The sequence below is a fragment of the Temnothorax curvispinosus genome, unplaced genomic scaffold (assembly GCF_003070985.1).
Source record: "Temnothorax curvispinosus isolate PA1 unplaced genomic scaffold, ASM307098v1 QBEX01018442.1, whole genome shotgun sequence".
Lineage (NCBI taxonomy): Eukaryota > Metazoa > Arthropoda > Insecta > Hymenoptera > Formicidae > Temnothorax > Temnothorax curvispinosus.
The window spans coordinates 94,476-145,228 of record NW_020228222.1 but is presented as its reverse complement, the minus strand read 5'-3'; the positions used below and the strand labels follow the sequence as shown (position 1 = coordinate 145,228).

Genomic DNA, 50,753 nt, shown 5'->3' with positions numbered 1-50,753 from the left:
AAAGAGATTTTTAGATTGACTTACAAGAAACTTCTTTTTATTTTGTTTCTGGGACTTGTTTCAGGGAGTGAGTCCAAAAACACAATGAGCCGCTGAGACCGATGAATGTGTTACTGGTGTTACTGTACTGAAGTCCTATTTTTTCGATCTTTGATCTTCAACTTACATACACATCAAGCTAATTATGGTCGCAATAAGTGTCTATCGCATGCTCTCTCTACGTATTATTTATCTGATAAGATTATTTTTACGGAGTCGATTCGACACATGCATCGTCAGATATATTCGTCGGTATTCGCGCCGTCAAGCACATTTCGTCCGCAAATAACACATGTTGAACGACCGGATTGTCGTGCGTTAAAGAGGGAGGGTCAAGTAAATGACTGAAATTTTGCGATTTTTTTTTGAAGAGAATAATAAATCGATTGTTTTGAAAATTAGTGCATGTTTTTATTTAGTATTTAAACTACGCACAGGAATTTTTTTATGTAGATACATGTAGATGTAGAACACTAAAATATACAATTTTCTAAAGTAATTAGACCTGCAACTATCAAAGAAATTAGAAAAAAATTGATTCAAATATTTATTTAATTTTTTTAGGTTAGATATTCAACGCGCCTAAAGCTAAAAAAAATTGAGTGCTAAGTACTTTTTATAAACTATATTCTCAAATTTTTTCAAAATTTTTAACATGGAGGAACCAGAGAAAAAAATAATTTTTGAAAAAAGCGGTTTTTTGGTGCCACTAGGAAAAGGAGGGGGGATGGATAGTCGGAAAAATCGTAGAAAATTCTTTTTTTAGTGTACTTATGCAGATCCAAAGTCATTTTTCCATTTCATTGACAGAGTGGCATTTTGCCTATCTTACCGTGGGGTACCCTTTACACCAAATTGTTTTATTATTTAGATGCTTGAAAAGGATCCAATCCGAAGGGTCGAAACATCATAACGTTTCTTTGTACATATTGCCAATTGTAGTCGAAAGTAATAAACTTTTCTTGTAAAATTAAAAAAGTAATAAAAATAAAAAAAAATTTTTTTCTTTTTTTAGTTATTTTTTTAATTTTAGATTTTTTTTTCTTAAATAGGTTCATGCTGAGCGCTTTTTCATAAATTTATGAAATTTTCCCCAAATTTTGATTTCAGATGATTAGAGCGGTCTCTGCGATCCCCAGCACGTTCATGAGGAGACATTTTTAACCAGCTACTGCTCAATGAATTTTCATTATTTTTACATAAAATTCCTGTGTGTAATTTAAATATTAAATAGAAACATGCACTAATTTTCAAAACAATCAATTTATTATTCTCTTTAAAAAAATCGCAAAATTTAAGTCATTTACTTGACCCTCCCCTCTTAATAACTACTACGTGTAGTAGCATTAGCGACTACAGAGAGAGGGAGACCGTGATATTATATTTTATTATTGTTGACTATCCTTTTTGTGATATTTCTGCGTGCGATAAAACACGTGCGAACACAATTGACTTGAATAAACTAATTTAACGCTTGCCGAGAAAAAATTACGTAAATCCATTTTTTGATGGATTCTTTTTATGCAGTTTTTATAAATAATACTACGAATTGTAAGATGATTGATGTGTTATGTGAGTTGAAGATCGAAGGAATAGGATATAAATGTTCTTCAGATTCTTGAAATGTCCACAGCTTAAAATAGCTAAGACACTGACATTTCGTTTCTTTGATAGAAGAATAGTCAATTTTATTGTATTTAGCATATTTTAACAATAGCAATTTAATCTGAAAATTATTACATAATGATCGCTTTCATAATTGAAATTATGTAGTATCCAGTGTTATGTTAGTATCCAGTGCAAAGTTTAATTTCAAATTTTTCGAATTATTACCTTTTTGATCGCGAATCGATCTGTCTTTTCGAGTTAGCGTCACAAAGAGTAAAAGAGGGAGAGAGAGACAGAGAAAGAAAACGGCATTGGTTATCTTACCTACAAGATATATTGATATTTTATATTCTATTCCTTCGATCTTCAACTCACATAACACATCAATCATCTTACATACTATTGTATTTATAAAAACTGCATCGCCGTTACTCATATAGGGAAGCCACAGATCTTTCACCTACTTTCGCAATCAGATTGTAACTAAATCCCTTAATTGTCTTATTTTTTAACGACGTAATATTTGTTTCTGCTAAGCATTACTGTGTATTTCGCTTCAATATGCATTTAATTCTTCCAAATAATGATATATTTTATTTTATTCAAGAATTTCTTCTTTATTTTTAAGAAGAGCAATTTATGTTAACATTTTTCGACTTTAAGCATCTGTCTCTTATATATGTTTTAAGTTTCATTCGTTAGAATCCAGCATCTTCTGCAAATCTTTTCAGTGTTGTCCTTAGGGTTTATGACATTCCCTGCGATGAGTAATCTTTGTTGTAAAATATCAATCTACAATATATAAAGCACTTTTATGTATTTGAAAATTAGATAGCAAAAAAATTATTTGCGAATAAAAAATCGAAGAGAATAACAATGCATATTATAATTTAAGAATTACAAATTATAAAACACGTAGCTTGTAATACATAAAAACTTAATTTGACGCATAAATTAATATCCGGTATATTAAAAATATCTCGTAGCGTGTATCTCGAAATATAATTTGTTTTATACATATCTTATTATATACATATAATTATAGGGACAAATAAGGTTTCAAGCATACTTCTTTCTGTTTCTGTTTCATCGTGCAATCTATAGCGATAATTTGTTTCTTTAATTGTTCGTTCTGTGATAACAAAGCGTCATATCTAAAATTTAACAAGTAAACAGGTAAATCGTTAATGGCATAATAAGTAGAAGAAGTTACTTCTGGTGCCATGTTTTCTGCACTTGTCTCCTCAAAGTTTCCGGCAATATGTCGAGAGAGCCAAGCTGAACGTCTGTGACGCTTTGTCGAAATAAATCTAAAGAGCAATCTTTCGCAGAGATTACGAGCTAAATGAACGGTATCGAATAGAAGTTTTACTCACTTAGCATCTGTTTGTTTCGCGTTTTAATCTTTCTCAAGTCGTCCATCAGAATTTTATCGCGAAACTTCAAGGCGGAATATCGCAAAAATTGGGTAGCTTCTAAATCCCGTGAGCATTTCAAGCTTTCTTCTAATTTTCGGATGGTATCGCGGATTTGGTTAATCGTCGTGCTATTTACGTTCAGCATTTTATCAATTGTGACGTGACTTGATTGACAGCAGAAAGGATAGAACGCAGAAAAAGCTCGTTCTTGTTGACAAGATCATTTTATTGAGTCTCTGTATTTCTCGTCGCCATGAGAAACTGAAATACAATGAATAAATATCACGAAGCAATGAAACCCGTTCGTTTTAGCTGAACTTCTTACACGGTTCATCTTTCCTCTTTTTCTTTTCACGTTGGAGAGAAATTCAGCTAAAAGAAACAGGCCTATTGATTCAGTGACTTAGAAAATGCTTTCATTGTTGTTCCCTGAACGAGTTGCAATTCACCTCGTACTCCTTTACACAATCAATTCTCCAATCTCTTATAAATAGAGTATACATGGGATGACAGTCAAGATCAAATAGGATGTGCAGACTGCGAATCGATCGCTTCACATAAGGAACCACTGACATGTGTCACCCTCATGTATACATGTATAATAATTTAAAAAGTACATCCTACAGTTTCTAATTTTATAACATTTGAGTATTACTATTATTCTGGGATAATAAGTACAGTGTAAGCTGCGTATATAGAAATAAATTATGCGTGTAAAATATAGGCATCACAGATCTTCATAATGTACGAAGGTAGAAAAGAGCTTAATTTTACGTCGACGTATTTTTACATCGCAAAATGTAATCTCTAAAACGTTCGTGCATTTTTCTTAAGCAATTTTGACATTGATCTTTGATGTTTTCTAAAACATTAAGTAAGGCTTCCTTGGTTTTTTCCTTCAAGGCATCTTTGAATTGCTTCATAAGACTCAAATCTATTTCGTTCAGATCAAAGACAGTCTTCTGCATCATTTCCACTTTGGTAACGAGAGATTCCAGTGATTTAGATTCCTCTTCCGATGAACTTCCATGAATCCTGTAAATTTTCTTGTTACAATTTTCCTTCATACATGTTAACATATATGAAATTTTAATGTTTTATAAAATGTACTATATATATAATATATTATTATTATTTATGTATACATATGTATATTTGTTTTCCTAATCAATATTGCCATAGCTTACTACACATATTTTTTTCAAAAATCTCAAATCTCAAATGTTACAAAAATATTTGAGGACTATCGTTTTGTAGCAAGATACTTAGTATTAGATCCGTATTAATGTAAATTGTAATAGACTCACGATCGATTCTGTTCTTCAGTCAGGTACTTTGAACAAGTGTTATACACATTCAAACATGCCAAACTATCTGAAAACTGCCCATCCATCAGATAGCTCGCAAAGAGTTCGTTGCCCTTTGGGTCAGTTAAAGTTTTATGTATATTGTCAGTGATATGATCTAACTCTTCCATTGTCAAATTATCACATCTTCCCAAACAGTCAGTCGTCTGAGCTGCCGATGAAGACTGCATCTTTCACCCTGAAAAGAATTATCACGTTAGATCAAGTTATTTGTGAATTATCTTCTTCAACGTGAGATTGAGGCAACAAAACTTGCAGACGAGTGAATCAGGACACAGCAAATAAGAAATATGACGAAGTAAACCGTGAAAAGAAGACAAAATTTGTAGCGATCGGTTATTGGAAATTATACATCGGTGCTTGACGTTCACTGCAGTGTAATTAAAGGTTTTCTTACGTCGCAGTCCGACGATAAGAAGGTGTACGCGGTACCGGTACGTAATTACTGGTAAAACGTAAATAATTTTAGAGTTTTGATCTTCATACCTCTATTTTCAAAACCGTGGACTGCCGATGATTTTCAGTTACTCCGATATTGGACGGTATAGGTACCGGCGTACAGCCGAAATTTCGCTATCCGATCCCTAGCAAGAACCGGGTATGTGCCTATGTGCATGGCCGAACGCGCCAATTGAGCGTCTTAAGACGCTGTAAAGACACCATTTCAGGATTGTTACATCGTGGAACGTGAAGAACACGATGGGCGCGTTCAGCAGAACAAACCGCTCAATAGCAGTCGAACGTGATTGGCTTTTACTTTTAGAACCAACAAATCAACGTAGAGTATTGATAAGACGACGACTCAACAGCTGATGGCAGTGGAAAGGTGGCCGCATGCGTAGAGTCCAGTCCCATTTTGGTCCAGAACATCGCGCCACATTCAAATGTAGCATTAGTCAAGGTCCGTGATAAGAATGCAAACAAAATTAAAAGATTTGTAAAATAATACGAAAACTCTCACATAAATTAATAAGAATATGTAATACATAATAAATTGATGATAAAAGAACAATTTCTACATTGATTAATAAGTAGTAAAGGAAGATTAAATACGGCAAAGAAGGAATTGAAAAACATTATTGATGAGGAAGTATACAGAAATCATTACGTATAATATTTAAAAAAATAAATCTAATTTTGATATTTTGATGTGTTTGATTTAAGTTTATGTTTTATAATTTATTAATAAATATATATGTTTATAATGTTTTACGGTAGAGAGATATTTGTTTACGAACCTTTGTTACGAAATGCGTGCAATGACTAAATAATATATCGGTCTTCTACCATGGGAGAGGCCATGTTCCTTCTCGCATCTCGGACCAGTTTCTGATTGGTCATAGAAAATTACTCCTGGTCTCGCTACACCTGTCTTCTTACATCATGGCTGAATCGAAAACAAAGGATTGTGTCCCTACTGTACTATATAACAATATAACTGTGGTCGGAGCACTCGGAGCTCGGAGCTCGGAGCCAATCGGAGCTATTTCGCTTTCACATCGTGATCATCGTGTGATTCACGATTGACGCTACTTCGCTCTTCGCTGTGACTGGCTGTGATTGTCGAATCTTTGCTGATCTGCCAAAATGCTCCGACTCGATCTCTGCCGAAGACTACCGACAAGCGTAGCTTATCTTGATATCATATCATGTGTAATGTAGCGAGTTATTAATATTCACGTTAATATTCCGCTTGTTTCTCTATGCTCACTCGTCATGTCGGCGGCCAAGGTGATTTTAATATAATATACTTACATATATATATTATCTAAAATGAATAAATAATATATAAATAATTAATAATAATAAGAATAATAAGAGAATCGTATATGATTACATGTGGTGAAAGTGGAGAGTCATACATACAACTTTTAGGATTACGATAGTGATGCAATTTCTGCTGCTTGCATGTTTAATAATAATGATATTTTGCTAGTGGTTGATTTAATAATAATATCGAAGAATAAAAGTTTCAGATTACAAGCAGTGCAAGTGGAGAAACATGCATCTTAGATATCTTTTAGCATTTTGTAATAGCGACGATATTCTGCTGATATTCCTTTAATAATAATGTTCGGTAATGATATTCCGTTGCTTATTTCAGAGCGAAGATAGCAATAACGACAATCTGAACAGACAGGGCTCCTTCAGGAAGCTTGTGCCGGGAAGTAGCATTGGAGATTCTCCGTTAAGCATGTCCGTGAAAATGATAGACAGACCGATTGTGTCGCAAACCAACAAGCACTACGCTATTTTCTTGCAGGAATACAATATTCTTTCCGAGTAGTAAGTTTGATTATGCTAATGACGGATGCTGTGTGAGAGGATAGCTGATTTATGTACATGTTTTTTCAGTAAAATGTTGTGCTCCCAAGATTTGAAGGGAATTTATGTGGTACCGTCCGCTCTGAACGCTTTTTGTAAGTATCGCCAAAGATTGTACGAGTTGTATTTAGTCACATTCGTGATTCGGCATGCCAATTTTCTATGATAACTTTAATCTGTGATATTAACGCTTCGAAAACCGAAAGCGATTGAATGCCATTCTGTGACTTGCATGCGGAGGAACAAATGCTCATTGTTCTTTGTTTCCTCGTTCGCATACTGCGTTTCTTTTTATTGAAATGTTAGTGTGTTTTTGATAGGTGTAAACCTATTTTATAGGTCTTGCTCGCCCCGATTACGACTTGTATAACGGTTCTGATGTAAATATATCCATCTCTCTTGCCTGTTTCACTTTAACGCAGTTGAATTGGCGATTGTAAAAAGTTCTAATACTCACTATTTTTCGCACTTTGTCACAGTATGGTTTGGCGTACAGTTCATTCGGCAAGGAATCTACAGAGGCGGAGTTTTCAGATTCACCATTACACTGCCTTCGAACTTCCCACTTGGAGATTGCCCTGTAAGAATATTCACCCGTATATAATCAGTCTTATACGTAATTTTTTTATACGTAATTTGAACGTGTTTCAGAAAGTTGTGTTTGAAACTCAAATCTTCCATCCATTAATAAATCCAGAAAATGGAGAATTGTGCACATCGTGGGGATTTCCCGAGTGGAGGAGAAATAACAGAATTGGGCAATTGTTGCAATATATCACTAAGATATTTACTAAACTAGATACGAAAATGACTTCGGTAAATGAGGAGGCATCTAGCTTGTAAGTACATTTGTACTTAAAGGAAATGTGAAAAGTAAAGTATCTTCCAGAATATCTAGATGCGAGAATTAATTGGCGACATTACAGGCAGGAAAATAATTCTGTGGCTTTCCGGGAACGTGTGAAAGCGTGCGTAAAGGAAAGTGTGAATCAAGTGTTTAATCCACCTACCATGGATGATCCGCATTACATTACATTTAATCCATATGTGAATGAACTACACGATCCCATTAGACGAGAGATTTACGAGTCAAAAGTAAATAAGTACTTGATTAAACAAGTATCACTCACTACGATAAAACGCATTAAGTTGACAGATCTGATCAATTTATCGTTTTGCAGGGCGAAGAAGAGAATAAGCCGTTAGGTTTGTCGTGGGTACAACCTGGTTCGCTTCAGCCATTTTCGAAACCAGAAGCGAGATAGTAAAAAAGTTCTAAACGCTGGCAATAATGAAACAATAACATACGTCCTTACAAGCTATACGAAGAAGTCGTTGCTCTCGCGACAATCGTGCGGGCAACTGATAAAGTCACAAAAATTATTAGAAAAGCTATTTTTTTATTCAGAGAGTGTATACATGTCTTAACATTTTATATGGGTCTATATGTGTTAAAGAGAGGGGGAGAGAGAAAGAGAGAGAGAAAATGTCTAGAACAAATTAATATATACATATATATATAAAATACTCCTGTAATTAAATTAAGACAAAGATTATTTAACATAATTGTTTAGAAATATGGAAAATTTTATTATACAATTTTTATTTTAATACACGTATCAATAGTGTCTAAATTATTTCTACACTTGTGATATTGTTCATGACAAACCCATTATTGCTCAGATAATGCATGCATTTTCTAAACGTAATTAATATTGAAACTGAAGCAGAAAGAATGAAAGAAGAATATGATCATTTCAATATTGCAGTCTACCAGAGGGACCTTTCAAACCGAGCGCCATTTTGTGGCAGCCGGAAACTGGGACCGTTTCGCTTGAGGACGCGTCCTAAATTAAATCTCTCCGCGCATCGGCATAGGGACCCGGCTTTAACCGTGGCCTGCCGTGGCCAGAGGATCTCTCTCCGAAAATCGCGGTCGTCGACGAGGAAAAAAATAACATACATGGCACGATAAGGGCCCGTGGAGTTGGAGCGTAACTTGTGCAAGGATCTCGCAAGCTCGCCGTCAAGCGCGACTACGTGGACCGAGAACTCGCCACCGGCACGCCCGAAGCCGCATCCGCCGCGCCGCGCCGTTCGGGATTATGAGCTGCGGCGGTCTTAACCTTTAATCCTTTAATGACAGCCCCGCATATCCAGGTAACGTGCTCCGCGGTATCTGGGGAGTCCGCTCGGGGAGAAGCTCGCATTCGCATTGCGTCGCGTCGCGAAAGCCTCCCGGTGTCCCGCGGCGAGAGAATCTCGACCGACGACGTGCGGCTCCCCGCGCCGCAGGTACACACCTACGGTCAGGTTAGGTTGAAGGCGGAATACGTCAGCCACGAAAGGCTCCTATACTCCGAGATAATTATTCGATGCTATTTATCAATATTACAATATTACTGCACATTAATTTTGCTGATGTTCCGTCAATAGGATCTTTTTATCGCTTACTACACTTACGTTTGTTGTTACGTATAGAATAGATTATAAGGTTTACATTATTGATAAGAAAATATTGAGCAATATGTTTATTAATGTACGTGGATTGAAGGTTTAACTGATATGAAAATTTGTTGTGCGATAATGAAGACTGCTTAGTTGAACAATACGGATACTCGATATAAGAACCGAGTTTGATTTCAATCGATCAGGATATCTTCTTTACTTTTGTGTAAACGCTGGAACTCTCTTTTTAATTACTATTGATCTCCCTTTGTTACAGATGATTATGGGTTTCAGTCACATGTGGATTTGTGTTTCAGGTCACGTAAAAATCATCAAGATGCAGACGATAAAGTGCGTTGTGGTGGGTGATGGAGCGGTTGGTAAAACGTGTCTCTTGATTTCGTATACCACGAACAAGTTCCCTTCTGAATATGTGCCTACTGTTTTTGACAACTACGCGGTAACTGTGATGATAGGAGGTGACCCATATACATTAGGATTATTTGATACAGCAGGTAATATTTCTTTTTTTTTTACATTATTTCCCAAAGGTTATCCTAAGTAATATTTTGTAATCTTTGTCTTTATCTTTTATTTCTTAGGTCAGGAAGATTATGACAGATTGCGTCCTTTAAGTTATCCTCAGACCGACGTGTTTCTCGTATGTTTCTCAGTCGTGTCGCCGTCGTCCTTTGAAAATGTAAAAGAAAAGGTGATGTGTTTGTCTATTTCTGTACATTACGTTTTGCATTAACTGAAGTCCTGTTGTACTGACATATCGTTTTGCAGTGGGTGCCAGAAATAACGCATCACTGTCAGAGAACTCCATTTTTACTCGTCGGAACGCAAATTGATTTGAGAGATGACGTTGCAACAATAGAGAAACTCGCAAAGAACAAACAGAAGCCGATATCTGGGGAGCAAGGAGAAAAACTCGCCAAGGAACTCAAGGCTGTAAAATATGTAGAGTGCAGTGCTTTGACGCAGGTGAGTAAAAAATCAGTAATTTTTGTTTTAGTTGAAAGCTTCATCTGTTAAACATTTTTTGACATAATTGTGGCACATTTGTGTGTAGAAAATAATTTTTTTTTGAAATTTAGAACAGAATATGTTAAAATGTTACGTTTATCAAATATAATGATCATCAAATTTATGAATAAATGAACTGTGTACTACTTGAGAATGAAAAATAAAGGAGAATTATATTTTTTTAATATATTATTTCTAAATAATGTATCATATAACATGAAATTGTGGTTTCTTTGACATATCAGAAAGGCTTGAAGAACGTATTCGACGAAGCTATTTTAGCCGCACTGGAACCACCTGAGCCGGTAAAGAAGAGGAAGTGTACGCTTCTGTAAGGTGAACAAGCTGACAAGGTATTGCCATCGGTGGGACGCATGCCTGATTTCAAAACGACACTGTAGTACCAGGCGACGGTTTTGTGTGTAGTATACTCTGTATTTTGAATAGAACTAAATTTGCCTCTACACGAGTTCGTAATCGTATTCGGAAAGGATAAGCAAATCGTGCGAACGTCAGGTAACTGCAGACACATTCCACGAGGTATTGAGGCGTGCGATAATGACTCTGAGTTTGTAAAGCCAGATAAAACTTTTCTATCAAATAATAACGACTGTTTTTTTTCGAGGAAAGTTATTGCACAAAGCTTTCATTTTCCAATACAATTTTCGAGGAAGAGGCGTTTGGAGTGGGGATTTTCAGATAAATCTCGAAATTTGTTCTAAACTCGTTGACTTTTGACGTTTACACTTAACAGGTACAGAGATGGCGAAACAAATAGAGATTGGTGCTATTGTCAACAATATTTTTTTAAGTCGAAACGTTTACCGAGACATAAGTGTCTGAGTCGTCGGTATCTGACAGAGTGCTCATTTGAGTAACAGAGTGCTCAAGTATTTTTCGCTAAAACGATGATTTTTTTTTCATTTTAGAATGAAATTTCCGTTCTCGGCGACGTCAGTATTAGGAGCTCTATGATGAATGTATAAAACCATAAGTATCTTAACAGTATCACTTAGATATACTGTCGATTGAATGTGACACAAAAAGACTATTACTAATTCTGACAACCTGTCTATTATAAAGTATTGTTATTGATATTGGGGAGCTCTTGCAATACCGCGTTTCCGATACCGCAAACTAATCTGCATAATTTAGTATAATTCCAAGACGGAAATTGTCGCAACGAGTAGTTTTGTTACTTGTCCCGTTACAAGCGTGTTATCGCAAAAGCTCTCCAATATTAATAATAAATCTTCGGAATTACATTTTTTAAATCACACACGGCAGCTGTCTTGACGAAGGAAAGTTTTCAAGAAAATCGACCAATTTTTTTGTATGTTTTTGAACGCTGTTTTCCTACATAGCAAAGTATTTTTCAGCAACTTTACCACCTAATAAATCAGAATTAAAGAGCTTCTAAACCAATGTTAAGCCTCCCTTCCATCCCGCGACTGCACTGGATGCATTTATTACGTGATGGGAAGCTTTAAGACTGTTTAAAAAAAATCGAACCGAGGAAAAAGGGAGAGAATGACGATTGCCTGCAATGGGAAGAGTAACGATAATTGGGGGAGGAGGGGAATAAAAAATAACGGCGCACTATTCCAATTTTGGATAACGCTGTGAACGATATTTACGATTCTTTCAATTATCACGATGCTGCATGCAATGAATTTATAAATAATTCAGCCCCGGCGGCATGCGATTTTTTTATAATTGTTCGACCTGTCGCATATCGTTAGTACTATTAACACATACGAATGCTCGTCGTGATGCATTCGATATGTGGACGTCGAATGGGGAGTGTTGCGAGAGAAAGCATTTTATCAAAAAGGTTTAATCAACTTTTACACTACGAATCCAGTTAAAAGTAACAGCATTTATTAGCACTGTAATGTCGTGTCGTAATATGTAGACACGATCATGTAACAAAATATTCGCATAAATATATTTATACCATGTATACGACGCTCGATTGTTTTATTCGCGTCAAGTAATCTGATTCTCTCATTGTATTAGCGTATCTCGTATCATCCTTATCTTATTGAACAAAAATACTGACGCTATCCCGAGAGGTGAGAATTATTATTCTACGTGAGATCGCGAAGATCAAGTGTTTAAAAATATGATTTATCTATATAAATAAGACTTGTTAATTATTTAATGAGATTCCGTTATATTTCATGATAAAATAGAATTTAATAACAGATCGCGTCAGTCAAATAAAATTAAGGTAATTGTGAATACGATGAGAAAATACCGCTTCTGCTCATCATATAACAAATATAGATATACGTCCTGTTTACGTTTGGAATTTTATACGCTCTTAAAAAATTTTTTAATAGGAATTTATAGAAATGTCATTTTATTCCGAAAATATTGTATATTCCAGAAAATTTGATATTAGTCATTCGACGAAAGAAGTAATATTATTCGCTACGAGTCCGAACATCCGATCTTCTGTCTTAAATTCATGCAAGATTCTTTAATTAATTACACTTGAGAAAAGACTCGAATTAGAATAGCGCCAGATGAGACATTTAAAATCGCGCATTAATATACCAACATAATTATTACGATGGAAAAATTAATCGCGCATTAAAATTCGCGATGGTAAATTCGGCGCGTCTCATTATTATTTCATATTTATCGATAATCCGCGAAAAATACATGACAATGTTAGGCTGTATATATTGTCCTTATTTTCAGCTCGGCACGCGTGTACATGTTCTGTTTGACTCGCATAGTTCATATTGTGCCCATTTTCAGAAATCGCGCGCGATCGGCCCGCATTCTTCACGCACGCATTGTTTTCCACATTTTTCGTATGAACGAGCGTCGAAAGGGTTGAATCGAGCGATGGACGACCATCACGGAATCTGATCCATGTTCGCCACGATTATGATATAATAATCTTACAAATATGTAGTGACCAAATTACACATTTAATCAATTAATCAATTAAAATACAATTATTATGATCAAATTAAATATTAAAATTTGTACCAAATAAGTTCTAATATTTTATTACGATATTGAGTGCGAATACGCGTAACATTCTACGATTGTATTTGTCGTACTATTGAACACCCGATTTTTCATCTTAAATTTAAACGAAAAATCCTTTGAATAATCGTGTTTAAAAATTCGTGTTTAAAAATTATTTAGAATAGATTGTCAATATATCATTTTGATGTATACTTGAATTATTGTATTTGAAATAGCATATCACGCGTCAATTATTTTAAGACTCTTTAATCATTTATGCTCTCGGCTCGTCGCGCGGCGCGAAACGCTTGCGCCTCGTTTGATTCGCGTAGTCGTGACGTCACGGGCCGCCCGTGCCGAGCCATTGTCCCCATCGCAGTTTCACGCTTTCCGCTCGTTTTTCGCCCGTTTTCCCCGCTCGAGATCGAGCCCCGTACAAGCGAACGTCGAGAGTGCCGAATCCAGCGATCGATGATAATCGAGGACTACCAGACGCGGTATGTGAGCCCGCGATTTGTCTTTCATCGAACTCATTGTCGGACGAACCTCGATGTGCGTGACAAGTGCCGCTTTCACGTCGAGTCGAAAATCGTGTGTTTTTCGTAACTGTGAATGTGTACGCATTTAGACGATACCGAATATATTAATTTAATCAAGTTTACGAGAGATTTTTCGGTGATCGTGGCTGAAAATACATTTCAATTGAGAGAGAGAGAGACTCTCGTCAGTCGTGGCATCGTAGCGAAGAAACGTTTTACGCTATGAAGTTGCTCCCGTGCTCACGTATCAATTATCACGACCAAAACCAACGCATAATTATTACAATCGAAATATAAATCGCGTTAAAGTTCTCGATGAAGATTTGGTCACATTGTATATGCGATATACGGCCTCGAATAGACGGTTTTTTGCCCTGTTTACGTTCTCGGCTCGCCGCGCGCCGCCCGCACTCCCCTCTCCCATCATCGCGCGGCGCGCGCCGCCTTTTCGTCTGAGTCACGTAGTTACATCGCGGCCATTGCCTCGACGGCAAGTCACACAAGTTTCGGGAATCGCGCGCGGTCGCGTTCGAGTTTTCCGCACGTTTTTCCTGCCGAGAGCGAGTCCCGCGGGTGAACAAAGCTCGCTAGTGCCGAGCCGAGCGACGGCGAGCATTGTGGAATATCGGGTAGTGTGAACAATCGCGATTGAGCCTCAATCGGCTTTCGGCCAAGCAAGCCGGAGGGTGCCGCCCCCCCCCTTCCCTCCGAGTGAGTCTGCTCGATCATTGAACATTCTGCTTAATTACGGCGCGTCATCTCGCGCTACTCGATCGCCCGACTCGTGAAAAAGTGCCTGAAATCATGAAAGAGATCATCAGATCGAACGAGGTATCCGATGGCGACGCTCCGCTTTTCGGTACGCCTTTGGCCTTCATCGTGATGACGTCACGCGTCGCGCGAGCCCCGCGAGCCGCGTGAAGTTGGCGGCGCGTGATTGGAACTTGGCGGGATTGAAACTCTCCCGGCGAACGCCGGGAGTAAACGGGCGAGTCGCCATGTTTCGCCGTTACTTATTCGGAACTTTCGGAAGTGCATTACGTGCATTACGTGCGGATTTCGGACACTTTGAACAATTCGTCGATCCGTCGATCGCGCGCGCGCGCGCGCGATGAAACGTCGGGAGTGCCGTAGAAAGTGTCGGGCGATTATTCGCGTCGCGTCGCGTCGCGTTGTGCAATCGCGTTCGGTAGTGCTTCCTGGGGAAGGAACCTGCATCCGTGGGAACGAGCTTCCGGAGCGGCGGAGCAGCGGCCGGGAACGCGACGACCCGGGATCGAGGGGGAGAGGAGGCGTCATCGACTGCGGTGAGTAAATTTATATGTACTCGATTCGAATTTATTTTCACTCTTGGCCAGCTGTGGCCGATTTACGCGCGGCTGAAGCACGTAATCGACATCGCGCGAGCTTCGATATAATAAATATCGGCGTTAAGGAAATTTTCCCTCGTGTCGCTCGAAAAGCGAGATCAAACGTGACGTATTCTAACATTTTCGATTTCCGCATCTTCGATACTCCGAATATCCGCGTCGGCAGTCTCGCGGAATCTCGAGGAAGGCTCTCGTTTCTCTCTCTTTTTTTTTAATCTTTTTATCTCCCGAACCGTCGAAACTCGAATCTGCTTCTGTAATTGTCGCTTGAATGTAACGTTAGATCGATCGATCTTCTTTCTTGCCGCGCGTTCCCCCTTGATCTCGATCGGTACCCATGCAGTAATGACAACCGCGCGATACAGGGAGGTATTGAGGAGTGGCGGGAGGGGCGGGAAGGGGGAAGGTACTCCCGGGCCAAGAACCGGAGCCGAGAATCCCCTCGTCGATCCGGCACGTGCGAGCGGAAATACAGGGGCCGCGGAGACGCAGAAACACGGGAGGCGGTCATTTGACGGTCTGATGGGATATCGCCGACGTGGATCGCCCACCGTCATCCACACGGCCGTTCTTCTCCGTGCCCGCCGCGTCTTCCTCCCCTCTCCCCTCTCCATCCCCTTGTCCCCTTGTCTCTTCCTTTCAGTGGCGGATCCAGCGGACGCGGAGCCTCAGGGCGAGAAATTAATGCGCGATGAAAGCCGCTTGAAATTTTAATTATTCAGCAACAGACGATTTTGGTATTCCCCGATTTATCATTAATTTGAATTTGATTTGTAATTATTACGTGCGAAAGGTGAATATACATTTCTATTATATCGGTATAATACGTTCTTGTATAGTTTAGGGCCGATATCACAGTCTCCGATTAACGTGATCCTCCGATTAAACTCGCTCTTTGTCTCTTTCTAGAAGGACAGTTAGAAAGAGACGCAGAGTGAGTTTAATCGGAGAATCACGTTAATCGAAGACTGTGATATCGGCCTCTATTTTTTTATAAACTAATAATGTATTAACAGCATTGGTCTAATCGGAAATAATCTTGTTAATTCAATACGTCGTGCTCTCGTTTTAATAAAACACACGTATTTGCTTCATTAAATATTGTTGTCAAATAAACAAAATTAATACATCATTAATATAGCATTTATTCCGTGTATATGTATATAAAGTAATTGATGAAAATAAGATTGGTCTTAAAATCTTAAATTTTTTACGATAAAGTATATTTCGTAACGCAATCAGGAATGTTCTCACGCGCGAAGCTCAATGCATTATACGAACGTCGCGCCGTCGAGGGATCTGTCCGGATCTGCCACTGCCTTCGGCCAGCCTCCTCGCGTTTTCTCTTGGCGATGAAGCGCTTCTTTCTCCTCCCTCCCGTCTCTTCCCCCGCGGTCGATTGCGATTCGCCGGCGTAACGTGGCGCGTTGCGCCCTGTGGTTACTTCAATTAGGTGGAATCATAGTTACGTAGATCGGCGGCTGTACGTTGGCGACCGCAGCCGACACAGAAGGCGCGCCTCGGTCACGGAGCCATCGCGGACGTGCCTCCGGACTCCCTTGACATTATCGCTAATCATCTCGAATCGATAGCCGCGTCTACGCGCGGTGCAGGTATACAGGAATGCGCCGGACGTGCGCTGTCCGCTGTAAGCTGTAATGCAGCCAGATGCGAGAGCGCGGTGTAATCCCAGTAATTTGATCTATCGGGGACGAGCAAGTGCGCCCGCCGCGCCCTGACAAAAATCTCCGCGATAATTAGCGACCGGCCGGGCCCCGGGCATTCTCTCGAATATGATTTTGCGACATATATATCGAACTTAAAAAGTTCGTGTCTTCTTGGATTTTAACTCTTATAGCGAATACCATCGGAGTGAAAACTCGTACCAAATAAGAGAGATCTTTTTTTTTCTAATATCGCGTAAATCGACGAAATTATCTTCGTTGATCTTTCGTCCCTGTCGTGCCAAAATTTTCGTATTTGAATTTTGAGATACCGCAGTATCCTTCTTCTTTTTTTTTGCCGAAATTTCTCGGAATCGCTCGAGTCTTGTGATTTCCGAATTCCTCGATCTCCGCGCGCGTCCCTCTCTCTCTCTCTCCTTTCTTAGCATCCACGAAAGTTATTACACGAAAACAGACGAGCTCTCGTAACGACCTAATAAAACGAGCCGCCGGGGCCACCTGGTGGAGCGGCCGCGCCGGGGGCCCCCCGGGCACGTTGACACAACTCATTTTTACGCGGTGTGTCCCGGGCGCGATGGGCGGCCGCGCTCGTCCCGCGCGCGAGGGCCCGCTGTTTATGCTGCTTTATGCCGGTGGTGCTGGTCGTAGCCCACCGCTCGCTGGGCTGAGTAATGGCGCGAGATCTGTGCCGTAGTCGCCGAGGGGGTGCCATACTCGGCTCTCTCGGCCCGGAGCGCGGCGAGAGAAGATACCATCGGAACTCGCGCGTAGATTTTTAGTCGCCCGTCGCGACGTTCCCGCATATACGTGCCATCCCGACGAAATCGTGGTGCTCCCTTCCTCAGGGCCGCACATCCTGCTGGTACCCTACCCCGGTCGGTTGAGAGACACGTCGGCTATTCCGCAGCCCGCACTCCGAGGCGCGCACTCTGTGTTCGCGATATTTTAAATTCATTTAGAGCACACGCCCTAGGTTAATTTTTTATGGTGCTTTATTCGTAGAACTGTGGGTTTCGTTCTACGCGTACACAGAATTTTTCCATTTAATAATTAAAATATCATTTGCCTTATTCTCGACACGAATATGTTTAGATATTTAAACTGTCAATAATTTTTATTTTGTGATTTGCATGAATCTATAATATTATGCATGTAATATCTTTTACAATAATGATTTATTTCATTGCGTGCTCAGTGCTGTAATTAAATTATAGCAATTTGCTGATCTCCTAGCAGTTCTCCTATTTATTAAATTAATAGATGATTGTTATCTTTAATCCATAAGAAAAATCTATATTCTTTACTATCTTTATGATGATTTAGTGAATCATAATATTTGTACAGTAATCATTAATTTAAAATTGAAAGAATTTCAAACGAATAAATGAATTATAAATAGCATGAATTTTAATAGCACATACTATAGTCTCATTCTCTCGCGACAAATTTTCACCTAATAAGGAACTTGCGAAATCTTCATAACGGATACGGAAGTATATAGCGCAAGGAGAAATGTTCGTACAATTCGCGCAATTGCATTTTCCGCCGCCAGCAGATCGTGATTTATCTTCTCTACTTACTCCGTTTTTTTTTGTTTTTCTTCCAAGACGCTTTGCGTCCGCCGTTCTCGCGTTCGAAAGTTTCGGCCCGCCGCTCGTAAATCATGCGAAGATAGAGCGGGAGGAAACTTTCAGCGCGAGCTTTAAGTAGTTTCCGCGCGAAACTTGACGCTAAATATTCGTATTTTGCAACCGAGTTATCTCGAATGCAATTTTCCACGCAACATCGATCATAACCGCCGATATATGCCGCAACATTGGCGGTAATGATCGATTTCGCGTGGAGATGAAAACGAAACAGCTGGATCGTAGATTGCGAATTACTGGCATTATTCCCAGGCTTCTTTTCAAATCACTGCAATCATTGGCAAGTACGAGAACGCCCGTCCATTTTTTCCAACATTAAATTTTCAACGCTATCTCGATGGAATAAAATCAAAAATTTATTGGCATAAAAAATTATTTGCAACATTGAGATATCAGAAAGGAAGAGTTTTTTTTATAAAACACTTATAGAGTAAACAGGAATCTTTCGTAAAAATCTTGTGAATGATTTTCGAGGGACGTGACGTATATGGTTAAACGTTTTGATAATCCTTGCAACTGAGGTTGTCGATATTCTTACTGTTCTCTCTCGCCTCTCTTATTTTCTGTTTTCCCTCTTTTCCCTTCCGGAGTGGCGACGGCCGCTCGCGCGCGCGAGTACCGGTTCTATAACGACTAATAAAGGTTTAATGAATTCACTGGTCCCTCTGTAATTCCGCTCTGTCGCGCTACCTAATTAATACGGAATCCGAGGTAAGTCGACGAGGGTGTATTCGAGAGCGAGATGCAATTATCGTGATAAAGTCGCCCATAAATTTCTTGCGAGTGATTTTATGACTTTATCGATTCGTACGCGAGAAAAATCTCGCTCTTTTCGCAAGCCGGCAAATAGAACGTTTCACACAGCGCGATAGCATCGATGTTCCCTGGTAGAAATAATAATTAATTTAATACGCGCTTCGCCACTCTCAGACACGTTATTATATTCCAAAAAAAAGATCGGCTATAGATTTTCACTAGTTACTGCGCACTCAGATACAAAAAAATAAAACATCGATAAAATTATGATACAGGTTCGATTAGCAGAAGCCGTTTAAAAAACGTTACATTTTTAATAATTTAATGACTACAAATGTCGCAGAAAAATCTGTGCATGCTCTGTGGAACTTATAATAAACTAATAAATCCTTTTTGATGCTTTTCATGTTATTTTTAAGTACGAAGTGATATTGATCATTTAGATATTTTTCTATTGATGATACGCACTCTTTAGCACTAATGTATAATCTTCTATAAAATTAATTTGTACAGGGAGGGAGTTAAATATACAATTTTTTATTATAAGTCGAAACATTTGATACATAAGTTACATTTAGTGAAGCGTTGTCTTTGGATAAAATTTGGTTTCTATATACACACATTTACTGTAAAAAATTTAATGTCCCAGAAAGTTAAATCACAGTAAAAAATTTAATGTCCCAGAAAGTCCACTCTAAATTTTGTGTTAAAATAACTCATGCATTGTGTTATTTTTTACATTTAGAAATGTTATATCGACTAAAATAACATTTTTAAATGTAAAAAATAACACAATGTATGAGTTATTTTAACACAAAATTTAGAGTGGACTTTCTGGGACATTAAATTTTTTACTGTGTTTTTTGTTCAAATATTTTCAAACAATTGAGCTAAGAATCTGGATGAATATTTACTTGCAACAAATTTTAAAAAATCTTGAAGAGTAATTTTATCTGTACGGAATCCACGATATATAACTTATACAAAGTAAGATTCAGAACTTACTTTGTCAAAAGGGCAAGATTCTCGCGCGATATAGACTTGGGAAAGGACGTTCCTGCATGAGCGCATGCAAAAGTAAGTACGTGCGTGTGTGCGACGGTACACATCCCGACCGTAATTATTCTTACGCACGCGAGCGAAGAATTGCGTGCAAATTTGTTGTGTGAACAGGGCCTGGCGCTCGCGAGAACATACGTTACCGCAGAAAAGATCTCCTTAGATCTCTCTGCCTGGTGCACGGCCGATAACGAACCGAATCGCCTTACTTTTACGCTTACGGTCGCGCCGTTAACGAACGACTGGAACTGCTCGTAAATTTCACGCTCCGCACACGAGCGAGAATTATTCATAACGCTTTTCATAATTCTCCCTACGCAATAAATGTAATTAACATCCGAGCGGCCTTAGCCGGTAAACTATCGTTCGAAATGCGCCAAGAAGTTGGACGCAAAGCAACCTTTTGTTTCGGCAGTTACGATTGAATTATATGTATATTAATTAAGTTGATTACTTGCAGGATATGACCATATCTGTGTTTTACATAAATTTTGCATTTTTATTTTTTTGAAAATAGAACAGCATATAGTAAAGTAGCTCGCAATAATATATGATATACTTGAACTGAATACTAAATATCTACTACGTTTTTCTACATTACTTATACATTAATTATAATGAGGAGAGAAAAAATGTCTGTCTCAATATAAATTACAAATATGAAATAACGAGCAATAAGGAGTAATGATGAAATAGGAAATTAAGATTAAAATCAATTATAGAATAACGATGAATATGAAACTTTTACAAACGAGAGAATAATTATCGTGAACAGAATAGTGCACATTGCAGTATAAAATATTTTTGTAATAATATTCAACAATTCTCTCGCACGTTTGCATTTTCTGGAAGCACCACATTGCGCCCGTTGCCTGTTTACAACGTTTGCTCGTTTTGAGACAAATCGAGCGGCATGAGAGACACCCGGTCTCAGAATGGACACGCGATATTACATTGGTGAACCGCATGCCGCGCGATGCATCACGAACGATGCAGGACTCCGAAAGCCGCCTCTTAAAGCATCCTGCTTTTCGTCAAACGACTTTCCTTCTGACACGCGTTCTAAATATATTTTTCCCTCAGATTGAGATATCTTGAGAGTTATGTTTCATGTATTTCGTACAGATGCAATCGTGAAGAAAATTGAAGTTTCAAAATTTTTTTCAAATTATTGCAAATAGAATTAAATATTGGACCATTATGTAACCTAATTAACAAATATAACAGTGAAAATATTTGAAATGAAGAAATCAACGTAGAAATTCAATTATATCTATAAAAAAAGCATATAAGTTCAAAGTTCAGATCCAAACAAATTTTCGGACATACGGATTTCAATGAAATAAAATAATAAAATATAAAAAGCGAAAAATATATTTAAATTCACAATTATTCTCATAATGAAGAATTTCATCTGGGCAATTTTATATTTATAATAATTTTATGACTAAATTAAAAATGTTTGGAATATTTATCTTATTTGTAGGTATATAAGCAATATCTCAATTATTTTTATTTTTTTAAAATCTTTTCTAAATAATTGCTTCTAAAAAGTTGCCCAGATAAAAATGGATATGAGAATTGCTCTAGATTGGACTTTACACACAAATTTCGATGAAATTTAATCTCCATTAGTCCCGGTGAATCCCGCGTCCGCCATTCAAGGGCCTACTTGGTCGCTGCGCTTTTATTTCTCGATCAGTCAGGATCGGGGCCTTCAAGTGGTGCGGACCCCCCGCGGTTTTCTCCCATCGAAAATCCAGATCTGGACGACGACAACGAGCGATTCGTTGTCAGCCGCGCTCGCTCTTACGCGCGCGCGCGCGCGCGCTCGTGTGCGTGGAAGCGTTCGACCGGGGCACACGCGTGTGCGTGCGATCGGCAACGGTGATCAATCACCTTCAAACCGCGGTCGTACAATGCGTGTCGCGCCGCCACCAGAATCTGGTCGCCTGAGAGAGAGCTATTGTTGCCACCCACGTTGTCTCTCGAGTCCTATGTCGAGGTCTGAACTCACCGTCGTTCGTAACCTTCACGGTAATTCAGTCTTGCAGTTTCGATAGATGATGTAGCCCCGCGATCTGCCGAAGATATCTATAAGATATCTTCGTATGTGCGGAGCGTCTATAACGATAAAAGGATGCGCGTTCTAAACGAATTCCCAATTCACGTGTGTGAAAAGAATTTAATTCAAAAGCAGGATAAAAAAATTCTAATAAAGTTATATGATAATATTTGTTTATGTATGCGTGTCTCTCTATATATGATTAATTTACATGAATTGTTATTCGAATTATTATCAAGAATTAAGTGGCACTTAAACTCAAGATAAAATGATTTTATTTTATACTGTTTTATTTTTCTAATCGTTACAGCAGGCACTATATTGTATATTTCGTTTATGTATTGCAGCGAACAAATTATAAAAGATTAGTAAGATTTTTTAGATTTTTTTATTTAAAATTTAATGGTTCAGTGACTTAGATTTATAACAGTCTTATATAGGATTTCAATGATATTTATGTATAAACCTCTTTTAGTTATGATTTAATCATAGAATTATTTTTGTGAAATAATATTATTTCACAAGTGATACGGAAACACGCCGAGTTATAGTCGTATTTCAACGTTTATAAAAATTAGAAAGGTTAATAAAGTGCGAGCGAAATATGATGGCGCAAGAAAGGGCAAGGTTTGAAAGAAGCCTTGAAAAGAGCGGAGATTAGGAAATCGCGGCGCGTACGGGATACACGATAATCATAAATCGCCGCGGCCAATCCAAAAATCTAAAGTTTAGATAAGAGGGTATAAATATGTGGAAAACGTTCCCACGGGGGACCCTCGCCGGGTATCGGAAGGACCCTCGGTCGACGGGGAGGATTTTTAAGGGCTACGGCCACTCGAGTACTAAAAGAATGGACATCATAAAAACCGGGAACGAATGTACCCTTCTCAAATATTCCGGAATCAGCCACGATTTTCGCGAAGGACAGCGATATTGCCTTTTGCTGCCGGTCAGGATCTCGCCGCGATGTATACATGACCCGGATATAGGTATCATGAGGGCTGGTATATCCGATTGCTGAGCGAAATCCTCCAATCGTAGCATGTCTAGCATATTTGAATGAAGCCATCCTTAAATCGCGGTAGAAACTTCGATGAATAGAAATCTCTACATTTAGTATTAAAAGAATATAGTTTTAGACAGATGAGGGTATAGATGCAAAATGGCTTGTTGCGTAAAATATTTGCTTGTATTGCTTGCATGGATGTGTTTTTTAATACTGTGAACATTTTCATTAGAAGCGAAAACATTAGACATTATTTTTTCTAAAGTCATGTTTTTTAATTAAAACTTTTCTTGCTTCTTGTAATGGATGAAGCAATATTCGAATAACTTCCATTGATTTTCCTACTTTTAAACGCTTTTTGTAAGATATCATTTATTGATATCCATAATATCGAATTACTATTATGCACAGAAAAAATGATGTTGTATTAGCAGCATTAGATATTTCGAAATAATCTTGTTAATTCAATACGTCATGCTCTTGTTTTAATAAAATGAGTATTTGTTTCACTAATACTATTATTGAATTAACAATTAAGGTTATTAGATCAGATTTAATGCTGTTTATCTTTTTTTTCGTGCATTTTTACATATGAAAGATACGCTATCACATGGCGGGTGGAAAAGTGGCGGCGCGTGCATTCTAAAAATGAATTATCAGAAACCGTGGTCTGGTCCGTGGTCCGTATCTTGAATGTCGATTCCGTTAAGTGCATCATTGTCTATCATTTTGAAGGAAGCGCCGGCGACACGTGCCACTTGTCTGCGGCGTTATCAGTTCGAACGTGATAGCCGAAGCTTCTGGTAGCAGAAGCAAGCAAGCCAGCCAGCCAGCCACTCGACCGCGTCGAGACAGTTTTCGGCAGCGATCGCACGCTCGTATGTGCGTCGTAATCGCGGCTCGGCTCCTCGTATCGACCCTTTACAGTCTTCTTTAAACAGCCGACAGGCCTTTAAAGAGATCAGACGGCGACTTTTCCTACCGTCGCGCGAAAGCAGACGTTATCGTTCGTGTCTGCCGCGTCACTCGTAAGTTTATACTCGAGGAACTAGGAATGTTGGTCAAACTGCCTTTGAACGTTATCTTCTTAAAATACGCACTTTTATTGAAAGGAGAAAACTTAACAATAAGTGTGAATTATAATTATTCCTATAATATCTAATCGGGAAAAGACTTCACGCTTTGACTTTGCATAAATAATTTTGGGATTTCTTTTAGCTTTCTATCGAATGGTTGTTCCAAATATTGAATCTAATTGTTTTATCAAATCAAAAGATATCCCGTGTCTCATTATGGAAATATTGAAGAAATTTTTTAAGACGTCAGCTTTTTTAAGATGTCGCCTGGTCCATGAGAATTTTTACTGAAGCTGTCAGAAACATAGGGCTGGATTCCGATATTCACTGTCAGCAACTTTTAGTACTGAAAATCTATAATATATACGTGACGTAAAATATGTTTTTTTTTTTCAGTACTGACAGTGAATATCGGAATGCAGCCTAGGTAAGGTGACAGCAGTCGAACGCGGCGGCTGCATCGATCGGCTCAGGCATGCGTGAAGAAAGCTTCACGACTTCGCGCGGTTTCCGCGTAAAGCCATGTACAGATTGGAACACGCACGCGCTAAGTCGACGCATCTCGATACCACGATCATTATTGCGTACAAAGCCACTGGAAATGCATCGTTTATACGCGAAAACCGTATTAATTTAATTATTTATGAATATATTTATATATAGATGTCTATGACGTGGAGATTTGAAGTACTTTTTGATGAAGGATGAGAGAAAGGTTGAAATGAATTGATTTCTGTTGTCAGTCTACTTTCTCAAAGTAATAATAGACGACAGGTTATTAAAGTAGAGTTATTTAATATAAAATATCAAGAAGTATTATATAAAAGAACGGTGGACTAGCTTAAACAGAAGTTGATTATTTATTTTATGACATTTCGTAGTAACACTGCATTACGTCTTACTTTTATAATTTTAAGCACTCTACATTGCAATTTAAATTTCTGATTATGTGAATATTCTTAATTTAACTGATATCGAACGTACTACAGTTTCAGTTTGGATGGTAGCTGTACTGAAATTTACATAAGTCTTTATTGAAACCTTCCGTATGTGTTCGGGGGGAAACGCGCGTGTATACGCGATTGTGTGTATATCGCGAGCGTGTCCTCCAACTCCTCCGCGCAATTTCTAACGAAATCGCCGGTGGCCGCGAGGCAACGCTCATTTTAATACAAATTGTTTTGGCTCGAGCTATACGACACTGCCACATGTCGCAGGGGCAACGTCGTCGCGACCCTTGTCGTCATTACCAGCCCCTCCGCGAGCGAGCTCACTCGATCGCTAGCGTCATATGGCGAAACTCCGAAGCGGGCGTTTAGCGTGGATAGCGTGTTTCACCTCGCGACAGGGGCTGCGGTCCAGCTCGGCAAAGTCGAACCTCCAATCGATTACCGTTCACTACGACGATCATACGATGCGAAACAAGATACCAACTTCGAACTAAAAGCAAAGCATTTCGCGATTAAATACGATACTAGCTTCGCAATTTCCTGAAATATTTTAGATTCTTTATCTATTGATACTCACAATCAGTTATTATACTTTGTAACCTTTTTAACGTCCAAGAGTTCCTCGATTTTGAATTGGCGTCTGATATTTTCAATTATACGATCTATTTTAGAGTTTACTATTTATTCTAGCTGATAACGATTGATGGTTGATTTTGTCAAAAGAAGACTTGAAGCTGCCAGTTCCAGAATTACATGTTCGATTTTTCGAATATATTTTTTAATGTCTTTAGAAACATGTCTTTAGTCTTTGAATTTAATTTTTCTTGATATAGCTTTTGAATGGCTAGGATGGTTATTTGAATGACAGTTCTTTCAAAAAAGATACTTTGGTAGACTTATAGATGTTCTAACCCGTGTCGACAGTGTCAAAAGTCAAAAGCATGTAGGAAGTGCGGGTCAGTATCGCGAGATAGAAGAGAGTAGTTCGCGAAGCCAGAAGCGTTCGCCCTAGATTTTTCCAGGAGCCCATCAGCTCGGAGCGAGCGCAGAGAGACGCGCGCGTGCAGGTATAAAGTTCCGTCGATAAACTCTCGTCCCTCGGCTTGCAACGGCGTGAGACGAGGAGATTTCGAAAGAGGGCGAGAGAAAGAAAAAGAGGGGTACGGGGGGAGCACAGAGAGGGAGCGAAGAGAAGAGAGAGAAAGAGGGTGGCGAGGGAAGGTCGGAGTGCCTCATCAGGCTGATAACCCACGAGAAGCGCGTGTCGCCCACTCACGGTGATTGCTGCCACCAGGCTTGTCCCCCCTTCCACCCTCCTCGTCCGTCCATTTCACCGATGGTTCATCGGTATCCCCACCGCGTGCTCCGTGCCCCCTCTTCGGCTTCGCCTCTTTCTCCCACCGGGCCACGGTCCTGCCTCCTACCACCGAGAGGCTGCTGGTAACCGCTGGACCATGCCACCGTATCACCTTCTGCTCCCGAGAACCCGGATCGTCCACCCACACGAACGGCTCGGGGTTCTCCCTTCTTCCCTCATCGCCCGCTTCCGTTCCTGTCCTTGCTCCTTCGCTCTTCTCTCGTCCTCTCGAATTTTCTTCCTTCCTTCCTGACGGCGAGGAAGGACCGCGCGTGAGAGAGCAACGGGCGATCCATTCCATTCGATTAGATTACAATACGAGGAGCCGCTACTTCCCAGCATCCGTGCGCTACCCGTGATCCCGGCCACTAAATGCGACGCGGCGTAACGACACGGTGTGGCTTGCACGACCGCATCACTGCCAGCGATATCGCTGTCACTACTACCACCGACAATATCGTTACTATTTGCCACTATCTCGCACACATTCAAAAATCCTAAATTAATAAACTCGTATCTGTTTGATATTACGAGATTCTTTATCATCGAGATTGTTGTTCTCATTATCACCGAGAAAGAAAGAGTACAATTAGAGAATGCAATGATGAAATCAATGATGATTTTTAATTTCCCCATCATAGAAGACAAAGTCAAAACGCTGCAAGGACCATTTTAGCTAACGAGAACAAAGAAATGTAATACCATAAGTGTCTCTATTTCTGTCATCATCTTATCGTCATCACTATTAACGTTAGTATCGTTATTATTACTATTATCACCGATCGCGGCACGACTACTCCATTATCACCGGTAACATTGTCGCTGTCAGTCTTGCTAGCGATCTTGTCTATATGTCAATCCATTTAGCATCGTCGATATCATTGTCTATTCCACATTCAGGCTCGTTAATATTATCGCTACAGCCATCGCCGTCACTATAACTATCTCCGTGACTGTCATGCTGATGCTTTAGTCGCCGTTCCCACGAGGATCTTCCGCGCCGATCTGACGCAGTCGATCGTCGGTCACGGTTATATGGTCGCGTTACTCTGTTTCACGTCTGTTACGTGAGCGCCGCCGTAGGACACAATTTATAGGAAATTACCACCCACTCCACCCTTTAATTGCTCGTCATAACGAAAATTGCTCCTAGTCGCGTGGTCTGTGATTAGCTTAAAGCATGCGTGCCCGCCACAATTTGCCACACGAGTGTTCTTCCAGCTTTTTACCATCCGCCGCCGTATTATCCAGATGACGTTCATTTGTAAATTGCGTTCTCGATTTTATTTATATAGCTATACGCGTGTATATGGTTTCCGAACGATTGCATTTAATGGCGTTTAATGGTACAATTAAATTTGACTCATTCTACGTGCGTATCATTCTCGAATTGACAACGATAATCTGCAATTTTATTCGAACATCGATTTACATGTAGTTACGCATATTATTACATCATGATTTCAAGAGCAGAATAATCGAAATTCTCATACATTCAGATGAAACATTTGATTTGTGTAATTAATATCGTATATTATAAGCACCGCGTAATTAATACAATAAATTATTAGGATCCGCTTTAAATTCAGTGTAAAATAATGTAAGCTTTAATATCAAATTGATTCGAGTTCTGTTCCCTCGACATCTTTCAAAGCTGTGTTCTTTACGGGGCGTGTCTCTCGGTAGGATATACAGCGTTCGATAAGGACGACGAGTTGCGATTTGGAGAAACGTGTAAGATGGCGAGAGGGCGAATACGAAGGGAGGGAAACGTCGTTTCTTCCGAATTGGGATTTCCCTCGTCTGCACGTTGCCGCGCGCTGCAAGGCAACGTCGGTATCTGCACTTCGAGCCTCGAACCTGAAAACGTAAGGGAGTTAAAACGCGATCCAATTTCTCAGGCCATTGAATGCGGCGACTGCCATCTGTCTAACGGGTGGCGTCGTGCTTTTTATAGGCGAACCGTGAAATGCGCAAACAGAAGGTCCGTGCCTCCTTTACATTTTAATCAAATCATTTCTCTATTATGCGCATCGGCCGCTTTCTCGTCTTAAAGGATCTCGCGGGACTGAAGGGTTTAATCTCTATCTTTCTCTCTCTTTCTCTTACTCTCTCGGTGTAATCGATTCGCGTTTTTTCCGCTCTTTGTTTTAACGTCCCGCGACCAACCTTTAATACCCTTTTCCGAGCTTCCATTGTCACGCGGGAGAGAAATGAGCCGTGACGTTTCGTGGCTGGACTGCTGCTTCGCTTTCTCTCCCCTCCTTCATCTCTCTCTCTGTCTCACACTCTTTCTGAATGTAGACCGAAATGTTCAAAAAAGTCATGTTTAAAGTTTAGTGAGATAATATATTTTATGACACTTGTGATGTTGCATTTCGTTATTTTGTTTCAAACTCTTGTTTAACAAACATTTTTATAAAACTTTTAAACGATTATAAAAGTGTTAGTTTACATTATACTCTCAAAGGGAGATTAGACAAATTATCAAGTCATAATACTCAAAATATTTGAAAATAAGTTGGGAATGGAAGGGTTAAGCATGGTAATGTTAAGCACACGACACGGAATAAATCATGGGTCCTCGACTCCGCCGGGAAAAGGACAGGAGCAGTAGAGCCGTGACGTTCCGTGTCAAGCCTCCATATCATCTCCCTTATGTACTGAATCAATTTAATTTCGTTGCAAATTGCCGCAACCCTTTCGTTGCTCGGTCGCCATGTAACGAACACGTACGTTTTCCAATCAGTTAATGACCGTTCGGAGGATCGATCGTTTCCCAGGAGAAAGCGCCGAAATGCGCCATCATAGTTTCACTGTAATTGCGGGACAGGAAATGAGAAATGCCTCAGAACGCGGAGTAAGCATTCATTACGTAAAAGTATGCTAATTATTCGCGAGAGCGCCCGATGTATCATTGATCCATTATCGGTTTGCATCATCGCGTTGCGTATTTGCATTGGAATTGGAGAACATTTCCGCGAATAAGTCTTGGCATATTGCTTCTTAATGGTGCCGGTATTATGCAAATCATTTCAACGTTCATCGCGCGCAGCACCCATAGTCGCTAGTTAGAAACGTAGAAAATTGTATAAATGATTTGTGCTATAAATTTTTTATGTTCAATTTACGAAGATAAAGATTGGAACAATTTATGCAATTAATAACGTAAAAAATATAGCCTCCTCTTATCTTAGTTCTCGACGGAAACGTGGCGATTATGGAAAAAATATATATATTAATGATTTCATTGGTAATTAGAAAATATTTTTATTGCGTGACTTACATACGTCAGATTACTGTTCAATATACTTGCAAACGCGGCTCGAAGATTTTTGATTGATACCACTACTCGCATCAGCAATTTATCAAGGATCGAGATAAGCTCGACAAATCGAGTAGAGTATTGGCGGGGAGAGAAGTGGCGTACCAAAGAGATCTGAAAATTTGACAAACGAGCGATTCGATAGTAACTATGCACTTCGAGTCTCTTGCCGAATGCACTGATGTATGTACGCGGATTGATATATGCCCGTCCATAATAGCGATATATATGGATTTTACGCCGAGTACGCAATTGGCTGCCACGCGTATTGTGCTTGATGGCGCCTGCGGTGGCAGTTTCGTCTTTGGTGCGAATTGTGGCCGGAATCGTATAAAGCAACCGCGCTATTGAAAGGGTTATTTCCCGCAACAACAAGATCCACTGTATCCAAGCGGCAACGCAATCTCTAATACAGAAGAAGATTGTGGCTCTCGATATGCAAAGTAACAGAATAGTGTCTATAAGAGTTTCTTATATTTCTTTCGATTAAGACGGTTGAATGTGTCTCATCAAGTGCATCTGATTCTCGCGATAGTCTTGGTAACATTGCAGGAAAGTTATCTCGAAAATATTAATTCTCAAACACATTTATTACGATTGCATATTGTTCGCAAACATTAACGATTATTTTGAGAGTGGATATTTATTTGATCGCGGTGCGATGTTAAGAATATTCAAGTTGATCTGTCGCATATATCCGTCGTGATACTGATATCTCGCAGGAATATGTGCGGAGGGCCGGCAGCTCGTTTCCATCAATTTCGGGCACGCTGACACACACTTGACTGGCGCGTCCCCGACACTCGACGGCGCCCGTCTCGACCTCGTCGTCGTCGTCGCCGTCGCTGTTGTCGTCGTCGTCGTCGTCTTTCGAGCAGTCGACGCTAAGATACATATACAGACATACAGAGCGACGCTATACGCCCTCAAACTCAAACTCAAACGCGCGAGCGAGCGAGCGAGAACGACAAGAGGAGAGCCCGGAGAGAGGGACAAACGGGGTGGCGAGAACGATGCGGAGTGGGCGAGGACGCGACGGGGTTCACACACAGGGGTGAAATACCGACTTCCATCGGTCGCGGGGGTGGCGGATCGGGGTACGGGGACAGCATACGCGGGAAGGGGAACGGCATAAGGGGGTCGATAAAGTAGCGATCGCGCACGGGACTCAATTACACGCTCCGGCGCTTCTTCCCACCAACCCCCGTCAACCCCGAACGTTTCCCCGACCAACCGCCATCGGCACTCCCGCCCCCGCATCGCGCACCCTCGTGTGCGCACCCCACCGCTTTTCCGGCAAACCCGCTCAACCCGCGCGATACCCTCTCTCTCTCTCTCTCTTTGTCTCTCTTTCCCCCCTTCCCGTCACCGGTCTCCGGGCTCCTCTGGGGATCACTAAAAGGACGACTCCGCTCGACTCGAAGCGGGAAATCAGCCAGACAACCCGATGGCAACGCTGCTCCTGTCGCGAGCTCCTCGTGCTAGGTGCTTCCACCAATCTCCGGGACAACCCTTCCCGCCGATCCCCGTCGCGCGACCCGAGGACCTCACCTCACCCTCTACCGCCTTCTACTCGGCTCTTTCCGCCGGCTCATCCTCCTCTTCCTCTTCCTTCCTTTCCTGCGCTCGCAACCCCCCTCACGGTCGCCAATCCAGCGCGGCTTAACCGGACCGCGTTCCCCGACGATTTAGATGGGTCTACTGATACACGCGAGTCAGAATAGAAGTCCGTATCGCGCGCTTTTTGCGCCCCCCCCCTCCCTCGGTCTCCCGGTTCCCCACAGATCGTCTCTCTCTCGCGAGAATCGATCATCGACAATCGCGTCTTTAGCGCCTAAGTACTGACGTGGAAAAGATGATGGCGATATCGAGTTGGCGCGGCTTACACTCGTTATGCTACCTGAATGTTTTCATGACGCTGCGCATTACGTTGCAGAATAAAACTGTAGATGCGATACGTAACACGGGTAATGTGTAATGTAGAAACCATCTGCCTCCGGTTCTTAAGGATTTAATCCCTTCGGCATGAGTGAGCGAATGCGACGGCGTAGGATGTTACTATCTCAGCATGATCGCCCCCCCTCCCTCCCGACATTGACATTTGAAGAAATCCACCGGAGATGATCACATTTCTGACTTGCAAGTACACGTTTATATAACTTACGGAGGAAATGACGACAGAAAACATGTCTGAAGGAATAGGAAAGAGAATGAAAGAGCTATTACTACAACTATAAATATCTTCATTATTCCTTCTCTTATGTTTTACACATACCTACATAGAAATACAATTATAACGTTATTAACGAACGTTATTTTCTCGCGAAGAAATGTCGAGCGATTAAATAGAATTTTGGTAGACGATAATTTGTCAGAAATGATAAAATTATAAACGAAAAGTGCGTTTGTCTGCCATACTCGTTAGTAAGATCGCGTCATCCGTTCAACCCACTTTTCTTCGCGCTCGAGCGCAACGCGAATTCTCGACTCGAAGACGTTATTGCGCGGCGAGAGGGCGAGAGAGAATTGCAGAATCGTTCGAGTGTGGTAATCCCCGTGAAATTCTCGAGACCGACGTTTCCGCCAACGAATCGATCTGGCGGACAAGTCGACGGCAAGGAGAGGCACCGTATTACACGCCTCATCCTCCCCTTCCTCTCGCTCTTCACCGTTGCCACCGCCGCCTCCTTTTCCTCCTCTCACCTCCTGGTTTCTCTGCTTTCTCCGCCATCGCCGCCGTAACGACTTCTTGCCGTCTCGGCCGACTCTCGTCGTCGATTCTGCGATCCTGGATCCTCCTCGTGCGAGCTGCACACTTTGCGCCTGCTCTCACTTCCTCTGGGGGTGACTGAGACCTGGCAGATGGCAGCACCCTTATCGTTATCCTTCCACGGGCGTTTTAACGGCGACAGGACGTTGGAGTATCATCCTGGGCGTTCGTATCTTTCGATGGAGCGATAGGCAGTTTCGACTCTGTCGACGAGCTGCGTGAATCGTCGTTTTCTACGTCAAGCTGTTTAACCGTGGAACAAACGGCCCCGGGCCTGTCAAACCCATATGTTGGTTTTACTTCTTTTCCAGGAAGAGTTACGAGTCGTTATATGGGCAGATGAAAAATAAAATTATTTGATTGGAAGACATATGTCTTCCAATTCGAAAATTATTGAACTTTGCTAAATCATCAAATGGGAGTTATGAATTTTATAGTGGAGTCGAGGACGTGATTTGCGCTTCTTGTTTGTCTTTTTATAATAATTAACGTTTAATTAACGTTTCAATTTCAATGAATATTATTTTGACTTACTTATAAAATAATTTGCAGCTGTATAAACTTCTACTATTTTATAAATGATGAATATAATTTATTTAATTCTCTAAGTAATATCAAACGCTATATGTTATCTTTATCGACAACTTCGCAATTCAATTCTGGCGCATGCATATTAGAGAACGATCGAAAGGCTCGCGTGTGTGCGGGTCACAATTCCGATCAATTAGCGTGGTTAGGCTTAAAAATTAATTATCTCCACTTCGGGATTCACGATGTGCGCGCTAATTAATTCAATCGGGTTCGTCTTTAACTCATACGAAGTTAGAGAACCGCCATTTGGATTATGGATGCCTATTCGGGAGCTTATTAATTACTCCCAGTTAGTCGGTTAGTCCATCATCCACCATCTCGCGTTTCTGATATTCCACCGGAAGTCAATAGAAATACATAGACGACTTAACATATCTGAGATACTTAATAATTAAAGAAGAAAGACATCCGATTTTTAATTTTGAAATATATTGTCCTATATATTTTTCTGGCACATTGTTCTATAACAAATCAAGGCATTGTCAAGAAAATTAAATTAGAACTTCCTGTTTTAAAAATATATTTTAAAAATAAGTTTCTTCCAAGAGATTTATCAAGATGTATGTTAATTGCGCAATTTAATTATTAAATGAAATATTAAATCGATCTACGTAAATTGATTAATACACTCATTGACTCGTACATAGTTCTTATTATTTTTGAATTTATTTATTTTCAACGATACTGTGAGAAATTTATCATGAAAAATAATGTAGGTAAAATCAATCGCAATTATTGTAATAATTGTAAATGAATACAATAATTACAATAAAAAATTATGAACAACTTGTGTTTCAAAAAATTTTTTTCAAAGAGAATTAATGCTTTTTATTTAATAGGTATATTATCGATGAAATTATTAAGATAATAGTTGCCTATTCTGATTCTGCAAAATTGTTATGATATCACATTCATATATTCCCCTGCCATAATTATTCTAATTGACTTTGCAGTTGCCGAGAGCAATTCTAAATTACCTCACCTCACGTGTTTCTTTATTGAATGATTTTGTGCGCGGTTTATTCGCGTCTATTTATCATACACAGTTAATTGCCGGCTACCTTATGTCGAATAAGAAGTCTGTCATTAAGAAAATTTGCGGTTTGCTATTATCTCGTTCGTGACTGGCGCGCTTAGCTCGCATTTGGAAAGGACTGCTGGGAATTGATCGTTTCAATTACAGTGGCTGCATTAGCGTAATTGTTACGGCTCGTACAGTGCAGAATTTCATCGACGAATATCACTTTACATATCGCCACGTATTCGTGTGTCGAATTGTGCTTCTATTAGATAATTTAATAATTAGCGTCATTAACAAGTTTTGGATTGCCGAAAAATTAGTTTTGTGATGTTTTTTTAATTACGCTACAAAAATATTTTTTAGTATATATATATAGCAAATCTAAATCTAAAGTACTCTAATCTAAAGCGTGCTTTTTGGATTAAAAACCCAAGAATGCAAAATCTTGTAAATTAAAAAAAAATTTCGAAAAGATTCTATATTTTACAAATATACTAGAAACAACACATTACAAATATGATCAAATATGATCAATGAATTATATCGAATTAGAGTCTTAAAATATCACAATACTTTGAGTGCAAAGCTTCCACGCTCGAATACGTGAAAGACGCAATTGCTCGGACATTATATCGATCGTTTGGTGTAAGACGGATCGAAGCCAATCAAATTTGGCCTTTTCAGTTCGGGAGACTTTCACGGCAGAGCAATTGCGACACGCGCATCGCGTTACGAATCGTATTGCGGCATTATCCGCCGCGTTCCCTCTTATTGTGAGTAGGAACAATGAGATCGAGGAAATTGTCGTTTCCCACGATTAAGTACGCTGGAAATCCGTGTCTTTCCGTGTCAGGATAGGTTAGTTACGTGTATTTCGAGCAGAACTCTATTATTCCGACAATGTTTGCTAGTCTTTATATGTTTGAAAGGGATTTATACGTAAAATTTAATAGAAATGTTTACTCTCCAAATACTAATTATTTATTTTTTTCCGCTTTTTGTATTTTCAAAGAATTACTTTTTAATATTTTAGTACACGTTTGATGAAATATGTTCATATATTTTAATATAACATCTCCTAAATCTTTAAAATTGTTACCATTTCGCACTTTTGAATTGCATAATTAGGGTAAATTAATATAATAGTTAACATTATAAATAAATATGTAAATTCGTGTATTTTTTGTACTGTATCGCAGTCTAATATAAAAGTCTGTTCCGTGACATTAACAATAATCTGTAAAAGTAATATTTTGTCAATTCGCATAAATGTGCAACGTTTCTATTATTGCTTTAAAATAATCGAAAGGATTCATGTACGTACAATATAAAGCTAGATAGATCGTGCGTGCATCTTTGGCTATTCTCCAATTGTATTTTCTTTTACGATACAAATTCAGCCAGTCAGCCAGTCAACCACGAAACGCAAGAAACTGCATTCGGTTGAATGCTCGCGCCTCTCGGATTTCCGCGCGCGGAACTCGAAAAGAACAAAAACACGCAAAACCGGGTGGCAAAAATCGCAGGACGATTGCCCGCGAAGAGCTTCTCGGTGGTCGAGCAACGATGGCCGAGCAGAGGAAAGGCGGGAGGGAGGCGAGAGAGGGCCGCGTCGGAGGGGAGGGATGATTCAGTGATGAAATATGTTAGGAGGTCGCCGTAATGCCTTTCTTTCTCCCCTTTTAAAAATCGAGTGTATGAAGCGAGGCGGACAATAATATTTCACATGCCGTGAGGCTAATTGAATGCTACCACGGTAGTTCTGGTTTTTAGCAGGCCTTCGGGAGTCCTCGAGTTCTCTGACGACTTGCCCCCCTCTGGCCCCCTTCTTTCTCTCTCTCCCTTCACCGTTTCGGCCATATCCCGCCTCCACAGTCGCGGTGCACAGCCACCGTGCCACCGTGCCCGTGTGAGGCCCTGTCGAAGAGGGGAGGTGCGGATCACTTGTGGAGGGGAATCCTGGAACCGCCGAGCGAGAGGACAATAATTAACCGGCGGTTAGTTTACGTTACCCCCCGCGGTTCCCGGAGGCCCGGTATATACCTCGAAGGCCAGAGATTCCCAACTTGATTTAACACTTATCCTGGATCAAATCGTGTGCATTTGCTTGAATAATTTCATTTAAAAAAACATATATACATACACATCTTTAATTATTAAAAGTAAAAAAAAAGAAAACAAGTATAAGATTGAAAAATATTGCATTCATTTGTAAAAGCCGTAAAAATGAAATAATGAGTCGGAAGATTGGAACATAAGATCTTGTAATGATATTATAATTAAAAGAAATTGGGTACGAGGAGGCAAATAAAATTAATAACAATGCTAAAGTAAAAATATTGGTGACATCACGCGAGTTGGGAATACCTGGGGTCTAAGGACTCGGCTCACGGCTTTTGAGATTCATAAATATGGCTGTCCGTAGGTGTAGCGAGTGAGGGGTCACACCTTCTTATAATTATTAACACGACAAATGAGCCAGCCCTGTGGGTTTGTATACAAAGGCACGATTGGGCACGACGATTCGATCCGCTCGTTTCTCGATTCACGATCGTTGGATTAAACTTGCCCCGGTTACCTCGGGGAAGTCGGAACTCGGACAATATTTCCCTCTTTTCCTCCCGCGCCGGCCATTAACAATCTTCAACAGGTCCCCGTATAAGTCTTCTATCTTTTTTTTTACTGCCACACGTTAAAAGGATATTATGAAAGTGTTCACTCTCGTGGATACAGCGGCTCCTTCGTGAGCATAATTAATTTCTCCATCAGCCATAACTTTTAATTAATTCGTCGTATTTTATATATTTCGAAGGGAACCACTACAGCTATAGGTGGACCCTTACATACATAAGTGTCATTTTTAGAAAATTTATTGTCTCTGCTAATTTATTACGTCAGTTAATTTGAAATGTGTTTTATAAAGATTGATCCAATGATTTATATTCTATTGCAATTAAGCTTAATAAATTGATTATTTCATCGAATAAAACTAGAATTCTAGAATTAGATATGATAGATAGTCTATCTCCTCTAAGGAAGAGCGAGAAAGAATTAAGAACTTTAGTCGGCAAGATAAAAATTGCTGACTATTAAGATTGACATCGAAAGAATTATATGATATTTCGTCAATGTTCTTTTAGTGTCTGTCCACTTAGGTTGCGTATAAATCGATAGACCATATCCAATAAAAAGTGCTCAACCTACGTCTTCTTCGGCAGAGGCCGCGTCCTCTCTTCATTGATTGATTTGTGGCCAGCGAAGTATGGGCGTGGCCGAGGTTTTTCGGGTGATAAATACCGACGCGAGATTTTCATCTCTCCGCGCCCGAAGACACCTGCTGCCTGAAACCTTTTCACACACTGTCCCTGACCCTGGGGCCCGATGATTCCCGAGGAGAATCTCCTCTTTCTCCCGCCCTCCGCCGCCCTTTCCCCCTTTTGATCCGCGCTCTTTCCTTCTTTTTTTCTCGGGATCCGTCGGAGGTGTCACGCCACGTTCACAAAGGTAGATCGTAATCTGGCGTAGTCGAAACGCAATCGAAGAATTGATTGGTGAAATGGATGGCCCGCGACGGGCAATATATTTTCTATCATAAATTCCGTCGCCGAGACAATCATCTTTTTCCTAGAAGGAATAATCGTGTGGACGTGTCCTTAATCCGGCATTATATTATGCGTCCAAAATGAAATGTACATCCTCTGCCTTTACCTTCATTTCATCTTGAATTAGCGTTTTTTATTATTCAAGGAGAAGTCGCGGACTTTTCGCGAACTCGTACCAAAATAAATTTTTTTGTAATTTACATTATGGCCGTTTGTTTAAGAATTAGATCAACGTCGAACTACGCCAAGTACTATATTGAGAAATTAATTGTGATGACGAGAATTATCTCGTGGCAGAAAATATTCTTTCTCAACGTTGTCGCTTTTGCAGATTATTCCTAAAATAATATCTCATTAAGTTGAACAATATTCTGATAGGATAACACTTTTTAGGAATATATTCTTAGAATATCTCCGGCTTCAGAGAACGCTCTCTAAATATTCTCACTCTCAGGAAATATCTTCAAAATATTCTGAGAATGTTTTCAGAATGTTTTTCATTCAGAATCCTCTCTGGAGGATATTCTCGTTTCACATCACTCGGCTCGAGTGGATATGGGCTCCGAGTGCAAAGGGCTGACAATGTCCTCCTTAGAAACACGCGATCGCCGGCTCTTTTTTACATGAATGATCGTTATTGCCCCGACACGGCAATCGGGCGATAATTTTCGTCTTCATAACGGATTCGATGACGCGATTGCCCCGTACCTCCTCGGCTGCGCAGCGAAATTCCGCTCGCACCGCCACGTTCTTCTTCTTTTTTTTTTAATTTATCGCGCTACTCATCTCTCCGAAATTGTTGATACTTAAACGCGGCCGCTATTGGCTCTCCCCGCGCGGAATAAGTAATAGTTATTGCCGCAACACGAAAGCGGTGACGATAACTTTCCTCTCCGGCGTTCGCGATGAAATGACGGTGCCGTGGGGTCCGAGAGAGGGTCCTCTTTCCTTACCAGGGATTTCGCGCCGTTCACCTCCGTTTTCGTATCGTGCGTCTCTTTTTCCGTCCAGCCTTTTATTTCTCATTCATCGCGACCGAACGGGCCGATTATAATTGTAAATGCTACCATAAACCAGACCTAACGCCGGCGCGAGGTGAAATGAATTGGCACGTTCGGGTTAAGCTCCGCGCGGAATCCGCGGGGGGCCCGCATGATGAGCGTAGGGCCCCGGCGAGTGTTGTGAATGGCTCCGAAGAATAACGTCCGAGGCTCCTCGGGCCTCTCGGGCCTCTCGGGCCATTAACTTGCGCGCGGCACTAAATCATCGTTGCTGTCATCATCCTCGTTATCTACCGCCCCCGCCGACAATTCTTACCACCAGCTATTTGTATTATCGTCATCATTTCACAGCCCGTTGATCGGCCCTGCGGAACGAACGATCGATCGATCGATCGATCGATCGAGCATACGCGGGGTCAGGTGAACTTAATAAGTTAGGACGGCGCGGCCGAGCCTCGATAAATCTCCCAGAATGGAGATCGATCGGTCAACGACGTTAATTAGCTTAATGAATATCGGTTCGTTCGTAATTTCGTAATTTCTAGCTTTTCAATCGTTAACGCTACTCGCTACTGTCCGTTTTATCCGTGTGTATTTTTGAGTATATATATTTGTTTTCATATTTTTATCTAAGAATATTTCCGTGTTTTTATTTTTATCTCCTTTCAAGGAGAGTAGATTTTGGTAACTTTATGATGTTTAAGATTTAAGACATTATATTATAATATTTATTACTATTCTTTACAAGATAATTTAAAATTTTACAAAATTATAGAACGTTTAGTGGAAGTCTGTTATAATGTGATAGATAGGCATGGAGTTGATTAGAAGAACGACAAATATATGATTACGATGACATTAAACGGTGACACGTGTACAATAAACTTCGGTTACTTCATAATGATGCAACGCAGCTTTAATTTATGTTAACGAGACAGTTAAATTACTCGACGCAACGGCTTTAATGACATAAACAGTATCCCAGCGTCTCTTCTCTCGTATAGACAATAAATTTATTTTAATACTTGATCAAACGAAGCCTGCCGACAAATAAAGGAATCATTATACTTTGATTCAGCATTGAAGCTATGTATCTAAATTTCAAGGAGAATCATCTCTGTTGTTATTACAACAATATAAAGTACAAGAAAAATATGTAGAAGTTAGCTGAACAATTTATAATGTGCAGAAAACAAAAAATGATTTATTTTAGGGGGGAGAGAAAGAGATAATTAAATTTAACTTTATTTTTCACATAGTTGGATACTTCGATAATAAATAATTAACTCTTTAACTGAAAGTTCTTTTCTATTATACTATACGTTCTTGGCAACTCTCCCGATTTTTCAATATTCATGAATTTCTAGATTTCTAGATATCTAGATATAGATTTTTAAAAACAAAAAATAAAACAAAAAATACAATGAATAATATCTTCATATTTTATTGTGATAAATTACTCTCCCGTTGGATATTTTTTTATCCGATCTTAGTAACGTACCCTCAGGATGAACACGGTTAGAAAGTTAAACGAGAAACGACTGAGCGATATCGCCGTCAGTGAGGGTCGTGGGGTCCTCTCTCTTCGCCGTTCGTCGTTTCGCACGATCGCGTCACGTCCGGCCGATTCGCGATGTCCGGTCAGCGTGATCGCGTCGTCTACGCGTTGTTGAGCGCCGGATGGGCGGGCGCGGGGGGTCAGGGAAGCTGTCCCCGCGATCGCCTGGTTCCCGCGAGAGGAGACCCCGCTCCCGCGCGACCATAAGCGAGTAAGTATGTAGGTATATGGTTGGCGCGTTCCTCCGCGGGGGGTACGTCACTGTCCCCCGGTGTTGGCCATGCAAGGTTAGTCCACTTCTTCTCTATCTTATCGAATCTCTCTCTCTCTCTTTCTCTGTCTATCCTTGGCTCATCAGTTTATCTCCTTCTCCCTATACGAAGCCTTCTTCACTGCCTGCTGGTCACCGCATTCCGATCTGCCCCCCCGCGCGCACCCCCGGCTCTTTCTTTAAAGTCTCTCTCTCTCTCTCTCTCTCTCTCTTCCCTCTTGTCCTCTCACCTTTACCGCGTGCCCCGCACCCCTTCCCCTCGTTCATTCGTACCCGCATTCGTTGCAGACCTCTTCGAGGCTTCAAGCGTCCTGACACTCTCGTATACCGGTGGTATCATCGTAGTTGGCTGCAGCCTTTAAGCTTTTATCCCTCTCCAACCGGGGGAGAAGATAACATCGGCTCGCCTCACGATCTCCTCTTCTCTTCTCTTCTCTTCTCTCGGGCTCGCCAGCACTTAGAATAAGAGAGGAGAGACCCCACTGAGCGAGGCACCGCGGTGGGTATTCCGGGTACAACCTGCCACTCGTCAGCCCACCCTCGTGCGCGCGTGTGCGTGTACACGTGTACACGCGCCCGCGCACATCTTCGCGGCGTGCCGGAGCTACCAGCGGCTCGCGAGCGCGATGAGGGCGAAAGGGGGCCTGTTGAGGACGAGGAGGAAGGGGGGGGCGGATTGCTGAACCGAATGCACCGATCCACGGATCCGATAGCGGCCACGGGAGAAAAAAAAATGACAGGACGTTACCTTGAAGAGAGCCTGACGTATTCTAATAGGCCGGAGCTTTCGCGCCGGCTCACCCGGGGATACCGATTCCTTCCTTCTCCTTTTTTTCTCTTTTTCTTTGATAAATTGAAAGGTGTGAGGAGTGGGAGAGGGGAGGGGAGGAGACTGCTCTTTTCATCAGGACCTCGGTATCCATTACGTCGAGTATCCCGGTTTCCTCGCGATCGTGTGGTATCGGACAGAAGGCAGAGGGTATATCTTTCTCTCCGTGTAAGCGATAAGATACGCGTATCTGTATCCAGGAGCGTCCCTCTACGGGAACTTATCTGTAACATATTCTTTACATTATCGTATTCGAAAGTTAGCTACCGGAGAGAAAATATTTTTTACATCAAGATAGATCGCGACAAGTCGATTTCGGACGTCGGCGATCTCGCGGTCGATTACTCGGACGACGACGTATCCGCGTAACTATTGTTAACACTATCGTCTTGGGCGGGTGTTGGCGGATCCTCGCGTCAAACAATGAGCTTGCCGGGCACGGGGAGCGGGCACGATTTACCTCTCTGTGCCCGCAATGGCGAGGAGCGGAGTGCGCGATACAGCGCGCAGATAACGCGCCAGAAAAAGGCCCTCCTTTCAGAGAAGGCTCTGACGCGCTCTGATAAGCCGACGTACCGAGATTATACACGCTAGCGCCACCCGGTCGATGACTACGCTGATAATGATGTTGATGATCCCTAGGTACGTAGGATTTTATCTAATGGCACGAAGATGCCACGTTTCAGCGTCAGCGGCGATCATGGAAACGAACATGCGATCGCTAATGAGATAGGACGGTCAGCGGGACGTTCGCATTCCCCGGCTGTATGCAGAAACGAGTCGAGGCTCGTTCATGCCACTCGAATAGCGACTTTCGAAGTGTCGATGATGTACCGATCGATAGACACACTTCGAATTCAAATATAGTTTTGCAGATATCTGTAAAAAAATTATCACATTGTGTTCCGAAATAATAGTATATAAATAAGTAAAAAATAATAGTTTAGGAATATAATACGACAAAGTTTTGCCAACGCCGCGCGCGTTGTAGAAGGCTACTCCGAAAATTGGTTGTGAGTACCACTAAATCTGTATACCTATTGTGATGTAAAGTTGTTCCCGCCGCAGCGATCCTACGTTCAATCGTATTACTATCACCATTATCGCTATAAATTATTGCTTATTCAGATTCTATAAATTTTGAAGCCGCGGGAAAGAGAGAAAAGGGAGAAATTAAAGAGTCGCGTGAGGATTTAAATTTTAAATACACGACATCGCATTTCGGAGCGGGACAGATAGCGGTCGGCGTGGCGCGGCGGCGTTAGTATTACCCGCTATTCAAAAGACGGGCGCTGCACAACACGGTAGCGAACTCCCCGACTCTCTGTCTCTCATCCTCGGAGAGATCGGGGACATAAATCTCTCGGCGCGCTTAAAATATGTTGCGAGGTGAGGCGATTTTTTCCGAGGCGAGAGAGCCAACCAGCGGCGACGCACCGCGCTGCGCCGCGCCGTGCCATGCCGGAGTCATCGGGTGCGTCACGGATCCCGTGACAATAAAATAGATAGCGAGCAGTTATGTGTGTGATCTACCCTATATGAGGCCTGCCCTTCATCCGTTTATACAGAGCTAACAAGATGTTTCACGGATCACCGTAGTGCCGAGGGATCGGATACGCTTTGGAGGTCTCTCGGCCGGATTTCAACTCGGCCGGACGCTGACGAGCGAGGCGGACTGGAACTCCGCATACATTAAATGCTACATTTCGATGTTCTTCGGTCTGCGCAGCGGGAATCGTGGAAAAGTCGCGTTCGCGTTCTTAACGTTTCGTTTCGTTTCGGCGGAATTGTTGTCTTGGTGTCTTCAGGTATCTTGGAACGTTCGAAATTATTAAAACGTCGTTACTAAAACAACGAATGTATACTTTTGAGTATTTCTACGCCGTGCAAATAGAAGAAATCGATACTTTTTTCGTTCGAGCGAAGAATGAGCATATTAAGAGGTTGAATAGGGATTTATGGTTGTAGAATCGAATTTTTGGACATCAGTTACTGACCATTGGTGGACTATCGAGTTAGTGAAATATTATATTCAACTTCCGTTTTCGCATAAAAAGAGAGATACTTTAGAGTACTTTAGACTATAAAGAGGGACACGCGATCGCATTCATTCGTTAATAAGACACACACGCTGTGACGAGTCAACCGATCATTCGGTCCTATTGTAAGTCCGAGATGCTTGAGAAAAAATTACATCCTTTCACGGAGAGAGAGAGGTGCCTGCCTCCTTTTTGAACCGGACAAGGAGGATTCGTCGCGTCATCGTTTGTCAGCGATCCGGTCAAGAAGCGGCCGTTCCTCCTCGAGCGGGCGCTAATGTTGTTTTCAGCGCTACCGTATAATCGTCGCCGGCCATTGTCCTGCTCACGAAATGTGTTTTCCGGGGCTCGGGCCGGCCGCGGGTCGAGGGTATTCTCGATATTTGAAGAGGGAGGTGGCAGCCGTCGGTAACTCGAGTGGATCCGAAACACTCGCGCTGCCGTTTAGAGCCACGAGAGCGAGAGCGGCTTCTCGAGTGGCTGCCGCGCAATGAAAACACTAATTCCGAAGGCCTCCCTGGAAGCATTCTGAATAAGATTAGGCGATTCGGCTCTTCCACACGAACCTCGTTGTAAGGCGATGTGGGCAATAGGAGAAATTAATCCACCGCACGAAAAATGATAGAACCCATTCTGGGAAAACTTCTCATACATTCAACGCGCATGTGAAGTGTATTTATGTATCTCTTTTTTTTTTCAGTTTCTTGGACAACCACGGAGAGGGCCATATGGATGGAAAAAAAGCGGTGAGCATAAAAAGAAATTACAATTAATTATAGTAATTAATTGTACGGCGAATAGCTAGTCGCAGTTTGTGGACTTTTCATTAAATACATTTTCATTGTTCGCGTTGCAGTTTCTTTTTTAAACTTAAAAGGAGCTTTTATGTAAATATTTAAGACAGAAATAATATTTTATGTCTCTGTTTTCTTAAGTTCTAGGTAATTTTTTATTTTACAAATTTCAGAAAAATAGTTTTTAGAAAACATACAAATTAAATAGAAAATTAAATAGAAAACATGCAAATCTTTTTTTACATATTTGAGGATCTCTTATCACGTTTCCATCATGTTTCCATCATACAGGTAGCGACTTGCTTTTCGCTTGTATAACCAAAATTACCAAACACTTCGTATAGCCCATCGCAGTAAATATTTTTTTAATGAAGCGTGCGACGCGTATGATAACGAACGAACGGGGCGATTGTCGAAGCGAAAACACTAATATGGCTCAGTGGAGGCACGTAAGCGTGGCCGTTGAAACCTCATGAAAGAGGACGGTCGAATTCGTCGCTCTTGAGAGCAGGAGGGATCCGTTCGAGCATGATTTGTGTCTCGAGGATGCCCGAGAAGAGCAAAACGAGTTTCTCGGGGGGGGCCCGAGGAGAGTGAGGTCGTTTTAAAAGGGTTGCCAACGCGGTAACGTAGGTGTGTGCCGGATCGTAACAAAACGCTCGTGATGCCCGACAAATCTTTTCGGGGAAATTATCGAACGAGTCGAAAGTTTCGTTTCGGATATAAATATGAAACAGGACTTTTGAGGAAGGCTTGACAGCAGAGCGTCGGATTTGACGGCGAACGATCTGACATCGGTTTCAGCCGGAGATCGGAGCGTGTCGTCTACTAATTTTAGGACCCGAACGAATTGACGCTCAGCGACGTAACATGAATATTCATTTCTTTTTCTTGCCCCTCGACGACAGCTATTATAGCCACTTAGGCCTATAATCGAAACGTTCCGACATGCCCGCCAACATCTCTTCGCTTCTACATTCAGTAAGAGGGAATAATAGGGGATTATATCTCTCTGGAAATAGAATGGCTGAAAAAAACTTTATACCACTTCTACGATTCTTCTACCAATTCACGCGATTTTTTTTTGCATGCTTTTAGTTTCGCTTTTCATTTTGTTACATGTACAATACAAATAAGTGTCGATAACTTTTATACTTTTAAAAGACATACGATATATTTCTAATGTATGAGGTTTTAATTTAAATTTTCTTAGGATGAGATCTCAGCAGAAACTTCTCGCAGAGCGTGCGTTTTGAAACATCGATTACAGCTTTTCTCCGTGTCCCATTGCGAGTCTTGATTCACAAATTGAATCGAGGGTGAGCTGCGGTCCAGGTCGCGTTTAATCCGGCGTTTGTCTTCCTATCCCTTGATCGCGGCCGCGGCGCGGCGCGGCGCAATTTCTGATACGTTACGTGGCGGCGCGTACGTGATGGTTCACCCGGTATGCAGGCAATAATTCTGGCGTTATATCACCTATCGGCCTAAGTATTAGGCGGCGGCCGATATAATGACGTATCTAAGGCGAAATGGGAGGGTACAGAGATGCCGCGGGAACCCACGTTATTACATGCTATTGGGAACTAATTTGAATCAATTTACTTTAGGTGGCCTCTCAGCGCGTTTTCTTAACTCGGGCCTCGCGTTTAGCGCGGACGTGCTGGCGGTGCCGCGATCCGCTTCAAAGGCCGGGTTGCAAATCGATCTATAAATCGCGAGGCGAGGAAGTCGCCACTATTCGGATGTGCAAAAACGTAGACAATGCTGTAGGAAATGTCACGTAAATTAAGCGAAAAGAAGAAAATTATATTATAAAATTGAACGCGTCTCGTCTACGTATCCAAGTGAATAAAATGTTATTGAACATATTGCTATAGATTAATCAAGAATCTAAAGTTTTGGCTTTTAATAAAAATTAGGTATTCAATTTTCTAAAATAAGATCCTTGATTGAATTTTTTGTGAAAGCTAATTTACTTTTTTAATCTTTTACCGCAATTTCGTAATGATTTAGTTTCCTGTTCGTATACGCAGCGCTTTAACTCTCGAACGTAAAGACTTAGAAATCACTGCAAATTCCATTTAAAGGGTGCTACAATCGAAACGACCGTGAGATAGCGCGCGATAGAGCTTTTGCTTTAGGAACGAATGGAGTGACGGAGCGTCGTAAAGTCTCGATTTTGCACGCACGTCGATCCGATCTCTAATCCATGGATTAGAGCGCCGTCGCGCGCTCGAGAAAAAAAATCGCAAGAGTGATTTCATTAAATTCGTTACGACTGCCCCCTCGTCGCGCTCCTACCGAATCGTAAATCCCACGATCGGAAGATTTACTACCGTTAAATCGGGTTTTCTATTGCATCGGGCCGACTTGCGGCACGCTCACCCGGTATATACCTGTCAATGTGCACGCGACCGCGCATGCACACGGAGATAGTTGCGAAAGCCATTTACTACTGTTCGAAATTTTCGGAATTTTAAATCTCTTTAAATTCTTGAATCTTAAGGCATAGCTTTTTAGGTTTACTTTCTTATATGATATTTGAACTTTGGAAATATTCAACCTACTGTTTGGATTCTTGCGATTTTTATTAAGTATAAATATTACAATGTTCAAATTTTGGAATCCTCGCGATTGCAGTAACTAAAATATTTTTGGATCTTTAGATAGTTAAGTTCTTAAATTACATATTTTATTCCGAATATCTGTGATATATATATTGGTATATTATTTAGCGAGACGGAATACGATCTTAGAGCATAATCAAACGATGTAGGATGAGCCAATAGTAGTCAAGGGGTGCACACACGAGCCACCCTCTGTTCACAGTTAAATTCTCCACGGAGATTGCGATCAGGGACAAATTCACCCCTCTTGCGATCTCTGCGGCCATAAATCACGGATTAAAACGGACGCATATAATTCGCAGCAGTTTTAACCGTAAACAGTTTAATTTCAGCCGCGAGTCTAAATCGGCCACGTCAAAACAAGAAATCTTTCACGCTCTTTTCTGAACCCTCGGTGCGTAGAAGTGCGTTTTTTTCACGGATTAACAATCGAAATCTTTGAACTCCGTAATAATAAACCCAATATGTCGACACTTAAATTATCTACTGTTAATATTGCTGCATATGTAACTATGGGATCAATAATTTAATTTTTGACAAAACATTTAATAGTATTGAATTGCTTGTGCTCTTTTTATTTATAAAATATTATATGCACGAGATACACAATATATATTTTAATGCGTAAAATAATTGTTGTATATAGGACTATGGAATAAATACATGAATATATGTGTACTATCGATTAAGATAAACGTTTGAATGAATGCTGCCAAAATATAGTATATTTCCGAAGTTCTGGTTTATGTATTTCATTTTTTTAAACGCTCTTTACTTAGTACATCGATTTATCTTCTTTATGATCATTCGTATTGTCATGAACTTTGCGAAATTGAATCACGTGCTTCGCGCTTGACAGAGCGCGCCACGGAACGTGCCGCACAATCGCCAAGATCATTGAAGAAACGGCCATTTCTTCGCCTGTAGTTCAATTTCGATACGTGATTTGCTCGCGAGTAAAAAAGCGCCTCGTGGCTTCGTAGAGGGCTTTAAGGGTACGGAATAAAATTGACGAAATTTTTACGGCACGCGTCACCTGGCGCGGCAGTCGAAGCCATCTACAAGCGGTCGGGTTATCTCATAAAGTAACTCGTAAGTTTATTACGATCGTTATTAGGCCGATACATAATACCCCGGCCATTTATTGCCGCAATATTGGATCCGATATTGCCACCGTGGAAAACCGTCTTTATCATGCGGGAGTTTGGGAACGTCGCGATCTGCAACGACGTTGCGGAATCTTGCAAATGTTGCCATAATCTCTTATTTACGATCTTGAATACTTGTGTCCTATTGCACTTTATTTCTAATTTATATGATATTAAATCGAAAAGAATTTCTTACGTTGATCTTAAGGCAATATGATTTTTCGATATATATCAAACTTTAATGAAAAATAATTTTCTCGATATTTAATAGTCTTATATTCATTTCTGCCAATGTAGATTAACCTTAATCTCGGTTTAACTTACTTTTTATCGTTTTCTAATTTTTAAAACTAGAAGAAGATGAAAAGTAAGTTAAACCGAGATTAAAGTTAATCTGCATTGATATAGAAATGGACGTTAGAACGAAGAATTTTGGAAATATACGATACACACTGTAGCTTTTTTATATTAAATTATTTTAATCTGAAATATATTCTCGCAATCACCGTATAAAACTTTAATAATGTATGCTGGAAACGTTCGTACGGGAGGTGTCGCGAGCCACGTCGTTTTTCGGCGACTAAGGGTAGTTCCAAGTACAGAGTAAGGGTGGCTCCGTCTTTACCATAAAGACGCGCGCGGACCATTTCGTATGCTGTGCAACATGACAACATGCTGCGTTATCAGAATTATTGCTCGCCCTCCTCCCCGCGTTTCTAACCAATACCAGGCTAATGCGGCGCGTTAACATTCGTGGGGTGCGCCTCGGGCTCGTATCCTCGCAAGCTGTGGCCGGACTACACCGCCATACTATCGTCTTAAGGCCGATACGCGCTTTCGATCTGCGGGTCTATTTGGTATCTTTTGACACTGTTTCCTCTGAATAAAATTTACGTTATACATATATTGTTATAAAGACATTATAGAATCACAAATTATCGTTATAGTTTGCATTACAAAAAAAACGTATTTAATTTTTTTATGTCACAATACATGTGCTAAAATATTTTTTATATAGCATTTTTTATATAGCATTTCATAGAGTAATTTACAACACAGTGAGCTTTTTTTATTAATGTGAGTTAAACGATTATAAATGTCAATCAATTGTCGTGATGTTCGTTTTCGGAAAAACATTTGATTTAATCGAACCAAATGGTCATTTATTAATAAAACAATACCAAATGGACATTTGTTAAATTTTTTCATGACAATTAAATCGCAAGTGTGAATCGGGTTTTACTCTCTTCTATGTACCTTTCGGTATGCTTCGTGTTCTCGTTTCTCTCTGCATATTGCCTCTCCGTGCACATCCGCATATGTCGCCGAATATCCCACGATATACCGGATATTCCGCGACGCGGGCGAAAAGGGATATGAGGGTTAAGAAGGGGCAGGCTGAGTAGCTCCCTCGCACAGTCCTTTCAATTTATTATTCCGGTTCCACCAGTTAGATTCACGTGCCATCGTGGAGTATGCATCCTTGGTTCCTCGAATTTGCTGGTTCTATATGACGCTTGGATTTTCGGATCCACGAGTCGTCAGATTTCGTGATTTCACTACCAAGCTCTCGTGGAAAAATAAGTTGTTTCGAGAAAATTTTTCTCTTTCGTAATTTTGTGATTTAAAATTTGCCACTCTCAGAGGTTTATAAACTTGAGATCTTAAAATATATACGAATGTTCTTTCCTCTTTTAAAATTAGAATGCTTTAAGAATTTATACTTTTGATATTGCGAAAGTGTGAAGTTTCCGAAATTTCGCGACTTTAATGTTTTAATCGCAATTTGAGCCATCTTGAATTTTCAATCCATTTGCGGGCGTCGCTCCATCGTAACGCCTTGAGTATATCAGTGGGTTTGCTCGGCCATTATCATCATCCAGCTCTTACCATACGCCCCCTCGCCCCTTCGGCGATCGTAAACGCGGCGCATCGCTTCGGGGCCTCCCCTAAAAATTCCCCCCCACGGGGATATATTTTGGCCACAAAAGCGCGCCGCGTTATTTATACCTGGTGGCCTACATCGCGTTTAAATTTGCATAAAAATTTCATACACCATTCTGCAGGTGCAGTCACTTAGCCTCGCAGCTTCGGATCAAAGTCGGCGGCCATGTCTCGGCAACCGTAACGCGCCTTTACCCCCAACTCGAATGAGACGCCCTTAAACAACTCTCCCCCGGCGGAAAGTCGCGGCCCCGGAGTTATTTCGCGAGGCACCGTAAAAATTTGTGGGGATACTTTTCCGTAAAGGCGGTACGTCAGGACGATCCTGCAGGACGCTCCCGGTCGCCATAAACGTTATGGAGAATGGCTGCTAATAAATTAGGTACATCGCGAAGTCGCCCTCTTTGAGTCTCCTTAGCTTAATCGATCTTGTCGCGACCATGGGGGGGGCTTTCTTTTCTCTCTCACGATAATGGGCGTTAGCGATTCTGATAAAATCCTT

At 40.8% G+C, this 50,753-nt stretch overlaps 3 protein-coding genes across 3 annotated transcripts; 2 read left to right on the top strand and 1 right to left on the bottom strand.

Moving 5' to 3' along the window:
- Positions 1–3,270: 3,270 nt before the first annotated feature.
- LOC112468386 lies at positions 3,271–5,427 on the bottom strand. Its single transcript, XM_025037523.1, has 3 exons — positions 4,919–5,427; positions 4,373–4,610; positions 3,271–4,100 (listed from the first exon to the last, which is right to left on the bottom strand). Exons 2-3 carry the CDS (start codon positions 4,600–4,602, stop codon positions 3,836–3,838), a joined length of 495 nt encoding a protein of 164 aa, XP_024893291.1. The 5' UTR covers positions 4,603–4,610; positions 4,919–5,427; the 3' UTR covers positions 3,271–3,835.
- A 443-nt stretch (positions 5,428–5,870) lies between these two features.
- LOC112468383 (protein crossbronx homolog) lies at positions 5,871–8,054 on the top strand. The gene is made up of 7 exons (XM_025037521.1): positions 5,871–6,163; positions 6,537–6,718; positions 6,788–6,852; positions 7,237–7,337; positions 7,409–7,596; positions 7,684–7,852; positions 7,939–8,054. The coding sequence occupies exons 1-7, from the start codon at positions 6,149–6,151 to the stop codon at positions 8,020–8,022; spliced, it is 804 nt and encodes a 267-aa protein (XP_024893289.1). The 5' UTR covers positions 5,871–6,148; the 3' UTR covers positions 8,023–8,054.
- Positions 8,055–8,648: 594 nt separating this feature from the next.
- On the top strand, positions 8,649–12,203 carry LOC112468385 (cdc42 homolog). Its single transcript, XM_025037522.1, has 5 exons — positions 8,649–8,917; positions 9,523–9,720; positions 9,808–9,917; positions 9,995–10,192; positions 10,480–12,203. The coding sequence occupies exons 2-5, from the start codon at positions 9,543–9,545 to the stop codon at positions 10,567–10,569; spliced, it is 576 nt and encodes a 191-aa protein (XP_024893290.1). The 5' UTR covers positions 8,649–8,917; positions 9,523–9,542; the 3' UTR covers positions 10,570–12,203.
- The last annotated feature ends 38,550 nt before the right edge of the window (positions 12,204–50,753 follow it).

Excerpts from the sequence above, each read along its gene's own strand:
- LOC112468386 (XM_025037523.1), bottom strand. The coding sequence starts at position 4,602 with ATGCAGTCTTCATCGGCAGCTCAGACGACTGACTGTTTGGGAAGATGT. Across the intron at positions 4,101-4,372 it reads ACTGAAGAACAGAATCGATC|GATTCATGGAAGTTCATCGG; the intron begins GTGAGTCTATTA and ends GAAAATTTACAG.
- LOC112468383 (XM_025037521.1), top strand. Across the intron at positions 7,597-7,683 it reads AATGAGGAGGCATCTAGCTT|GCAGGAAAATAATTCTGTGG; the intron begins GTAAGTACATTT and ends GCGACATTACAG. Across the intron at positions 7,853-7,938 it reads GAGAGATTTACGAGTCAAAA|GGCGAAGAAGAGAATAAGCC; the intron begins GTAAATAAGTAC and ends ATCGTTTTGCAG.
- LOC112468385 (XM_025037522.1), top strand. The coding sequence starts at position 9,543 with ATGCAGACGATAAAGTGCGTTGTGGTGGGTGATGGAGCGGTTGGTAAA. Across the intron at positions 9,721-9,807 it reads AGGATTATTTGATACAGCAG|GTCAGGAAGATTATGACAGA; the intron begins GTAATATTTCTT and ends TTTATTTCTTAG. Across the intron at positions 10,193-10,479 it reads AGTGCAGTGCTTTGACGCAG|AAAGGCTTGAAGAACGTATT; the intron begins GTGAGTAAAAAA and ends TTGACATATCAG.